The 72,089-nt window shown below is 35.0% G+C and overlaps 2 pseudogenes; one reads left to right on the forward strand and one right to left on the reverse strand.

Annotated features, from left to right (window-relative positions):
* Window positions 1–33,038: 33,038 nt before the first annotated feature.
* Window positions 33,039–34,753, forward strand: LOC124542481 (annotated as a pseudogene).
* Window positions 34,754–44,286: 9,533 nt separating this feature from the next.
* On the reverse strand, window positions 44,287–48,520 carry LOC124542482 (annotated as a pseudogene).
* Between the last annotated feature and the right edge of the window lie 23,569 nt (window positions 48,521–72,089).

Consider the following 72,089-nt stretch of genomic DNA (forward strand, 5'->3'; position numbering starts at 1 on the left):
TAAACAGCCAAGTTATAGGGTTCTGCATCTGTTCTGTTGTAATTTTCCTCACTGTCGTAGTCAGTTAGATTGTCTTAATGATTTTTTTAAATCTTAAATAATAGAAAAATATCTTAAATAATAGGAAAATAGAAATTTTAAATAAACCTGATGACTGCTTTTTAATTATATGTGATTTTAACATCAGTTCGGCTGGATGGAGCTCTAGTAACTCTTATACCAATAATTTAATTATTAGTAACGATGTATTAGTCCAGTCATTATAATGTTTTCTTCAATTTACAAAATTTAATCAATTCAATACTATATCAAATATAAATGAAAGATTTCTTGATCTAGTCATCAGTGGAGTTACTTGCAGTGTGAATCGATGTAATGAACCTTTGGTCTTTGAAGATTCTCATCACCCAGCTTTGATTATTCATCCTAAAATATCATGGAGTCCTTCACTGCGGTCGCCAGTGAAGGACGATTATGATGCAATTAACTCAGAATTATCTCAGGTAGATTGGACTGACTTAATTGATGACAATGATAGATGTATCCCTTGACTGTTTTTATGAGGTTATTAACAATATAATTAGAAAATATGTTCCAATAAAGAAATCTTTTAATACACGCTATCCTCCATGGTATTCCAAAGCTTTAATAAAAATTGTCAATGAAAAACTGAAGTTTCATAAAAAGTGGAAAATATATGAGAGATCGAGTGACTATGATCAATTTGACTATCTTCGTGATCGCCAAAAACGTGTGCAGCTAGACTGTTACAATATATATATTAGAAATGCTGAAAATAACATTAAACGTAACAGTAAGATCTTCTGGTCTTTCGTAAAATCCAAAAATGCTACATCTGATATACCTGATTTGATGTTTTATAATACCATTCAATCATCGGACGGTAATGAAATTTGTCAGCTCTTCAACACTCACTTTCAGTCTGCTTTCGAACCAGATACAAGGAATGTATCTTCATTGCCTTTGGACCATTCTTTAAATTCTGTGTCTGTGTCTATAGGTACAATTGATGTATCTGTTGATCTAGTTAGGAAATATTTAAGAAATATTGACATTAGCAAATGTAGTGGTCCTGATAAAATCCCTCCGATTTTTCTGAAATACTGCTATAATAGCTTTGCATGCTATTTAACATATCTCTTCGTAGTGGAAGAATTCCTAAGGTGTGGAAACAATCGTATGTGGTACCCATTCATAAGTCTGGTGATAAGCATAATATACAAAATTATAGGCCTATCTCTAAATTGAATATTATTGCTAAGTTGTTCGAGAAAATTGTTTATGACCATTTATACCCTATTTTAGGACCGATTATTATTGACCAACAACATGGGTTTATTGATGGTAGGTCGACTGAATCTAATTTATGTGAATTTACTCATCAACTTGTAGCTGTGTTGGATAGTGGTGGTCAGGTGGATGTAGTGTACACGGACTACTCAAAAGCGTTTGATAAAATTTCACATTCCTTATTAATTAGAAAGCTTCATTTATTAGGTATACACGGTGATCTGCTTCGCTGGCTTGAATCATATTTAAGAGACCGCAGTCAAGCTGTTGCTGTTAAAGGGTTTTGTTCATCATTTGTGCCCGTCACGTCAGGTGTACCACAAGGGTCTCATCTTGGGCCTTTATTATTCAATATTTTTATTAATGACATTACCCAAATCATTTCTAATTGCAATATTTTATTCTATGCGGGTGATATGAAATTTTGTAAAACTATAAACTCGACTCAAGACTGTGTATCACTTCAATCTGACCTTAATAACTTAAGCAACTATTGCGTCAAAAATCTCTTATATCTAAATATAAAAAAATGTAACATAATAACGTTTACAAAGAAAAATAAACCTATAGTATATAATTACTCACTGCAGGATACCTTATTAGCCAGAATATCAGAGGTTAGGGATCTGGGTGTACTTTTAGACCACAAGTTATCGTTTACTTGTCATATCGAGTATATTACTTCTAAGGCTTATCGTATGCTTGGGTTCATCTTAAGATTGAGTAAAGAATTTACACATTGCTCCACCTTTATTCTTTTATTCAACGCATATGTTAGGTCCATACTTGAATAATGTTCCACAGTTTTGAATCCCAATTATAACATCTACGTAGATACAATAGAAAGATTACAAAATAATTTCTTAAAACATTTGCGATTTAGAGCTGGTTTATCTGATAACAAAGATATCTCTAGAATAGTCCCATTAACTGTGCGTAGACAATTAAGAGACCAAATATATTTGTATAAAATAATTAACACGTTCATCGCCATGGTGGGTCAAAATGACCGGCACTTGATCTAGCCATTTGGGCCATGGGGGGTCAAAATGACCGGCACGCCAGACCTACCTTTGCGAAGCCCGTTCGCGCCGCAGAATGCAAAAGCTGTGTATTCAACCATACAATGTGACCGGCGCGGCCCCAATGAACACCTGTAACTACTTGGTTTTTTGATTTTTTGATGGCATACCTGTTTTTAGGACTTAGAGAAAAAAGTTAATGAAAAAACATAGGATTTCGAATCATATATTTTTATTTTTGTTATAAGTTGCATTTATGCATAAAAATGAAAAGACAATAGAATATTGTTAATTTTAGGCATGTTTTTATCAAAATTTAAGAAAAAAAGAAAGATAATGGAACAAAAAATATTAGGAACGTTTTTTATCAAACCACAATTACAAATCGTCATACGAACAACAATCAAACTAAAGATTAATTCAACTCTAAATGGATATTCAAACATTTTAGTGGCATTTGTCAAAACATTGACGACATAAATGGGTATTTCCGGGACAAATAGTGCAAAATCAAGAAACCTTCTTTGTTTTGTTCTTGGCCACATTTCTTCCATGCAACTCAACATTTGATTTGTAACAATCACGACAAAATTTTCTCGTTGATACTGCTGCACCTTCTTTTTTCTTAAGCTCGTGTTTTTGTCTTCTGGGTCGTGGTGTGGTCAATCCCGTATTTTCTTGACTACCCTCAATCAACTGCTTTGCCAACAGTCGCCTAAAATCGACGACAGATATTTTCTTCTTCGTTGTACTCTCATATAGTACTCTTCCATTTACTACAGCAGTATTGAGTAATAACTCGATACCGAGCTTCTTATACCACTTTAACGTCTTTCGCAGTGGACTCAAATATTGGTCTTCATTTGGTCAGATAAGTCAACGGCTGCTTTGGCTTTATTATAATCGATCACAATTTTAGGTTTAATTGTTTCAACCTCTCTTTTGTTCTTTTTTTTGTAAAACCAATTGAATGTTTGGTTGACAACAAACACACATCCCTCTTATCCTTCCACTTCATAACCGTGACTCCGTTTTTGTTTTCTTTTGCCATAAACTCACCCGGTTTCAGATTTCCAGTCATGACGTCCTTTAGTAAGTTCTTCCTGTTTTTTCGTAGGGTCCCTACTAAATGAGTATCTTGTTGAACTAACTTCTCAGCTAGATCTAAGCTTGTATACCAATTATCTACGAATATGGTATGACCTTTTCCAAAGTAGTTACGTGCTAAATTCAAGACAACGCTGGTTGGAGTATTATCCTGTGAATCTAATGTCTTTCCTCCATATACATCTACCTTTGTCGTATAGCCAGGAGTAGTACACAATTTAAATAGCTTGATGCCATATTTATGTCTTTTCGACTTATTATATTGGCGAAAAATGATACGCCCATGAAATGGTATCATACTTTCATCGACGCATAAACATTCATCGGGAGTATAATTAATTGAAAATGTTTGGTTCAATATTTCAACCAATCTTCGTGTTTTACCCAGCCGGTCATTTTTTGGAACTTCTTCGTTGTTGGAGAAGTGGAGCATTCTAAGCAAAACTTCGAAGCGGTTGCGATTCATAGCCTTTTTTGCAAAAGATTGACCCAACATTTCATCATTAGACCAATATTTTATATTCAAATTCAAAAATTTTCTGGTGCTTACTTTCGCTGGTTAGAATTTCGTGATACGTATTTGACATTAATACATAATAATGACCGCGTCCCGACTATTAATAAATTTCATTATTTGATTTCATACTTAGAGGGTGACGCGGCCCGAATTATTTCAAATCTCGAAGTGTCAGCGGCAAATTACAATAACGCTTGGAGTTTACTCTTGGAGCGTTATGACAACAAAAGACTACTTATCCACCATCACTTAAATTCTTTATTTAACGTACAAAATATAACACGAGAATCGGAAAAATCATTGAGATACTTAATTGACCACGTCACTAAGAATATTCGAGCTCTATCAACCCTGGGGCTGCCTACAGAACATTGGGATATGATTATCATATTCATGTTATCTTCTAAACTAGACAACATTACCCTACTAAAATGGGAGGAGCTTAGTAATACCCTTAATGACGTACCGAAGTTAGATCAATTTTATAAATTTTTAAATAGTCGTGCTGATGTCCTTGAGTCAGTAAATAGAAATAGAATTAGTAATCTACATAAAAATCAAAATGGCATTACTTCAAATGACAATAAATTACAAAAACCTATTACACAAACTAAAAAAATATTTACGCACATTAATCAAAATAAACAAAATTCATTTTTATGTATTATTTGTAATCAAAACCATAAAGTTTACGATTGTGATATTTTTAAATCTAAAAGTGAACAAGAAAGGTTTGCTGATGTGGCAAAGTATAAACTCTGTGCCAATTGTTTACGCCAAGGTCATCCTACCGCTGAATGTCGAATGGGACCCTGCCGTAAGTGCAAGGGTAAGCATAACACCATGCTTCATAAACCTACATCAGAGGATCAGACAAATTCATCTGTTAATTTTAGCAAGCAGAGTAATAATGTTCTTTTATCAACAGCCTTAATAAAAGTTTGCAACCCGCACACGGGCAAGGCAGAACGTGTTAGAGCATTATTAGACTCGGGTAGTCAATCGTCTTTTATTAGTGAGTCATTAAAAAAACGCTTATCTCTCTCTTCTAATCCTATTGACATTAAAGTCATGGGAATTGGCAATAATATAGCGAGTAATATAGCCGAAAGTTGTGTAGTCACAATCAAATCTTTAAATACTTCATTTTGTATAACTTTTTCTTGTTTTGTACTTGCTGAATTGACAGGAGAACTACCTAACACTCTTATTGATAAAAACATTTTCAAATTGCCTAAAGAGTTAAAATTAGCCGATCCATCTTTTTATGTTCCTGGACCTATTGACTTTTTAGTTGGTGCAGATATATTTTGGAATCTATTAAAATGTGATCAAAGGGTGTTAGGTCCGAATTTACCTATTCTAAGAAATTCCTTGTTAGGTTGGTTGATAGCAGGTCCGATAAATGTAAACGTTAAAGAACATATTTACTGTAATCACACTATTACTCCTAAAGGTAATAATAATTCTGAAATTGACAATTTATTGACTAAGTTTTGGCAACTTGAAGAGGTTCCTACTAAAACCGTTTTAAGTGAATCCGAAAAGACTTGCGAAGAACATTTTCTAAATAATACCTTTCGTACTAAAACAGGTAGGTTTTGTGTTAAGTTGCCATTGATCGATACGCCAGATTGTCTTGGAGATTCATTTACTTTGGCTAAGAAACGATTCCTTTACTTAGAAAAACGATTTCGGAAAAATTATCTTTTGAAATCGCAATATATAGATTTTATAAATGAATATGCCGATTTAGGTCATCTATCAGAATCCGTTATTTCAAACCCGGAAAACTCATATTTCTTATGTCATCATGCTGTTTACAAAGAAAGTAGTGAATCGACCAAGTTGCGAGTTGTGTTTGATGGCTCTGCTGCAACATCATCAGGCTTTTCTCTCAACAACCTTTTATTGGTGGGGCCACACCTACAGGATTCTCTTTTCTCCATTTTAATTCGTGCAAGACAACATAAATATCTGTTAACTGGTGACATAGAAAAGATGTATCGACAAATACTTGTCAACGATACTGATCGTGATTTACAGCTTATATTATGGAGAGAAGACGAGTCCTTACCCCTCAAAACCTTACGTTTAAACACCGTGACTTACGGAACGTCAAGCGCAAGTTATTTGAGCACGAGATGCCTATGGCAGATTGGTGATGAATGTGAGAATAGTCTAATAAAAAATATTATACAGAAGGATTTTTATGTGGACGACTTAATAACAGGTGCCGATGAAGAAAATCAATTACGTTTTATTAAAGATTCAGTAATTAAAGCGCTACATACAGGTTGTTTTAATCTACGGAAATTTAAGTCAAATTTGCCAAATTTTCAAAATGATAACACAGATAAACAAGATAATTTAACTTTCAGTGAATCATCGAACACACTCGGACTTGGTTGGAATCCAAACAATGACAATTTACATTTCCCTACAATATTAGTTTCAAAATCTGAAATAATAACTAAACGCAGTATCATGTCAAATTCTTTTAAAATATTTGATCCGTTAGAACTACTCAGTCCATATATTATTTTAGTCAAAATAATATTAGAACTCAACAACAGAGTTTTCCACAAGAATTAAATATTTTGTTCAACAGATGCAGCCTAAGTCCTAAATGTAAAATTTTATCTCTGGCGCCTTTTCTAGATAATTTAAATTTGATTAGAGTAGGTGGAAGGATAGATGCGTCAGATTGCAAATTTGATAAAAGACATCCAATATTGTTAGATTCGTCTCACCATTTAACCAAACTACTTTTTAATCGTGAACACATAGCTAATCTCCATGCAGGTCCTCAACTTTTATTGTCAATTGTGAGAGAACGAATATGGCCTTTAAATGGAAGGCGTCTAGCACGACGCACAGTCTACAACTGTGTTCGTTGTAGACGAATTCAGGGTAAAACTTTGTATCCAAAAATGGGTAATTTGCCATTACAAAGAGTTACAGCTGATTTCCCCTTCCTCTCCGTTGGCATAGATTTTGCGGGACATTTCCTAATTTAAATCGCAAAGGACGAGGTGCTAAGACAATAAAATGTTATTTGTGTCTCTTTGTTTGCCTACGTTACAAGTGTATACATCTAGAAGCTGTTAGCGACTTGTCAAAGGATGCCTTTATTATGACACTTCGAAGATTTGTTGCGCGTCGTGGTAAGCCCATCGAATTTTTTTGCGACAACGGTCGTAATTTCGTAGCTGCGGCTAAAGAAATCGGTTCATTTTTAAAACGTATTGCTGAACCTATATCTGATTATGCGGCTCAGGAGGGTATAAAGTTTAATTTTTCGCCATCGTATGCTCCTCATTTTGGCGGTATTTGGGAGGCTGGAGTAAAATCGGCAAATAGAATGAAAAAAAAATGCAGTTGTAAAATAAATTAAATTTCAAGCTTTTATGTTTTTATCTATTTTAGGTATATAATGTAATTTTCAAAAATTGATAATTATTTTGTGGATACTATTTTATTAAGCAATATTTCCTTTTAATTATTACGAAAACTATATTTTAATAAAGTAATCACTTATACTGTTAATCTAAATGTTATTAAAATTAAATATAGTTTGAGATATAACTTCGTTACGCAAATGAAACACAGAGAATACGGAGAAAATAGGAAGTAGGTATGATGAACTTTAGTAAAAATATTTGGAAATAATTAGGCTAAGGAATGACCAGGGCACTTATCTTTAATTCCTCGTTCTTGGAACCACGATGCGTTGCTTTGGATACTACGCTGGCCGTGAATGAGATATTTCTTGTTCATGCGATAGTTGGAAGTTAGTTAACCAAGGGGATGCGTAAACTATTGCTGGTATGGCTAATGCAGGGTATCCAAGTATACCTCTCTCGCTGTATGTTTGTCGCAAAAATTCTCCGACTTCACCTGTTATGGTCTTCTTCAAGTTGACATTGAAACGTGTGTCCGCATAGTAGTCATATAGTTGTTGTTTGGTTATGTTATGTTATGTTGCTGTTTCTCGGAGATGCTATCATAATGTCGTCCCCCATGGCTGCGATTACTGAACCATCCAGCTGTCCTTTTTCAACCACGTATTTCCCGATTGCCATGGAAGTCAAGGTGCCAACTATGGATGTTAACCTCCATCCGGATAACAATCCACCGCGGTACTTCCAAACATGCTTCCCCCACTGTATTGTCAAGTCGTCCAGAGATTCTGCCTCCTCTCGCGCGATGCCTCGTGTTTCGTCATCGATATCACCAAGCTTGGTTATGATGTATTGTACCATTTGTTTCGATACTGAGTGGTCGAATCGTTCAGCGTCGGCGCATCCGTACCAACCATATTGTCTATTCTGAAATCGTCCCAGCCAAGATGCCTCGCTGATAGGCGTATCTCCTCGTAGTCTCCCCCATCTGTACACCAAATAACACTGTCTTAAATAGGATGCCATTGGTGTTGTTATGATTTGGCGTGTTTTTTTTGTTTCCTCCTTTAATGCCACTTTACAAACGTTTCCTTCCTGTAAAGCTATTTCATATAGGTCCACGTCCTCCAGGAATCTACCACTGTCGTCCATCACTTTTGCAAATGCCCATGCCCATTTGGATCTGAACTCCTCGCCAAAGAAAGAAACCTTGCGAGCTCCTCCGCTGGTGCCCCATCTTAGTATGTCGGAGCAGTACTCTTTAAAAGATAGATGTGGTTGTCCTGGTAAGGGCACTCCCCACTGGGATAGTGCTTGATCGTAGTACGGTTGCAACAAGTCAAAGTCCCCCTCACTGACACCAGACACCCAAGTGGAGATGTCATTGATAATCTGCTCTTCCGTCCAGGGACTCTGACCTCCCAGATTTTCCAAATGCATTAATAACATATATGCCGGTCCCTCCGAAAACACACGCGGAAAAGCCCATCCTGATAACGTTTTGATAGATTTACGTACGAAATCGTCGTCACATGTGCCATCGGGTGCTAATATTCCCTGTTTTTTCCGTAGTCGCATTAGATTTTGTATTTTATGCAGTATGCCTAGTAGGGTACTGGCAATGAGTGGTTGTCCAGATTTGCGCAGGAGGTAAATGTATATGTACAAGCCCAGCGCAAAAGATGTGTCTGACAATGGGAATTTAGGTGGCACACGCATCCTGAACCGCCGCAATTTATCGAGTGATGGCTTTTCTCTACTTCTTTTTTTGGTCTATCGAGTGACGTCACGAGTGACAGTGTCAGCTGATTACCTCTCTAAGTTTATTATAGTAAATAATTATTAATACATAGTTTTACGTGACAATAAGTGAATTATAATACTTATAATAACAACTGTTATTCGTGGAAGTGTTATCGTGGAGCAAAGATTTATACTTATTAATTAAAAACAGAAAAAAAATAATCATACAGTGTACGGACGATCAGCTGTTTTCTTAACATACCCACCAATACATGTTAATATAAAACTTTATAGCTATAAATAAAAAACTTTTTATATAAAGAAAAACATTTATTAAAAACACAAGTGAACAGTGTTACATAAAAATATAATTATTACTATATGAACTTTGGAATAGTACATAAAACATTTAAAATACAATTTCAATAGTTAGTGTTAAGTGCAATTTAGTAAACAATCTGAGTGTTTTCATTTAAAAAGTAGTTGTAATTGTATATTCTTTACAATGACAAATAAATGCAATCTGTGTGGTAAATTCATAGCAGCGGTAGATAGTGCTAAATGTTCTCGTTGTACAAGCACGTACCATCGAGCCTGCGTTAACATAAGCCCGAAAGGTTTGGCACCGACAAAATGGCAATGTCGTGACTGCAAGGGGAAGACTAAACCTCTTAATAACCCCACAGACCCCCCCGTGCCAGAAATGAGTGAGGATACTTTTGTTGACGCTAGCATGACAACGGACGGCTCACGGACTCTCGTCAATGAAATTAGATTGCTGCGAACTGAACTGTCAACGTTTGGGCGAGAGATGGCGCAATGTAGGCAAGAGCTTACGCACATCAATACCGCAATAAATGACTTCAACACACGGGTTGATAAGATAGAGGAGAGACTTTCAACGTTAGAATTACGTATTGCCGATTGTCCGAACGCCTCTGTGGTTTCCGCGGACCAAGATATAATAACGCAACTACGACAAGAACTAAACGAAAAAGAGCAAGAAAATCTTTTAAATGACGTTGTTATACAGGGCCTAGCGGAAAAGTCAGCGGAAAATACAGTTCAGATTGTCAGCTTGGTGGCGTCCAAAATCGGTATTACGCTGGATGACAGGGACATAGTCTCAGCTGAGCGAGCGGGGCCCCGCCGCGGTCTCAATGAAGGCGAGGAGCGACCGCACCCCCGGCCGCTCACTGTGCGCCTCGCTCGACGTGCGGTGCGCGATCAGCTACTGCGGGCGGCACGAGTGCGTCGTACTGTGGACTCGACGGGTATTATTGAAGGACAGCCGCGACGTTTTTATATTAATGAACGTCTGACAAGGACGAACGCTCAGCTATTCTTTAAGGCTCGCGAAGAAGGTCGACGGAAAGCGTGGAAGTTCATCTGGACAAATGCAGGTCGTATCTTTGTCCGAAAAGATGCCAACTCCATGTCTCATCGCATACGTTCTGAAAATGATATAATGAAATTTTTTGGAGTCGATTAAATTGGAAACTCATGTATACTGGCACTCACAATGTATTCTTAATTTTAATTTTTACATTAGCTAAATTTTATACTTCATATTTCGTTTTTCTAAGCAAGTATGTACAACTTAGTCAACATCTTGCAAAAATCTGTAGAATCGTTATAATAATATTTATTATTATTTTAGAAAATTATATTATATTCTTTTGTTATTTTTATATCTCAATACTGTGTCGAATAGGAGTGTGCAACTATGGTATAATGATAAGGTATTGTTTTGTTGCTATATATTTGTTTTTAACTCATATATTTTTAATAACTTATACAACTACAATTTATAAATATACATATATACATAAATACTCATTATATAAAAATATTACAATTCTATTAAAACTTACAATTTTACTAATGTTTATATGTATAGTATACTTTTATTTTAGAACATGCAAATTATATGACATCTACCCTATCTTTACAATATATATAAAAACTAAAAAGTATAATTGGTTGTATATTAAAATTTTTAACAAATCGCTTAAATGTTGCAATGTTGAATAATAAGAAATTAAAAATTGGCTTCCTAAATAAGGGTTCATTAAGAACTAGGCATGAGGAGTTTATCGTAGCTGTACAAAAACATGAAGTTGACATAATGGCAGTTAATGAGACTTGGTTGAGACCAGACGAAGAGGGCTGCGCCCCGGTTGTGCCTGGCTATAGCTTGAATCATATGCCACGACCTGCATCCACTAAGCGCGAACGTGGAGGAGGAGTCGGGTTTTACATTAAGCGTGGTATCTCAGCACACTTACTCAATCACCCGGCTACTACAAATGTGGAGCAAATGTGGCTTAGTGTAAAAATAAACAGTAAGGTCATCATAATAGGCACAGCGTATAGACCCCAGTGGCTAAACCCGCAAACCTTCATTGACGCCTTAACCGAAACGTTTGGTTCACTTAAATATTATGATAGTATTATATTGGTTGGTGATTTTAATATAGATTATCTCAACAAAAATTCAATAGGGTTTGCAGCGTTGGCTAATTTTCTTTCGTTTACTGGTCTAACTCAACATATAACCGAACCTACTCATTCTACGGCGGGCGCAAATACCTTGCTCGACTTATTTTGTACTGACACACTTAACATTCAGACTAATGTAGACCACATATCCGACCTTAGCCACCATGCATTCATAACCGGTATTCTTAACATTAAAGTAGAAAAATCCCGACCACTTCAAATAACTACTAGGAGCTTAAAAACCATCAATAGAGAATTACTTAGTGCATACCTAGAAAATATAGATTGGGATTTTCTAGCTGGGCTAGAAAACGTCAATGACTTAGTTACTGAGTTTACAGGTGTTATTATTGAAGTCTTTGATCTAATAGCTCCCATAAAGATGAAGAACGTAAATGAGCAACATTATCCTTGGATTACAGATAATATAAAATTAATGATGAATTTACGTAACGAAGCTCATACACAGGCTAAGCTCTCGAATAATCAGGTTCATAGGGAATATTATAAAATGTTAAAAAAATTAGTAGAGGAAACGATGCAAAATGAAAAGAAAGTTTACATAAAAATATTTATTAATAATTACGCGAAAAATTCCCCCATCATGTGGAAAAATTTGAAAAAACATGTTAGAATTAAAAGTAAAAAAACTTTGCAATTACCGGAAAAATTTAATGATCCGGAGTCAATTAATACGTTCTTTCTGAATATTCCCGGGTCACAAAATGCACCATTATCTGCCATTTCATATTTTGATATACATTCATTTAATGATGACTTGAATTTTAAATTAAAGCTAGTAAGCGAAGAAATGGTCTTAAAGGAGCTGCATAGTTTAAAATCAAATGCCATAGGGAGGGACGGCATATCTCTGGATATGATATTATTGACTATTCCCTATACACTCAGAATTATAACGAGCATAATAAACAAATCCATAATGACTCATATATTTCCTGACATGTGGAAAGAGTCAGTAATTCGACCTATCCCCAAGAATAATAACCCTGTTAGCTTAAAAGATCTTCGACCTATAAGCATTCTACCATGTCTCTCTAAGGTTCTTGAAAAGATAGTATGTCGTCAATTAACAGAATATCTAGAGTTAAATCGAATACTACCTGAAGAGCAGTCTGGGTTTAGAAAAGGTCGCAGCACAACTACCGCTCTGGCCTGTGTTGTTGACGACATACTTACAGCTCAAGACGAAGGAAAAGGCACTATTCTCGTTATGCTAGATTACTCCCGCGCATTTGACTGTATTAATATTCCTCTGCTATTGTCCAAGTTAAAATATTACGGTTTTGATCATACATCTCTAAATTGGTTTTCCAGTTACCTTAATGATAGAAAACAGAGAGTTGAATTGAAGTGTGAAGATGGGAGGCCTTCAATATCAGGCTGCTCCACAGTTAAAAGAGGAGTGCCACAAGACTCAATTCTAGGCCCACTTCTTTTTATATTATACAGCTCGGATATTACGAAGTGTATTAAACATTGCAATTATCACATATATGCCGATGATGTTCACCTGTATATTTACTTTAAACCTTCAGAGACAGACAACGCGCTAGAAAAGCTTAATGAAGATCTTAGTAATATCTCAAACTGGTCTGAGTCCAATACATTAGTGCTGAATCCAAGTAAAACTAAATATATGTTACTGGGTACTCCTAATCAAATTAAAAAAATATCTGTTAAAACCCTCAACATACAAATTAAGGGTGAAAATATTCAGAGAGTTTCTGAAGCAAAAAATTTGGGTGTCTTAATGGACGAGAATCTACGCTTTGAAAACTACTATTCTGAAATTGTCCGCAATTGCTATTACCGTTTAAAGATTCTGTATCGTATCCGTGACTCACTGAGTACTGATTTGCGTATTACATTGTGTGAGAGTTTGGTTATGTCTAAGCTGAATTACGCTGATGCAATTACAGGACCAAGACTACTTGCAAGAACTAAAAACGTAATACAACGTGTTCAAAATGCTTGCGCTCGATATTGTTTTCACATACCCCCTCGCACTCACGTCACGCCATTTTTGAATAATTCTGGTTGTTTAAAGATGGAAAGCCGTAGAAAATTACATTTAGCAACACTTTTATTTGGCATTATAAAAAATAAGGAACCCTTGTACCTTTACAAAAAACTACGATGGGCGAGAGACGAAAATACCTCGTATGGTACCAGGGCGACCACATACATGCTCAGACAGCATAAGCACAGCTCCGCTAGTTTTCGAGGCAGTTTCCGGTACTCCGCAAGCAAAATCTGGAACAACTTGCCACCGCCTATCCGTAGCCTGCAAAACATTAATAATTTTAAAACAAAATTCAAGACCCATCTGCTAAATTTACAAAAGCAGACATAGATCTAGTGTATACATAATTTATAGTAGGTACTACTTGTATATACTAGGTAGGTACTTTTTTCTTTATTATTATTATTATTATTATTTTATTATTATTTATTTATTTAATGTTACTAAACTCAACTAATTTTTCTAATTCAACAACCTTTTAAATATTACGTATAGTATACCTAGGTATTTAATATATAATTATTTTTTAATTTGATTAACTACTTGCCTATCGGTCATGGCCATCTTGCAAAATTGGAAGTTGCTCCTTACTTGAACACGGATGCCGGATTGCCTCGACTCGCCTATGATGTTTCACTCCCTGAAAATACATACAAAAATACGATTACAATATTAATATGCATATTTCAAATCAAATAATATATAACACAAACAGATTCTTTGACTAAAAATAAGTTGATAATTAAATTTTATATATAATTAACAGATATACTAAATAAAATAATACATAACATACCTTACAGTAGCACAGGACATTTGCATTATGTGTTGCTGAATATCGTTTAGTGTATAAATATGGAATAATTTTCTCAATTAACCTATGGTAGTTCTTTTATGTTGCTTTTACTATGTTTGTTGTTCACTTTTTATTGTTTTTTACAATTAATGTAAGCAAATAAAATTACTTTAATGTAGTAATAACACGTCACAGAATAAGTAACATAATAGGTTTATAATGACGCAACGTGACGCAATCTACACGGGCGTGCGGTGACGATCACACTGACGTCGACGGTGTTCCGTTATGTCCACGGACCACGTCCACGTTGCGGCCGCGCACCCCCCGCCCCGCGCGTTTAAGTTGATACTGTCATTGCGTGGCTACAAGGGAGACAGCTGAAAATCAGCAGAGGGATAAAAATCCCTCATAGCCTGAGCTGTCTCCTTTTGACTGCACACAAGTTTTACATTCATTATATATATATATTTTTTTTTATTCGTTATTATTATATCTTTCTTTGTTTTTGTTTTTTTTTTTAATTATTTTTTTCTTTATATGTGTGTATGTCAATAAATGTTTTTTCTTTCTTTCTTTCTTTCTTTCTTTCTTTCAATAGTCTGTTATTTTTGGTAACTTCACTATACCCATCCAAATAATCACGCCTAAAAATCGTTTCATTTCTTCTTTGTCGGTTGGCATCCAGTGCCGTAGTCTCGACTTATCTTTAATGTCACCTTTATCGATACTTTGTTGGGCAAATATATTCGTCTGATGTGCTATATTTTCAAATAACTGGTCAGTGACTAATAGGGAATAGAAATCAACAGGTGTAGCATTGGCTAGTTGATTTCGAAGTGAGTATGGTTTTAGTCCCGGTATTTCGGTAAAAGGAATTAAACGAGGCTGCTTACCACGTGGCTGGTACCACTCACATTCAGGTGTATGGCCCGATAAAGCTGGAGATAAATCACGGTCATCTTCTTCGCTGTTCGACAAAATAACTCGACGTTTTCTGGTACGTGGAATATTTATCATTTCATCACCCTCACTTATGACATGGTCAGTACTACAATGTGACCTCTCTAAACTGTCAATTACATGTAATTGTTCTTGTGTAAACTCAAAGTCAAAAAAAGTGTCCATTTTAACAATAAAACTATTTTTTCTGCTAAACGAAATCTTAGTGTGCATTTGATGACCAAAACAAGTGCGAACTAAATTAGGGAGAGGTGAAAGGGGTGAAGGGAGGCGGGAACAACAACCGCACGCACGGTGTACTCCCGTGCTGGCATCCATTAGGCGCGCGGTACCCGTGCGTAATAGACGTGTCTATAACGTTTATCTATGTCTCATCGATCGAAAATTACGCGTACATAAGTACGCTGACCGGCATTGAGACCGGCACGGCCTGAATGTAATAATTATTCCGTTTAGGCCGCGCCGGGTCCTAATGACCGGCACTTAAAAAAACCCTAAAATAAAGCCAAAACAAACAAATATCACTGTAAAACTTTTATATATGAACAAATAAACCTATAAATAATCATAAAAACCAATGACATTTTTTTATGATTTTGTAAAATAATAGTCGGCGATGAACGTGTTAATAACATGGTTGACTCTAAATATCTTCTGAGTAACATACTATTTAAATGTCCTCGTCTTAGTGCTAGAAATAATTCTTTGTTCTTTGTACCCTCATATAAAAATAAATTTACAAAGAATGTGTTTTTGTACCGTTCTTGCCTAAATTATAATAATAACTTCCAACACTTAGATATTTTTTGCCCAAAAATTGGTGTTTATAAAAGAGCAGTTCGTGATATCTTAAAATGCTAATTGTTTGTAACTCTTTTACCTAAAGTGATAATGTATTTGCAGTTTTTATTTTTGTTTTACTTTCAATTTTAATTTAATTTAATTCAATTTGTTATTTTTTTTTGTGTATTAGCTTTAAGTGGAAACTTAATTGATTTGTGATTTTTGTTATTTTTGTTTTATATTACAGAGTTTTTAAAATTGTTTCCCAAATAAATAAATAAACTTTCAAGAAAAAAAGCGTAGGGGAAGGGGGCCCAAAGAGGGCACAGTGCTCAAAGCGGGCATTCTATACAGTATTGCCATTTCAAATCACCTCCTACCTCGAGTCAGTCGCTCGGTCCGCCAGCGATCACGCGTGTAGAATCTGCGACAGCGAAATGATTTTCACGAGTTTTTTTAAAATATTGCAAGGTATGTTACATGTGTTCTCTTTGTTTTGATTTTTACAATCCTGTAATTAAAATATTTTGGTTATTAAGTGTTTATCTGGCAGTATTTTGGTTGCATTAAAAACATCATGTCTCAAAATTTTGAGGTTAGAATTCTTCCGATTTTTTTAAATGTCGATAAAGGCAAAGCGGGCAGCTCAAACGTATTAACCTTCAATTTATGTGGTTTTTTAATTTTCAGATGGTTAACAAATACAAACCAAAAACGTCGCAGGCATCATGGCAAGCCTCAAGTATGCAACAGGCTATGCGAGAAGTACAAGAGTTAGGAAAACCTGTCAAAAACGTAGCAACTAAATATGGAATACCAAGAACGACATTGCAACGTCATCTTAACACGGGCTCGTGTGAAATAAAGCTTGGTAGGTTTACTACTGTCTTTTCAACGGAGCAAGAAACTGAGCTTCTAGAATACGTCTTCCACATGGATGCTTTGTTTTACGGGCTGTCAAAACAAGAATTCTTAGAACTTGTTTAAGATTTCGCTGAAATGAATAACATTCCGCACCCTTTTAAGAATGGAGCAGCTGGTTTAGATTGGTACAAAGGTTTTGTAAAACGTCATCCAGACCTAACTTTACGTAAATCAGAGCCAACATCCATTGCCCGAGCTAGAGGGTTTAACAAGCCCCAAGTCTATCGTTTTTTGATCTACTAGAGAAGGAAATTGAAAGGCATAAAGTTGATGCTACTCGTTTATACAACATGGATGAGACGGGCGTCCAAACTTCTTTAACAAGCCGCCGAGGATCTTGACAAAATCCGGGAAGCGACAAGCAGGTCTCATAGCTAGCACGGAAAGAGGAAAAACCACCACAGTAATTTGCTGCTGTAATGCAGCTGGGTCATTTATTCCCCCGTTCATGATATTTGCCAGGAAGAAAATGATTCAGCGCCTTCTTGATGGAGCTTCACTCGGTACCCAAGGCACCTGTTCTGATAATGGGTGGATCAATGGGCCGGTATTTTTGGAATGGCTAAGACTTTTTGTTGACATTGTCAGACCAACCGCAGAAAAAAAAGTGATTCTGGTCCTCGATAACCACGATTCCCACAAATATTTACCAGCATTAGAATATGCGTCAGCAAACCACATCATTTTTGCGTTTCTTTGGCGCCACATACAACACACCGTATGCAGCCCTTAGATTACTGCGTGTACGGACCGCTTAAAACTCATTTCGAGCAGGCATTGGCCGTTTTCCAGAAAGCACATGCTGGACGAATAATTAATCAGTGTGACGTCGCCAAAATGTTTGCCGATGCATATGTGAAATCAGCAACAACAAACAATGCTATAAACGGATTTAGGAAGACTGGCCTGCATCCTCCAAACCGGTTTATTTTTGATGAAGCTGATTTTCTGCCAGCCTCTATTGCAGAAAATTCGTTGAATCCGCCTGAACCTGAACAGCAGATCGAAGCACCTCTGCACTTGAAGAAGATGCTGATAGGGCAACACCATCACCGTCGGTGCTGGAAGATATAGTGATCACCCACAATGTTTCAACCTGAAGATATTGAAGGCTATGTGACTCCTCACCCAGCTCCAAATAGTGCAACACAAAATGTTATTACAACCCCGCAAATTTCAAAAAAATCTAAAACCAAAGTATACTTTATTCAAGTGGGCTTTTACGAGCACTTTTGAATCGTCATTTAACAATTAAGTGAAGCTACCACCGGTTCGGAAAGTAGATTCTACCGAGAAGAACCGGCAAGAAACTCAGTAGTTACTCTTTTTCAACATTTAAAAAAATACAGTCATGTTAGTTAATTTTTAAGTTAATACATTTATTAAATTAATATATCCTGCCTGGAAGTCAACAGGTATTAATTCCACGCTTTTTTACCATCTACAAAATCTTGTATCGAATAATACGCCTTTTTCACCAATGTATTTTTTATAAACGATTTGAATTTACGAGACGGCAAAGTTAAAAATGTCTGTGGAATTTTATTATAGAAATGGATACCTTGCCCCAAGAAAGATTTATTGACTTTGCGGAGTCGGAAACTTGGCGTTATAAATTTATCCTTACTTCTAGTGCATATACAATGATTATCACTGATTTTATCAAAGTAATCAATGATACTGTGAATATACATGATATTGTTGTAAATATATTGCGACGCAACAGTGAGTATTCCTACTCTGTTAAAAACATCCCGAAGAGAGTCTCTAGCTCCAAGATTATAAATAAACCGAAGTGCTCTCTTTTGTAAAATAAAGACAGATTCAATGTCTGCAGCGTTACCCCAAAGTAATATGCCATATGACATAATACTGTGAAAATAACCAAAATAAACTAAACGAGCGGTATCAATATCAGTTAGTTGTCTAACTTTTCTAACCGCGTATGCTGCGGAGCTGAGTCTCCCTGTTAGGGACGACAAATGGGGACTCCACTGAAGTCTGGAATCCAATCCTATTCCCAAGAACACCGTAGTATCGGCTACATCAAGCGGGCCACCGCTTAAAGATATATTATAATTTTGCTTTCTAACATTGGGTAGGGTAAAAACGACACATTTTGTTTTTTGAGTATTCAAAACCAAATTATTTACTTTAAACCAACCTTGTATCTGTGATAAGGCACCGTTCACATCGTCGTAGTCAGTTTTTTCCTTTCAACCTTAAAAATCAGTGAAGTATCGTCAGCAAGAAATACTATATCACAAATATCTTTAACAAAGAAAGGAAGGTCATTTATATATACTAGGAATAGAAAGGGACCCAAAATTGAACCTTGTGGAACACCCATTTTTAGCGTAGATCCAGTAGACTTTATTCCATTAATGAAAACTTGCTAGATTCTTTGACTTAAGTATGAAGCAATGAGATCAAGAGCCCTACCTTTAACGCCGTAATATTTGAGCTTATAAAGAAGCGTCTCGTGTTCTACACAATCAAATGCTTTAGATAAATCACAGAATACTCCAATAGCATTCTGTGATTTCTCCCAAGCATCGTAAATATGCTTAAGAAGCACAATTCCCGCATCAGTTGTTGATCGACCTCTTGTAAAACCAAATTGCTCACTATGAAAAATGGTATTTGTACCAAAATGGATAAGAAGTTGATTTAAAATATTTTTTTCGAAAATTTTACTTAAAGATGGGAGTATTGCAATAGGCCTGTAATTACTGGGATCGCTCCTATTTCCATTCTTAAAAAGTGGTAAGACTTTACTACATTTTAACAAGTCAGGAAATGAACCCGTGTCCAAACTCTTGTTAAAAATTACTGCTATATACGGAGCAATATCGTGTATGATGTTATTTATGAATTTTACCGAAATGCCCCATACGTCGTTAGTTTTTTTAATATTGAGAAAAATTGAGAAAAATCAATAACGCATTTAGAAACATGTTTATTTAACAATCTAGCTGCATCTAATGTAGATGATTTTAAATGAGATGTTATTTTATTAGGTATGTTATCAAAAAATATTTCAAATAAATTTGCAACTTCCAAATCAGAATTTGTGAATTTACTGCCTGTGTTTAATTTGATTGGTATACTTTCCTTTTTAGGTTTTCCACTAACACTTCCAATAATGTCCCAAGTGGCCTTTATTCTATTATCGGAAGTCAAAATTTTGTTCTTTATGTATAAATACTTAGCATAAATACATACTGTTTTAAATATTTTGGAATATTTATTGACATATCCTAGAAAGGCTTCATTTTGATTCCACTGCTTCATACCATATAGGTCGTATAATTTATTTCTGCTTTTATATATACCAATAGTAGCCCAGTCACTAAACTTCAATTTTGTATTATTATATATTATATTAATTCAAAAAATGAATTATAAAGTTCATTTGGATCTTGTGTTGTTAGATCTAAATAAGCTAATTTACACCCCACAATATCTTTAAAACAGTTTACTTTATGAGCCGTTATTTGCCTGTACATTATTTTTTTTGAATGAATAATTTCTTTGTGTTCTAAAGAAAACTTCTGACCACAGTGATCAGAAGTTAAATTATTTATAATTGAAAATTCATATATTTCACAGTCACAAAACACATTGTCAATACACGTAGAATTATCGTTGGTTATTCGTGTTGGTTCATTAACTCGGTGCGTTAAATTAAATGACCTAAACAATGTGACTAATCGAACACTCAGCGAAGTAGCTTTTAATAAGTCGACGTTAAAGTCGCCACATACAATTATATATTTATTACTTTCGCTAATCTTTTTAAGAACATCCTCCATAGTGGTCTCAAATAAGCAAAAATCTCCCGATGGGGGCCGGTACACGCATACTATAATGTATTGCGGAAATTCCACGCAGGATATTTCGATAGTACGTTCGACAGAGAGAGCCACAATATCTTTTCGAGATTTACAAATGATATCATTCCGTACTAATATTAATGAGCCACCGCGAATAGCATTCCCTCTTACGAATGTACGACTATTTAAAGTTTGGGATATTAAATATGTCAAAACTTTTAATCCAATGCTCTGTGAAACAAAATACATGAGTTTTGTAATATTCTGAAAATAATTCTATTTCATGATCTTTGCCACCTATGCCCTGTATATTTTGATGTATAATATTTAAGTAAGAGGGCATAGGTTTTGTCATTTTATTCAGTTTAAACTATGAATTTTAATATCCTTACTTTTGTCAGTGTTAATGTAAATTAGGTTATTATTTTTATTATATACATATATGATCCTTGGTAACATTACACATAGAATAATTATTAATGTTGTAAGCAATTAGGTTACCAAGTTGTCTTCTGGATTTAATTGGTAGATACATAGTACCCTCTGTCAACTTAAACCTATAAATGAATTTATTAATATCAAATAACATGACATCATTACTACAATGTCGAGTCAGATTGTATAAACATACATTTAAATCATAAATATGTAAGTTCTGTGCATCTGTCAAGGTGTGCGAATATGGAAATGTACTAATTATAAATTTACATTTCTTTTGATTTTGAATTTCAAGTAATAATTTTGTATCCTTAATTAAATTATTTTTATTCAGAGACAAACTGTCACCATGCATTAAAACAACTATATTAGTGGAATCCAGATGCATAGAACTTATCTTATTTATTTGGTACTGATAGCTTGCCCCGGGTGTACATGTGTTGAATACATTTTCTACCTCACTTTTTAGTATTGAGCCAAAGCCCTGACCTAACTTATCAGATACTACTATAACATTTTTATCATTTTTATTAATTCCTAACCCCAGTCTATTGTGGTTGTGGATTTTTGGTGAACATTGATTCAACTTGATAGGTTGAGGCACTGTGGTATTATTAGTACTAGTAGCAGCCAACTCATTTTCTAGAGTATGCAAGCAGTTACATATGCATTTATTTGATAGGGATTCAAATTTTTCCAAGTTGGATGTACATAGCTCAAGAAGATTATTGGCTGCATGTATATGTTCCTCTGCCCAGAAATAAATTCATTCAGCATTCCAAAGAACATGGCCCTGAATTACATCTACCAGAGGAAAAGGATCCTGATAGAACGCCGTCTTCATCGGAGCTTGATAGCATTGAGCAGAACAGAGAATATGAGACTGGGATTTTGCCAAAACGCATTTCTGTATCACAACCTGCTGATTTGCAACAAGTGGCAACCGGTGACTCAGTTATACCAGTTTCTGCCGGCACCAAAAATGTAAATCTGGTTAGAATAGAATAGAATGTATTTATTTGAAACACAGGCACGGGTATTACACTAAAAAAGGAACAAGAGAAACAAAAAGAAATCTACGAACTAACTAAAACTATGACAATAAATCCAAAAACAATTATGTGCGTAGACATGTACACATGGTAAGCCTGCAAATATGCCGTGTCCCAAACAGGCGGACCATTCAGCGAAATATGGGTCCTAAAAAAAAACCCAATGCTGATTTTCAATGGTCACCTTTTTGTCGTATTCATCGCTGTGACGGGCAGCGACAAAGACATCGAATTAACATAATAATAATTACGTGAATTTAAATTAAAAAAAGAAACTGATATCTGTATAATACATATAAGAAATATATATTTCTTAATAAAGTCATAATAATCATGAAAAAAAAGAAATAAAATAAAAAAAATACGAAAAAAAAACAAAGGAATATAAACAATATATAAAACAATCGGCGCACGTGAGGCAGTGCAGGTGTTCACCTTCCGGCCATCAGACAGCCACGCGCGCCGGTAACGGCAAGAGGTGTATGCTCGATTTTTTAGTGTTTTACGATTATTATATTACGCAACATGCACTCGTGAATTCATGATAAAGGAAACGTGCTTTGTTTGCAGAGAATAAAATGAAAATAATATTAATAAGGTATGTTAATGCACACTATTATAAAATAAATATAATTTTTAAAAAATGTCTTGTCATAACCTAAAATTCATTTTTAGACCACCTTCACAAAACTTTGTGCGATAAATATAAATGAGGGAGCCGTCTCGGGAGCAGCAGCATGCACGAATGATGGAACAACCTGCTATACGCGACGGAGCCATACTAATTGGGTAAATAATACAATCTAACAATATATAATAGTGGAGAAGAATTATGTTTCATATGTACACATTTGTATGTTCAATCGTATATTAATAAATAATTTATTATTTATTACTAAAAAAAAAACAAAAGGAAGAAAAAAGAACAAAAAAATAATAAATAAATAAAATCTGGTATATATGTACATATTTTAAATGTGCTATTGTGTTTGAAGTTGTAAACTACATATATAAATATTGCTTATATTTAACACGAAACGAATTAATGGTTTTCAGGATCCGAAGCGGAGGCGGCAGGTTGTTCCAGCACTTCGTCGCTGCATAACGGAAGCTGCCACGAAACGCCGCTGAACGATGCGATGGCACATTTAGCATATAAGACGATGCTCTCGTAGGGTACCTTTTATTATTTTCTCAATTCTATCTATCTTTTGTCCAGCTCAATGTCTTATATAGATACATGGGGGTTTTATTGTGAATAACAACGAACAGTAAGGTGGCAAGATGTAATTGCCTGCGGTGTTCCATTTTAATCATTCGTTCGTCATTTAGGTATGGCGTGACATGCGCGCGAGGTGGTACGGTGAAACAGTATCGGGTACATGCGTTTTGTACCCGCTGAATTATATTTTTTGTTCGCGCCAGCAGTCGAGGCCCTATAACAGTATCAGCATAATTAAACTTTAATAGCACTAAGGTGTCGCACAGTTTTATACGCATTTCTTTACTAAGAACATCCTTTATTTGATACAAAACTTTTAATCTGTAGAAGCAATTACGAGCTGTATTAATTGTATGTTTTTCAAACCGTAATTCCTCATCGACCATAGCAAGCCTAAATTTCGCACTTCTATGACGCGCTCTATTCTCTCACCTTCTCGCATTTGCATGGCCAATTTCATTAATTTGATTTTTTGTGCCTAATATTATATATTTGGTCTTGCTGGGATTCAAGATGAGGCTATGAGAATCTGACCACTCTGAAATACGGCTAAGATCGTCATTTAACTTTTGAATAGCCGTACTAGCATCGGTTGTTTTAAACGATATGTAAATTTGAATGTCATCAGCATAGATATGATATTTACAATATTTAAAATTTTCAACTATATCGGCGCAATAAAGTGCAAAGATGATGGGTCCTAATATAGAGCCCTGAGGAACGCCTCTATTGACAACAGTCGGAAAGATTCCTCAAACCGTCCTCAGTAACTGTTTCCACAATTTGTTTTCTATTTCCTAATTAAATAAGTAACTTGAAAACCATTTAATTGCGTTTGCACTAAATCCATAATATTTTAATTTTGATAGAAATAAAGCTCTATTTATCGTGTCAAATGCGCGAGAGAAATCTAATAATACAAGGATTGTGCCCTTGCCCACGTCTTGAACACATAGCACATTGTCAATCACGTCCAATAATGCAGTGGTCGTACTGTGATGTTTTCGAAAACCTGATTGCAAGCTGGGCAAAATATTCTGTGATTCTAAGAAATTTGTCAAATTAGTGCATACTAGCTTTTCTAAGATTTTGGATATACAGGGCAAAATGCTTATATGGCGTAAATCTTTGAGTTTGCTTACATTTTGGTTTTTTGGGGATTGGCCTCACCAGTGCGGTCTACCACAAGGTTGGAAATGTATTACTTAAGATCGATTTATTAATTATTTTAGTAATAATTGATAATGTAGTTGGCAACGTCAAACAAAGCATGTCCAACGAAATTCCACCAATACCGATGGCGTTGGATTTTAAGGATAGAATTATTTTTGACGTTTCAATTTCATTAGTAGGCGGCAAAGTAAACTCTGTATCAATAGCACTATATTTATGTGATTCATAATAATGAATTGTTGATAATGAAACATAATCGCTACCGGGTACGTTAAGGAAATACGAATTAATCATTGCAGGATTATTAATATTATCTGGAATATTATGACTATGTTTTTCAACCGACTTCCAAAAGGAGGAGGTTATCAATTCGTCTGTATTTTTTTTATGTTTGTTACCTCATAACTTTTCACTGGGTGGACCGATTTTGATGATTTTTTTTTGTTTGAAAGGTAGTGCTTCCCGTGGGGTCCCATTTTTTTTTATTTTTCCGATGATGGGATCCATATGAAAACGACATAAGTCTTAAATTTGCATTATGTATATGCGCGACAAATAGGTGAATAACTGAAAATCATGTTAACCAATTTTGATAATTCTTTTTTTATTATTAAATATATACTTCAAGGGTAATTTGGTGAAAGTTTGGTAAGGTTCTGAGAACAGGATTCATGACAAAGTAACGGAACGGAAGGGAACGGAACAATTCTGAGGAGCACGTTAGCGATACTCCGTCGAATCTTTTATTTATAGGTTATTTGGATATTTGAGTCACCTTCCGTAATGTGGTTATGTTTATGTAATTATCATAGTCGAATATTATAATCAACTAGCTACCCACCCCGGCTTCGCACGGGTGCAATACTGATACTAAATATACTACAGAATTTGTTTATTTACGACATCACATCGCAAACTCCTAAAATTATCAGTGTTCCTTTACTATATTGTTCATGTATTATATACACAAACCTTCCCCTTGAATCACACTATCTTTTAAAAAAACCGCATCAAAATCAGTTGCGTAGATTTAAAGATATAGGGACAGAGAAAGCGACTTTGTTTTATGCTATGTAGTGATGGAACTCCTATACGGCTTGCAGTTAGGGTGCAATATGGGGCAGAATTTATTACTATCTTTAATCAAATTTTGTGTATGTGATGTGATGTCATATGATGTACGAAATATAGTTGGTCTTTTTCAAAGTTTTTTTGCTGAGTCCGATTACAGCTCTTTCGAGCGATCCTTGTAGTTTACGCCGCGTGACGTATTAAATCCGCATTTTCGAAAGTCTATTTTTGCTTTATTCGCAAGTTTCCTTTGAAATTGTCCTCGAAGTAGTTTCTGACTCATATAAACGGAACTCTTAATCTATCCATATTAAAAAAAATTAGTTAGTCAACATCAGCTTCACTTAAAATCAAAAAATAAATAAAAATTTTAACAAAAAGAAAAACCGACTTCAAACAAAACACTATTTTAAAACAAATGAATATGCACGAAAAAGTAATAAAAATAATTGCGTATTCAACATATTTTTTAGAGTCTTCCTAAGTAAAGTGAAATGAAAAATATTAGACTACTTAAAAGTCGATTAACGATTATATCATGTAGTTATAATTATTGTTATATTTGGAGTCGGTGTCAGCCAATAAAACCCTACAGTATATCTATCAAAAAACAATACGAGAATACTTTAACAAATATGTTTTTTACAAATTACCTTTTACACAATAATATACTGGATCAATCAAGGGGCTCGTATCGCTTCTTTCTTTTGATTGTTGGGGCAAGGGCACCGTGGCTGACACCGGCTCCAAATATACCAATAACTATAACTACATGATATAATCGTTAATCGACTTTTAAGTAGTCTAATATTTTTCATTTCATTTTACTTAGGAAGACTCTAAAAAATATGTTGAATACGCAATTATTTTTATTAGATCGAGAAGTTTCAGTATTATCAGTAAAGTGAGTAGGTTTATTTATATGTTGTGTGAGGTCGTGAGTGGAAAGAAACGAGTCCAAAGCATGCTTTTGCGAATTATGTGTGCTTAAGTAATTAATATTAAAATCACCCAATAAAAATAAATAATCATAAAACGGTAACGAGCCAATGGTATCAGATAAAGCATCAAAAAAACCGGCCACGTTTGCCCAGGGGGGGCGGTACGCTGTACCAACGATTATGTACTTGCTATTTGATTTAAAATGGATCCACATTTGCTCAACCATAGGCGCGATGGGATGTTCTAGTGTCCGCGCAGATATACCTCGTTTCACATAAAAACCCACATCACCACCTCGCGATCTTATTTCCGGCGGTCGTGGGATGTGACGCAGTCGGTAGCCGGGCACATTTGGGGCTCTGCCGTCCTCACCCTGCCGTTACCAAGTCTCATTTATGGCAATCACATCTACTTGATACCGCTCCACTAGTACTGCGAACTCCTCGTGGTGTGAGCCAAGTGAACCCGGGTTAAAAAGACCAAACTTAAGATTATTTACCTTAACCATGGATAATGTTTTATATTAAATAAATAATGAAAATAAGAAATATAAATAGATTTAAATTCATAACAATTACATATACATATATACATATGTGTAGCGGTATAATACAAGCGATTTTTCAATAAAAAATACAATTTAACAGTAAATAAATAACGAAAACAAAAAATATAAATGCATTTAAGTCCATAACAAATACTTATATACTTATTTATGATGGTATCGTATAATTTTTTTTCCAATAAAGAGTATTTTATAACAACATAATTTAAAAATTTTATATCTGATTCAAATATCAAGTATTTAATCACCCGGAACACGGCACTTTTGCTTTTATTACATTTTTGAAAACTAAAAACACTTATTGAGAAACAGCTAAATCTATCAACGTCTTTATAAGCAATTGCATTACAATATATAATTAAGACTTTTGTACTGTTATTTAGTTTTAACACAGACCTATCGATAAAATGTGTATTATTAAATAGGGCATATCTTAAATACGTTAAATATAATATCAAAACAATTGCAAACCAATTTAAATTGTACCAAAAAATTTACAGATATCTTTTTCCGTATGTATCCGTTGAACTGTCGTATTCGCCTCGCGCCGCACATATATTCTCCCGTCTCGAGTCCATATGTAACGCCAGCCAAGACGTTTGCCTTCTTCCTTGGCTTTATAAAAAAGCGTACGATTATGTCGAGTAACATGCTCGTTAATATGCACTCGAGAGGGATTGCCGTCGATGACGCCGGAGGTGTTAGTTCCGCGCCGTACCCGCGCCGCCTTTATAATGTTATCACGCAGAGACCGCCGCGCCAGTCGCATGATCACCGGCCGCGGGCGGTGACGCTCTTCACTCGATGACAACAGACGTCGCGGTCCCACACGCTCGGCGCTAACGATGTCGGGGGCGTCGAGTGGGACACCCAATTTGCTCGAGATTGCCTGAGATAGGTGTACCACATTCTCACCATTATATTCCGGTAAACCCGCTATTTGGACGTCATTTAACAACGAGCTCTGTTCCCGGTCATTAATCTCTGTTTTTAACTCCGTGATAATGTCCTGCACCTGTGAACTGCCATGTTGAGTACAATTGTCAGATAATTTACTCTCCAGGGATGACACGCGTTCTTCTACCATGTCGACTCTTTTATTGAACTCTGACATATTTTCATTAAGCCTGCCCAACTCCAGCCTAAAAAAGGTCATCTCCCGGGCGACCGTGACAAGCTCCAATCTGAGGAGTCGCATTTCCTCGGCAAGCGATAATGTAGGGGTCTTTTCTATATCCACCGAATTCGCGTCCGTGAACACTTCGTTCGTTGTAGGCGATTCGGTGACTGCAGCGGACTTGTTTCTGCTTTCCGGTCCCCGGCAGGCACGGCACATCCAGCGCGTAGGAAGGCGAAAGTCGGGGCTTATGTTGACGCATGACCGATGGAACACGCAGTTGCATTTATTACATTTTGCGCCCTCTGTGGGTGACAGAAACTTACCACATTGATTACATTTATTTGCCATTGTACAAATAATGTAGTATTAGAAATATCCGGAAGGTGTCACTAAATGTATAATATAGGTTTGTGTAGTTTATCGTTTTACAAATATCAGTGTTTGTTTTAGCACTAATAGTAGTATTTATATTTAAAGAAAAAGAAAAAGAAGAATAAACCCAAATCACTAAAAACTAGTAGCAAAATATACTTTTATGTAATGTTTACTTTTTGTGGGTAGATATGTATCAGCTGATCCGAACAGATGATCGATTAATCACTTAAAACACGAATATTATGCTTGTTTTTCAGTTATCTATTATTTCACTCACTGTGTATATATATTGTTAATATTTTAATAAACTTTTATAAGCACTTTTTCGACTTTTATATTTTTATTTTAAGAAAATAAACAACGATACTTGTCACTGCCAAACGTCACAGCGATCCTCTCACAGGTTACAGATAACCTTGCTACTCCTAGCTGTAGTACACATCTAAGTCCTATGATGATAATACCAGTACCCAAGGTGGCTCCAAATAAAACAAACCGCCGCAGAAAAACACAAAAGGCCGAGGTATTAACTAGCACGCCGATCAAAGAAGAGCAAAAAGCCAAGATGGAAAAAAAGAAATCCAATGTGAAACCTGTTAAACGGAGTATAAAAGAAGAACTTCGTACTAAAAAACCAACGTTTATTAAGAAACAGACATCAAAGGAAAAATTACCCAATGTTAAGCAAGCCAAGCAATATCATTGTTTTATATGCAATGAGCCATACGAGGACCGTCGAGGACTGGATAAAATGCAACCATTGCGATTCGTGGGCTCACGAAAATTGCACTACATATTCCGGAATTGGGTCATTTTATTGTGATTTGTGTCAGGAAATTTAAAATATTACGCATATTTAAAAAAATAATGCCTGATTATTAATAAAATAGTATACAAAGTTTTATTAGGTAGAAATACTAAAATGTCGTTTGAGAACATAACATTTCATTGAGAAGTAGAATATTTGTATGATTTTTAGTTAGTTAACAAGTGTTATTTCTCATGTTTTTATTTTTGTGATAAGCTTATTTCAGGAGAGACTGATATTTTATTTGCTAGACTTATTATAAATAAACAAAAATGGGTTATTAAGTACCAAGAAAGTCTGATTATATTGACTAAATATGAATACTGTTTTTTTTTTAGTTTAACAATTTTTTTTCAAATATAATCTGGACAATATTGTACACAAAAGTAAGAAGTTCCTAAGAATTTTTTTTTTTTAATTAAATTTTATAATTATATTACCCTTATGTGATTAAAATACATAATTTGATCAATATTGTTTCTTTTGCTCTTCATATATTTAAGTCAGTATAGTCAGTATATGACTATTCTATTTTAGATAATTTTGTAATCTACTGATAAAATTTAGGCATGCCCGCTTTACCCGACCCCTGCCCGTTTTACCCTTAACGAGGGCCCGCTTTAGGCCCCACATCGGGCAAAGCGGGCAATCGTAGGTGTTTAGTAATTTGTTCACAAACATTATATAGTTCAAATTTTGATAAATTCAACCATTCTCCATTCAACAGTATTTATTATTGGACTTCATGGTAAAAAAACAAACGTTGTAACTTATTAATAAACAATATATTTTTTAATTTTTCGGTAAGGTGCCCTCTTTGGGCCCCCTCTTCCCTACTCCTTTCTTAAAGGCCGGCAACGCACCTGCAAGCCCACTGGTGCTGCAGATGTCCATGGGTGGTGGTAGTCACTTTCCATCAGGTGAGCCTCCTGCTTGTTTGCCACCTATCACATAAAAAAAGGGTTCGTAGACGTTTTAGACTTAATGAGTGAATGGGAATAATATCTAACCATTTAATCGGACCTTTCTTTCTTCCTCCAAATTTGGATGGAGAGAGCTATGAGAATTTTTTGAGAGAGAATTTGCCTGATTTGCTCGATGACATACCACTAAACCTTCTTCGTAGCATATGGTTTCAACATGATGGGTGCCCCGCACTCTACAGAAGGAGTGTCAGAGAATGGTTAGATACTAATTATCCCAATAAGTGGATTTGAAGAGGGGGACCCATACCGTGGCCAGCCAGGAGTCCAGACTTGACCCCCATGGATTTTTATGCATATGAAAAGTTTGGTGTATAAAGAACCGAACACAATACAATCGATTGAGATTTTAAATCAAAAAAATATCGACGCAGCTAACAAAATGAGAAATAGACTGACGACTGTTGTTGTAAAAAGTGGCCTAAGAAAAAGAATGCGTGTATGTGTGCGAAATAGCGGTGGGCGTGTAGAAAATAAATGTATTTTATTTTTAAATATTACTTGTTTTATTAGTTTATCTATGTTCTATAGCAATTACATTAGTTTTTAAGTAAGTCTTTCATTTGACATTTAAGCTTGTTAAAGGGTATTTGATTTGACTATTTTACTTAATATTGTTAAAAAAGTAAGTGATTTGACTATTTTATTTAATATTGTTAAAATAAAGTAAGTGATTTGACTATTTTACTTAATATTGTTAAAAAAAGTAAGTGATTTGACTATTTTATTCAATATTGTTAAAAAAGTAAGTGATTTGAAATAAAACTAGCTATAACGGATTTGAATCGCGTATATTAATTATTTTTAACATCCCGACGTTTCGAGCACTTTACAGCGTTCGTGGTTCGATTCAAATCCGTTATAGCTAGTTTTATTTCAATGTGTAATCGCGAAAATTTAAGACAACATTAAGTAAGTGATTTGACTATAATAGGGAGCATTATAAAAAAACGATGGGCTGGTCGAAAAATTTAATTGGTCTGAAGCACTGACAAGAGTCACTTGGTCAACTGGTCGTAATTACTGTCCCTAGTAATTAGTATTGTCAGTATAAAAGTTGTACTTTATATTGAATGTTTACACCGAAAGTACTGAAATATATTAATAAATAAGAAGAAAGGTGTTTAATTACATATCAGAAGTGGGATAAACCCAATACGGTACGTACATATTTTAAGCTACTATGTTTATGTGTAAAGATATTGTGTACTGAATAATAACAGTAGAATATTTAAAATAGATACTTAAATTTCGTAACGAATGATGTGAGGAAAAAGGAAAAAAAAAGAAAAGTGAATGTTGCGCAGCACACCATGCCAGGGCTACTCTCTGGTGGTGTGAGGTGTGATTTCTGTGTGTGTAATGATGTGCGCATGAGCACGTGGCTGGGGCTACTCTCCAGTAATGTCTTATCGCAGTTTTGTTACATGACACTTATTTTTATTTATTATTTTTTTTTTTATTCATAACATTTTGAATATCGCGCAGCGCACTATGCCTGGGCTACTCTCTGGTGGTGTGATGTGTGATTTCTTTGTGTGTATGATGTGCGCGTGGGCATGTGGCCGGAGCTACTCTCCGGTAGTACCTTGTCGTAGTATTGTTACATAAAACTAGTTTGATAAAGTTTTGAGTATATTTCGGTGCGTCGGTGCGTGGCCGGGGCTACTCTCTGGCAGTATCTGGCGTGAGTAGTTATGAATACCTATTAGTGGAGTATGATGCATGCTTGATCAAGGCTACACTCTGACAGCATGCAACATGCTCTTCTATGAATCTTAAGGACTTCGTATTAATCTATAGTTAAGTAATATTAAGTACAATGACGCCTGTAACTTGCTCGATTTTTGAGTAGATATGTTTTCTGCTGGTTTTGGGTGGATATGTTTTCCATCGGATACTGAGTAGATATGTTTTCTACTGGTTCTGGGTGGATATGTTTTCCATCGGTTATTGAGTAAGTTATAGGTCACCGGAATTGTGACTCACTGGTTTTTAGGTGAGTATAGACTACAACATTTACTTGTAACAGAACAACGAGCCGCTCTATGATATGTTCTAGTGTATCATGCTCTTACGAACTAAACGTCGAGCACGCTGATCTCTTGTTACAAACCAACGAGCATATTGGTGTAACATTTCGTCGAGCGTATTGGTGTAACATTTCGTCGAGCCACGAGTGCGGGCGATGCGCGGTTGCGGGGTGATGCGGAGGGAGAGGGACGAAAGACGCAGCGGGACCGCGCGGTCATTTAGTTGTTCAAGTTGACGCTGTGATTTTACACGTGCATTGCATTAGCTTGTTATTTATACTTATTATCTATTTTCTATTCAACTATGTCATGGGATAGTGAAAAAACTTTATTGTTTATGAAAAATACAGGAATCATGTAATTTTATGGGATCCTAATCACACTCAACATTACAATGAAATATTAAAAAACGACGCGTGGCAAGATATTGCTGCCGAAATGGAGATCTCTGCTAATGACTGCAGAAAAAAAATGACAAGCCTTCTAGCTTCTCTTCGAAGAGAAAAAATGAAGATTGAAAAAAGTATTGGCACTGGAAAAGGTAAGTGATGACAATAAATGCAAATATACATCACACAACAGATATATATTGAGTTTGGATAAAAATATTACGTAAATGAAAAAGACGAATTTCATTTTAAATTGTTTTTTTTATTTACATTTACAGGAGCAGATGAAATTTACAAAAGTTCGTTGTTTGCGTACCAAAGCTTACAATTTATGCTGGATAAGAATAAACCACGTCCCGTTGATGATTCGGTGAGTAATTTTTTTAAAAGGTATTTCTATATTAAAATTTGTAAGTACCTACGCATATTGGTTTTGCCACTCCAACGCACTTGAGAACAGTATTCAGCAATTTCATCGCTCATTATTTTTGCAACAGCACTTTCTGATAAGTTTCGATGTTGATTTGCAAGCGGAAGAAATTGAATTATATAAATTGAAAATGGCCCTCGTTATAATCACTGGTATTGTTATCTTGTAAGATGTTTTCTTGTAAGCATATTCCTTCTGAATTCCTTCTAATGAAATTGTGCAAATGACATGTGCACTTTACAATCAATTTAGCTTTATCGGGGTTCAATAATATAGGCTTTCGCAAAACACGGAATACTGACGATAGTAGTCCAAACACATTGTCAACTACGCGCTGAGCTCTACAGAGTCGGTAATTGAACAATCTTTTAGTAGATCCTTTGGGATGCATTCCAGAGTAAACCTTCATCATATTTTGCATAAGAGGGAAAGCTTCATCGCCAATGAAATAATATGTCATTAACATTTGCCTACCTGGCAGTGTAGAGGGCTGTGGCAAATTCAAACTAGATGAATCTCTAGTAGTTTTTTATATAACATACTGTTATGGAATACTCCACCGTCTGATATTCGTCCTTGGCAACCTATATTAATGTAAATAATTTTATAATTTGCATCCACTCTGCCATAAGTACAATACTAAAAACCCCTTATAATTATAAAATTCACTGCCACTTGCAGGTGGTGCTTGAATTTCCGTCAATAGCGCCTATACAATGGGAGAATTGCCATATTTTCTCATAACCTTCTGCCACTTGTAACCACTCCTCAGGTGAATTTGGCATCTGCAAAAAAAATATATTTTATAATTTCAGGCTGATAACAAGACCGAGGAAAATCACACGCAGGCTACTACGGCTGATTGCGAGTCGCAGTCAGCACATCCTATAAAAAAGAAAAGGAAAATGATTTCCAAAATCAATACAGATGACGACAAAAAAATGGAAATTGCATTTGATATATTGCAAAAAACCGCTTGAGAGTTGAGTGATTTTAATAATGACATGAGTTAGCAAGTTACGGTACTTTTATCGCCGATAAATTAAGAAAATATAATGAAGGGACCAAAAACATCTTATATCGAATATACTTTTTAGCGCTGATCAAGGAGAATTTAACTATCCCCGTGGATACAGTCAACACTATAGAGATAATTATGGAAACGAAACATCTCGAGGATATAATACAGCTTCAACATAAAATGAATCCTTTGTAAGTCAGAACCGATCCTGTGACTCAAATACAGACAGAGGCTACACTTCCTCTATCGAAGAGACTAGAGCAGGTGCAACTTCCAATGAAATCCGAGGTCCGAGTCGAGCCGATGAAGCAGATACAGACGGGGGCGATACTCGAGATAGCAGTAACTTTGATATGATGAGTCAGATCTCAGATTATTTGAATTGATCTTAAATAAAATATAATGATACTCACGTGAATGTTTTCTTTCAGTTCCTCTGTTATCTATGTCTTGATATTCTAAAAAGATACTGTAAACTAACGAAGGAATCACCCGTAGCTAAATAACGTAAAGTTAATGCTAATCTCTCCTTCGCCTTCTTAGGGCAGTAAAGTTCTTATATTGACCACTTAATTCCTGCGATTTTAAGTCTAACAATAATTGCACACCTCCAAGAGTTTGTCTTCTATTGTAAATGTTCATTTGCCACCATCTTCTATTTCTATTTTTCTTTTTTCTTCTAATATAATTCATCAAGATAAATGCAGCACACGCAGCTTGTAGGTCCGACATTTCAAAAAAGAATGAACGCAAGGTACAACGAAATGTTGGTAAATGCACACTCGCTGTGAGCATTTACCCGTAACATAACGCCGAGCATTTGCAGGAACGTTACATTACATAGAAATGCTTTGGAAACTGAGCTTTTGCCTGTATTGTATCATTCGTAAGAACGTTACATTACAAAGAAATACTCCAGAAAATGTTGTAGTCTATACTCACCTTTTGAGTGGTATGTTTCCACTGGATAACGAGTTACTTACGATCATAATATCCTAGTCAATAATATGATGCGAGTTATGTTTGCTCGATGAATTTTTTTTTGTTCTCTCTGTTTCAGTAACGATCAATGATGTCTGATGATGCAGCTAGGACTCCTCCTGGCATGCCGACATTTTACACGATAGATATACATATTCAGCTTCTTTGAGTACATAGTTTTTGTCAAAGAAAAAATAATATTTAGGTATACCAATCTAACTATTATTTTTTATTTGGTAAATATAATTCATAAAATTAATTCTTATTTCAAGCGCATTCGTTGTACTCCTGCGAGGTATATTGCCCAATGGAGTAAAACATGTCTCTCTGTCAGTATGTCTCTAAAATTCTGGCTGAACTAATTCGCCATTAACGTAACTGTCTACTGTACCTGGAGGGGTATACAAATTTCGAGAAGAACTACTTTTTCTTAAAAAATTGTGAAGGTAAACACAGGTCATTGTAATTTTTGAAGCTTTTACTTCGTCAAGAGGTATAGGGCTTTTAAAAACTCTGAATTTGCTGGACAATATTCCAAAAGTATTTTCCACTACCACACGAGAGCGAGACAGTTCTTGATTGAATGTTCAGTAACAGTGTTCAGTACAGTAAGAAAAAACTTAAATCGTCTAGTGTGTCAATTAGTGAGTTTTTGACAAAGTCACGTCAAGCTATTTTCAGTGCAGCCAGAAAACACTTCGGTATCTCTAACAGTTGGACTCATAACGGCATTGTTTATGTTAAACTTCCCAACAATGATAGGAAACGACTCTTTAACAGAGAAACCTTGGACGATTTAATCAAAAAGTTCCCTAAATGTGGTAACTCATCAGTTCCTGAGAAGGGAACTGTTAATAAAATGACGGCATCAGACAGTGGTTCTAGCAACAAAGCTCCATCAGATAGGCCACCTGAACGCTCCAAGAAGGTCAGTCCTACTTCGGGTATTGTCACTCGTAGAAATGTAGCAAAAAAGCTGTAAGGGTTAACCTTTTTTTTTTGTCTTTTTCTTCTTGTTTCAATATTTTAATTTTCTTTTCGTTTTGTAATGAACTGTGTGTTTTGTGAATTGTTTGTTATTGTGCTTATTAATGTTAGTTGTAGATGATTCTATTACATTTGTTTTTTTTTGTTTTTATAACCAATTACGTACTTTATATGATTTTGCGTGTTTGTAATGCTTAACGTTTCACTTTTATATATGCTCTTTTACTATATATGTTTTTTTACAAACTACCTATTAATTCACAATCTTGTTATTGTTGTTAGTAGATAAATATTTCAATTTGATTTAAAATTAGTTTGACAAGCGTACGTCAATATGACAACCTTAACTTGGATTCTGGTATTTTGAGCCATCCTTGTTATATATCTACATTTGAGTAACAACACTGACAACTCAAACATATTTTGACAATTATCTATTAGATATTTACGTATATATCTAGATATAAATTCCTTTTTTTTCTTACATAATAATAGATACATACGTATATCTTTAGAATTTTTCTGATTTTTGTAGTACAGCCATTCACGTATTGTCCTTTTTTTATTCCATGTTTTTTGTAATGTTTTTTACTTGTAAATTGTGAATAGTTTAGTTGCATGGCTTTATTATTTTTTTTTTAATTTTACTACGTTTGTGTTGTTTGCTTTTTTTTTGTCTTTAGACAATAGTTGTAGAATTCATTAGTTATAGTTTGTATAAGATCATATGCTTTTGCTGTAATGCTTTTGTTGAATTGCCAAGTCCAGCAGTCAGTGCAAAAAAGAGATTTTATTCCTGCGCTTTGTTTTAGTTTTTTTTTTTGTTTATATTATAATTTTATATATATATATTTCATTATTTATTATTTATACATATATTTTTAAAGTAAAAACAAATACACAACATAATATGATGTCAAGCGACGACTCTTATTACTCAGCTGAATCTGGGGATGAATCGTTTAATAGCTCTCATAGTTATAACAATTACAGTTTAATAACTTTAGGGGATACTCTAACCGCCGAATTTTGTGGTTTAGATAAAAAATTTAATGTTTGCCATATTAATGCTCAAAGTGTGCCTAGTCATTACACGGACCTATTAAGTTCTTTTAATCTCAACTGTATTCATGCTCTCTTGATTTCTGAAACATGGTTAAAACCTTCACTTTCTTCAGCGTGTTTTCCCATTCCTGGTTTTGTATTAGTAAGAAACGATCGTGTTGGGAGGAGAGGAGGTGGTGTCGCCACTTATTTAAAAAGTCAATTTAGCTATAAAATCATCTGCCAGTCTTCTTCTTCTTCTAACCCTTCCCCTGAATTTCTTTTTTTGGAAATTGCTTGTGGAAGGAAAATAGTCCTGGTTGTAGTATATTGCCCTCCCACTATTGACTATTTCTCAACACTAGAAGACATTTTCGAGAATCTTTTATCCAACTTCAATGAACTTTTAATTATGGGTGACTTCAACACGTGTTTGATGAAGAATGACACTCGAGCGACTAAATTGCGCTCCATAGTTAATTCAGTGAACATTGAAATTCTACAGCTATCTTCAACACATCACACCTTAACTTCAGATTCTCTCTTAGATCTTATACTCTGTTCTGACGTTAAACGTGTTGTTAAATATGGCCAACTTTCTGCTCCTGCTTTTTCTCAACACGACTTAGTTTACGTATCCTATAGCATTAAAAGTCCTAAGCCTACAGTTCAAACTGCATCCTTAAGAATTTTTTCTAACCTTAATCTTAATAAATTAGAGACAGATGCTACTAAAATTAATTGGGATCAGATATATGAATTGGATACGATCGACGATAAGCTGGACTTTCTTTGCTCATACGACATGCATGCTTCCTTGCGTTTAGTAAAAATTAAAAACCGAGGGTCTGCGCCTTGGATAAACAGTGACATCCGGAATGCCATGGCAAAAAGGGATCGTGCATTTCGTAAATTTAAGTCTGACCGTACAGAACTTAACTGGTCTGTCTATAAGGCTGCAAGAAATAGGTGTAACCAGATGTGCAGAACTTATAAACGCCGATACATCTCTGATAAAATTTGTAACTCGTCTCCTTCAGACACATTAAAATTTCTAAAGTCTATTGGCATCGGCAAAAATTCCAACTCTTCAAACAATATCTCTATTGACATTAATAGTCTTAATCGCCACTTCCAGTCTCCTCCTGTTTTCGATGACAATATTAAACTCGATACTCTTTCAAAGATTCATTGCCTGCCAATATGTAAGGACACTTCATTTTCTTTCACCCTGGTGAGTGATGCTGACGTTCGGAAACGTATTATGGCAATTAAATCTAAAGCAATTGGATGTGATGAGATAGGTCGCACGATGATTTTACACATTTTAGAAACATTATTGCCTTTAATAACCCACATTATTAATTTTTCCTTACGCACTAGTACTTTTCCCGAACTGTGGCGAAAAGCCCTAGTTCTACCACTAGCTAAGATTCCAAATCCCTCTACGCCTTCCCATTATCGTCCTATTTCCATCCTTCCCTTTCTCTCAAAAATTTTAGAATCCATTGTCCACTTTCAATTATCTGATTATCTGTTGTCCTGTGACCTATTAAAATCCACTTCAGTCTGGTTTTCGCCATTGCCATAGCACTACTACTGCACTAATTAAAGTTACCGAGGATATTAGAGAGGGTATGGAAAACAAGACTGACGATTCTCATACTCATCGATTTTAGTAACGCGTTTAATGCAGTCGATCATGACTTATTACTCTCTCTTATATCTCGCATAAACATCTCAGACATCGCTCTCCAGTGGTTTTCTTCTTATCTTCGTGGACGCAAGCAAGCAACTTGTGTTGGAACCGATAGATCGGACTGGTGCGATGTTGCTGCTGGTGTTCCTCAAGGCGGTATTCTTTCTCCACTACTATTTTCATTATTTATTAACTCTATTTCCTCAATTCTTTCATGCCAGTACCATCTTTATGCCAACGACTTGCAGCTTTATAAACAGTGCAGCGTAGACCACCTGGTTGACACTATTACCGCCCTTAATAACGATCTCTCTCGTATTGCCTCTTGGTCAAAAAAATATGGAATTAGTGTTAACCCATCAAAATGCCAAGCTATTATTATTGGGAGCCCTAGGCAGTTAGCTTTAATTCAAAGCCTACCACCCTTACCTGATTTACTATTTAATAACTGTTATGCCTATTTCATCTAAGGTTAAAGATTTGGGTGTTTTAATCGATAACTCGTTGAAATGGTCTGACCAATTCAATGAGGTTTCGCGCAAGTTTTATGCCACGCTACACTTTAAAAACTTTGTGCCTATTAAATCAAAAATCCAACTGGTAAAGTGTCTGTTGTTACCAATTATAGATTATGGTGATGCATGTTACCCCGATCTTAATGTAACACTTTTAAGTAAACTCGAAAGATTGCATAACACCTGCATACGATTTATGGCCTTAGATATTTATTTATTTATGGCCTCCGTAAATTTGAGCACATTTCTTCATATCGGTTAATGCTAAATTGGCTACCTATTAAAGATCGTAGGCATTTAAGAATACTATATATTCTACACTCTCTTGTTTATAATCCACTTGCTCCTTGTTATCTTAAGTCCAAATTTAATTTTCTTTCCGATAATCGTGTTAGGCATCTTCGTTCTTCTCATAACCTTCTTCTTTCTATTCCTCCTCACACATCTGGTTTTGTGTCTAATTCTTTCACTGTCAACGCTATACGACTTTGGAATGAATTACCAGTCGTCATCAGAGAAACGTTCTCTAGGGATTTGTTCAAAAGTAGGGTAAAATAATTTTTCTTAAAGAAATATAAGTCTTAGCTTTTATCGCCTTTCTTGGTTTCGTTCCCTTTTATTTAAGCTGTTATTATTACACTGTACATTTAGTATTATTGTTAACTTTTTGTTACTTTATCATTAGAATATTATTAAATGTATGTTATATGTATATATTTATAATATATATTTATGTAAGTGTGTGTATGTTTATATATATGTGTATATATATGTATGTATGTGTGTATTTGTATAATGTAATTCAATATAAGGATGGCGTTATGCATCTACTGTACGCTCTTTCTTGCACGTGCTAAGGTTGGCTGGTAGATAAGGCTATATAGCTTTAAGCCCGCCTTTTGCTCAATTTATTTTTTGTTAAATAATTGTGCAATAAAGTGAATAAATAAATAAAGTACAAAACACCAATGATGTTATATAACTATCGATAAAATTCAATTCAATTTAATTTTGGAAGATATTTTAAGTGATGAAACTTAAAATATCTTCCAAAATTAAAACGATGTTGTATCACTACATCTACAAGTATAAAACATCATTGCACAACAAATAATATATAAAATACATATTGGCAAAGTAAGCAAAACAATATATATATATATATCTACTATAATAGCGACAAGAAGAAAATCACATATTATAATTGTTTAAGAATATTACGATACGAAGAATATTACGATTTAAATATGCTGAAAGAACCCATTGTTAACACGTTCACTGCCACCTAAATTTTTCCTATGCTTATAGCGATGCCGGCATACATAATGCCGCGAACACGCGGCATTTTTATAATAATAGATATTTGTACAAAAAAAAATGTAACAAAGTTCCTCAAATTTGAGAAAACAATAACAAAATTAGTTCAATTGTCAACAAATTGGTTGGCATTAATAAAATGTGGTTTGTTGAAAAAACAGTTTGACAATCTATGATTATCCTTAATAAGTGAACAAGCCTAGCGTGTCGCCGGCATTACAAAAGACATTTTTTTCTAAAATAAAAAAAATTATTATTTTTAACGGGCCACTTAAAAACTCAGTAGCTTATCGCTTGAAGATTGCACACAATTAGTTTGAATGAATAATTTAGCCTAGTTTTTAAGATATCACTGAAATTCTTAGAACAAGCCTAGCGTGTTCGCGGCGTGGCTATAGAAATTCGCATGAACACGCTAGGCTTGTCGCTGGCACTGAACGTGTTAAAGCAAGAGTTTCAAACGCTATAAACGAATGGGCTAACGAGCACCTGACCTGCCCATCAACATCTTTGACAACGTGGTCAACACTCAAGGATACAGTCAGCAATATTTGTCGGACTTATCTGCAGCCTGATCATCTAGTCAAGAAACAGCAATGGGTGACTGAGGAGATCCTGAAATTAATGGATAAACGCCGAATATATAAAACCGCAGACCCAAAGAGGTACGACGAATTAGATAGGCTCATTGCTAGAAAAAATCGAGCTGCTCGAGATAAATTCTATGAGACCAAATGCGAACGTATCGAAGGCCTTTTGAAACTACATGACGGGTTTAACCTTCACAAGGAGATCAAAACACTTGCGGGGCTTAATAAAACTCACAATTTGAATGCACTATGTGATGATCAGGGCAATATTCTTCATGACTTAGAAAGCAAGAAAAAGGTTTGGAGTGACTACATAGTCAAAATGTTTGAGGATACTTCTAGGAGCTCCGCGAATGTTACTGTTACGGATGACTCTGGACCACCATTTTTAACAACAAAGGTGAAAAAGTACTTGGATCTGCTAAAACTGGTAAAGCTTTAGGTCCCGACAGTAAAACAGTAGAAATTCTCAAACTGTTGGAAGAAGAACACGTAAACGCCCTAACCAACTTTTTCAACCAGGTGTATAACTCAGGCTCTTTACCCGACGATTGGCTAAAGTCCACATTTATTACTTTACCAAAAAAGGCAAAAGCAAAGAAATGTGCAGAATATCGCACAATAAGCTTAATGAGCCACGTACTTAAAATATTTCTAAATAGTTCTAGTACAAAAATGCAAAGACATGCAGACCAACGTTATCTTGTGCTTCATTGATTATGAGAAGGCGTTCAATCGCGTAAGACATGACCTACTTATGGAACGTCTAATGGATGTAGGTCTAGATGGCAAGGACTTACGGGTTATTAAGAACTTGTATTAAAAACAAAGAGAAGCTGTGAGAGTTGAGCATTCAGAGACCGATCAAATTGAGATTCGCCGTGGTGTCCGTCAGGGGTGTATATTGTCTCCCCTGCTTTTTAACATATACTCGGAAGCTGTAATATCTGAAGCTCTGTAGGGGTTAGAGGTAGGCATCAAGATAAACGGTAAAGTCGTGAATAACCTACGATGCGCCGATGATACCGTACTTATAGCCTCTTCAGAAAAGGACCTACAGACTTTGGTGAACAGGGTTAACGAGTGCAGTGTGAAGGCAGGGTTGAGCATGAATATTAGCAAGACCAAGTTTCTGGTTGTATCGGGGGATAAAAATCTTAAGCCAAAAATTCAGGTGGAAGGTAAATACCTAGAGCGGGTGCGTATGTACAAATACCTCGGTGCTTGGGTAAATGAAGAATGGGACTGTGGGCAAGAAATTCAGACTTAAACTGAGCATCCAAATCTGTTCAGACGTGTTTAATTCAATCCTCAATTATTTTAAATATATATTTTTTACTTTTTAAAAAAATCTATTTGCCTCTTCGTAAACTTGACTGGCATTGCGGACAGGATCGTCGTAATTATAGCGCATTCGCGTAAATATTCGGGTAATGGGATTGGGATTGGTAATGGGACTGTGGGCAAGAAATTCAGATTTAAACTGAGCATCCAAATCTGTTCAGACGTGTTTAATTCAATCCTCAATTATTTTAAATATATATTTTTTACTTTTTAAAAAAATCTATTTGCCTCTTCGTAAACTTGACTGGCATTGCGGACAGGATCGTCGTAATTATAGCGCATTTGCGTAAATATTCGGGTATCTAAATTTACCGATTATCGCGATTTTTAGGCGCGGACGGCGATCCATCGAACAAATAAATTCGTCAAGGTTGGAGCGATGCTGATGGCGTTGGCTGGTTGGTGAGTAAGCGTTTTCACCTTCCTTACCTATTTCATGCCTATTCAAATTGTAGAGTTTTCTTATCTAGAGATTGGAACTCTCTCTTTTTAACTGTTATCTGGTTTTCATATAAAATTTGTGAAATCGGAATTTAGTTATACATATAATATTTGTATTTTATCTCTCACATGAATTTTTGTGAATAATATTAAGTAAAATTCAAAAATAATATTAAGTAAATAAAAAATTATTAATAATAGATGATCAAACGAACTTCTGAAGTGAAGTTCGATCACTATTATATGAATTCGCTTTATTCGAAGATATAATTCAACAATGTAGTTCCTTTTATCGTACTGGTAACATTCGCACTTTTAGATAACCCTACTTTCCTTTCTTTTTTTTTTGTTCTACCCGTCTTGACAGGCTGTACTAATCTTCATTATTTTAGAGAAAGAAACAAAATTTTACGGGGCTTGTGGTGGGAGGGGATTTACATATCTTCGAATAAAGCGAATTCATATAATAGTGATCGAACTTCACTTCAGAAGTTCGTTTGATCATCTATTATATTTCATTCGCTTTATTCGAAGATATAATTCAACAATGTAGATGTTTAGAGTATTAATGTAAAATTTTGTTATCCTAGTTTTGCAAATGTTTATTTTGTTCACCATTACATAATAATTATACCTACTTTATTTAATGTTATATTAAAAGCTGGGTTCTTAAAAAATAAAAGACTCTTTTGATTAAGTTTTATTAATTAATCAAAATCATTCATTGTTACAAATGAGTATCAATTATTCAATGGATTTAAAATTAATTGTTATCATCACTAATTGTAAGTACAGCAGAAGCAAAAGTACTTCGATCATTAATCGACTATAGAATCGACTATAGAATTTTGCGAAAGTTTGCGAGTTTTGGGTCCAGCCGGCTGTTTTCCTGATCAGATCAAGGGAAATGCCGGCGGCACGCGCCGTGGAAGTAGCTGCGTGTCGCGTGCTGTGAGCACCGAACTGCGTTACGTCCACGCCGCTCTCCGCCAACACCTGCTTTATCCATCGACTAATCGTTTGTGTACTCGCTGCATGGTACGGTCGCTTTACTGTTAACAATAGATTTTGCATAACATTAGATCTAATACTTTTTGTATGTGACAAATATTCTTTCACACAAGAAGCCGGGCAAATATTAATATTGTCTCGGAAATAAGGTAAAACAAGTACTGGTTGGTCTCGACCAACAGATGAAGTTTTTATTAGATCCCGTATAACAATTTGAACGTCGTTTGAATTAATTTTAATATCGTCAATTTTTATTAATGAAAACGTTTGAACACGGTGGGCTGTACATAGGGCAAGTAAGATGACCAATTTTTTAGTAATCTTATCTAAGGTTAATTCTTTATTGGGGCCCCATTTTGAAATATAATTTAAAATTATTTGTGGGTCCCATGTGAAAGAATATTTGGGTACGGTTGGTCTCAATCTGAATACGCCTTTAAGAAGTCTTTTGATCTGTTCTACAGAACCTAGATCATTTCCTAAGAGTAATGAAAGAGCAGAGCGATGACTATTTAAGGTGCCATAAGCAGCACCTCGGTTAAATTCGTTGGTTAAAAATGTCATTATCGAGGCAACTGAATCCAAATAAGGATCGATATTATGATTGTAACAATATTCCCACCAAATTTTATAGGTAACATTATATTGTGATAATGTGTTTTTTGCCAAAGAAGCTAACATTAATTCTAAGGATGTATTGGGAGCTCCGCGTTTGGCGAAAGCTTCCCGGAGAGCTTGGCTACACCCAGGGTAAATCTTTGCATTTGTAATTCCTGGAACAAGACTTAGATATATGTTTATTTGAATCAAGAAACACTATGTCAGACACAATCATACTTTTTAATAAGGGAAACCATGGTTGTGAATGCCAAAATGGAAAGACCAGGATTCCTTCTGCTTTTTCAATTTTAATTTTTTGGAGACATCTTAGTATAAACGAGAAGGGAGGGAAAGCGTAAAAAGAACTATTCCAAGGGATAGTAAAGGCATCAACTGCTTGTGCGTCTGGATCGGGTTTCCATGACACGTACTTATCGCATTTGGCATTGGTGCGAGATGCAAACAAATCTATATCTGGTCTGCCAAAATATTTTACAATATTTTGAAATGAAGAATTACTTAAAGACAATTCAATATCGGGATTTACTTTTCTAGACTCCTCATCTGCTTCTTTGTTATCTTTAGTATTAATGTACGAAGCTGTTAGCCAAATATTTCGCATCTCACACCACTGCCAAATTTCTCTACTGAGATTATTTAAATGGGGATATTGGATACCACCCATCCGGTTAATATAGCTCAAAGCAGTTGTATTGTCAACCCTTAATAAAATATTTGTATTAAATTTATCTCGTGCGAAACACTTTAAGCCAAAAAATACTGCTAGAAGTTCTAGATAATTGATATGGAATTTAATTTCATTACGCTTCCACTTCCCGTTCACTCGTTGACCATTACAAAATGCGCCCCAACCAGATCTAGACGCATCCGTAAAAATTTCTAATTCATATTTTAATAATTTTAATGGACAAGCGGTGGTTTGAATATTTTTTATCCACCATCTTAGGTCAGATAAAATCTCAGCTGATGGTTTAAATTTAATATCGTAATTATTTAAATTTTGTAAAGCTAGAAATTTTTGTCTTTCAAGTCGCTTAGTGTATACCCAACCATACCTTACGGCGGGACAAGCCGCTGTAAGGACACCTATGAAATGTGAAAATTCCCTAACCGTACATAAAGGTAGACTAGAATATTTCTTCGTAAGAGATAATATATAATCGCGTTTTTTAAACGGTAGCGATAATGTCATATTTATAGAATTATACATAAAACCAAGTAACTTTATTTCTTTATTTGGCTCTAAAGAGCTCTTTTCTAAATTGATAATAAAACCTAAACAATTTAACAACTTTAATGTTTCTTTAACATTTTGTAAACAATCATTATAAGTATATCCTAAGCACAAAATATCATCTAAATAAATAACGGATAAAAATCCTTGACGCCTAAGATAGATCATAACTTCCTTCATAATTTTTGTGAAAGTTCTAGGTGCAGAACATAACCCATAGGGCATTGCATTAAATTCATAAATTTTGTATCGAAAAATAAATCTTAAATATTTTCTTTGTTCTTTGTTAATAGGGACATGTAAATAAGATTCTTTAAAGTCAATAGTGGCCATAAACATATTAGGATGAATAATTTTTGAAACTGTTCTGAAATCCTCCATTTTAAAATGGTTATTAGAAACATACTTATTAAATGTTTTTAAATTTAAAATAAATCTCTGGCCTCCGTTCGATTTGGGAGCTAAAAATATTTTAGATATAAATTGATCTGGCTGTGGTTTACATCTAGATACTGCACCTAACTTTATTAAATCTTGAATGGCCAGTAACATGTTATTTATTTCTTTACTAGAAAATAAATTATTAGTCGGTATTAAACTTTGTGATACTGTCCGAGATAAGGGTATACTATAGCCATTTTTAATCCAATTAAGTACAGCTTTGTTGTTAGTAATATTTGACCAACAGTCATAAAAATATTGTAGTCTCCCCGCGTGTACCTGTATTACTGGCGCGGGGCACGTTGTTTCTGTTGGTTGGATGATGTCGTGGCGCGTGGCGTCATCGGTGCTGTGACTGTGGCAATGCGGCGATAATGGACCGGAACTGCTCTGTGCAGCCCTCCTCGCCCCCCCCTGCTCGACGAGGAATAACGAGGAGGGCCTCGCCAGTTTTCCTGGTGCGATCTCGTGGCCGGTGCGACCGGTGGCTGCCTTGTCATCTTATTAACAGAACTTTTCATTATTTGATGGCCTTGTTTTTCTATGGCTTTCGAAGACTTTATTTTATCGGGCAAATCAGCACCAAAAAGAGTTTCGTCTCTGTTTCGGTCTTCAATTAATGATAAGATAGACTTTTGAATACAAGGTGATATTAACTTAGCTCTAAGCTGAGTTTCAGTAAAATGTAGGTCGGTAAGTATTCTACAACCATCTGAAAGAATTTTAATTGCTTGTACTTTGTCGTCGCCGAGGAGTAACAAGGTAAGAGCCTTATTGATAGCAGCGATACCTTGACCCAGCTGATCCTGCTTAGATTGAATACTTTTGTCTCTATTTCTTACCACTTCAGCGACTGCCGCTGATATTTCAGGATTTCATATTGGAGCTTTTAACAACCTACAGTTGTCAGGTACAGGGTATTCCTTGAGAAGTTTTGTTTTAACTTCCTGTAACAGACCCTTTTTTAAAATTGGAGTCCAACGTTGCGCAAGGCTATCGTGGATTTTATCCCCATAAATTGGGATATCCTCGACCGCGTCACCAAGTGCTGACAAAAAATCTGGATCGATATCAGGCACAGATGTTTCTGGAGGTTTTTCGACTGGCAGCATATTTTGTGCAGGCTCAGTCGTAAGCAGGTCGGAAGCCTGTTCAGGTTCGGGTATCGGATCGGGTTCTATCGCTGTCTCTAACGTGTTTATTTCTTGACTACCGACATCTACGCAACAAAAAGAAAAATACACTTTTATTTTAATTTTTTTTGTCGATTTATTTTATACATCATGCTAAACTTTGTCTAGCTTAGAGATGTAATAAAGTTTATTATAAGGATGGAGTTGTCAAGAAATTGAATAATTTATTACATTATTTAACAACCCGCCTGTTTAACTTTTGTTAAACTTAGGGGCTATTTTTAAGCATCATGCTATCTTCTATTTAATAGAAGATAACTTAGAGATACTTTTAGAGAAATCAGCGAAATATTTCACAAAGGTATGTAGGTATTATTAATATGAGTAATTACCTTGGTTTATTTCGGAGTCGGACGAAGAATAAGCTATTCGACGACGGCGTTTTTTCGATTTTTGTTGCAATTTCCTTATTTTTGCTTCATAATATTCCACACTTTTTTGCTTACGTTTCGGCATATTTTTAAATATTATAAACGGACGTGTGCTTGTTACCGCGCAAGATAAAAGAATGAAGATTAGTACAGCCTGTCAAGACGGGTAGAAAAAAAAAAAAAAAAAAAGGAAAGTAGGGTTATCTAAAAGTGCGAATGTTACCAGTACGATAAAAGGAACTACATTGTTGAATTATATCTTCGAATAAAGCGAATGAAATATAATATTAATAATAATACATTTAGATATAATATAACATTGTATTAGTGTAAGAGGTAATTATAGTGATTTTTATTTTATTAAATAGACCGCGATATAAATAGTTCTCATCCCAACTGAAATTCTTAAATTAATCCCACTTTTTGGCGGAGATAAAAGTCAATTAAATCTTTTTATTAGACAGTGCGAATACGTTATTAAAAATATGTAGGGGGTCCGACACAAAATATGTATGTTATGCATTCCATAATGAGCCGACTTAAAGACAATGCGGCGGCCCTTATCAGTGAACGCGAGGATATAACGACATGGGACGAATTCAAGGAATTATTAACGTTGCACTTTGGGGATCCATATATGCATTTATCGAACGATATATGCATTGCTATCGAACTTGAATCCATGAAAATTAGGCAAGGTGAATCGTATTTAGAATTTTGCATTAGAGTACAGTCCGTTCGTTCAGTTTTAATTTCGAAATTGAATTTAATTACGGATTCTAATCTTAAGCAGAGTAAAATTATTATCTATAATAACACTTCGCTAAATGTTTTCCTGTACAATTTACCGAAAAATATGGTTAGAGTAGTTCGGTTAAAATCACCGCATAGGGCCTTCAAGTTCAAAGGATTGAACCAAATCCGGGATTGCTTCCGATTAATATAGGACAAGCTTATAAACAAAAAGATAAATGACAGCTATAAAGGTATTAGATTTAAGCAGAATATATTTAACACTAGATTTCAACTTGAAAAAATATGTAGAGTTTAGTAATCTAATTGATAAGAGCAATCAGTCTTCTATTGAATTTTTAGGCTTAAGGAAACAAGTAGAGTATTTACGTACTATAACAATAGACAAGCTACGACAACTATTGCCCGTTGTGAGAGTAAAAAGAGGTTTACTAAATCCCTTAGGATCGATAATTAAATTGGTAACTGGTAATTTAGATCATGATGATGCCAATCACTATGATTCCCTAATTACACATTTGCATGATAAAAAACTGTTAACCGATAAGAAAATAACTGTAATTTCGAAAATGTTACATTCTTTCATAAGTAGCACAGAAACATTACAGTCAAACGTTAATATGTTAGATGATAAACTCCGAACAATAGAAGACTTAGTTAAGAAAATAATAACTAAAGAGGTACATTCTATTTACTCTATTCATGTTCTTATGGTATTTAATATATTTAGTGTTAATTTTCGTTCAATATATATAACCTTAAGTGAAATTGAGACTGGATTATAGCAATGAGTAAAGTTTCTGTTCTACACCAATCCATATTAAACTCTACAGAATTGTTAACTATTTTAAAAACTATTGGTAATACAGAAAATCTAATGTACGAAGCCAGTGTGAGTAATTTAATTAAATTAGATTAATTATTGTAGTAAAAGCATTTATGAAAGGAAACCAGATTACATTTATCTTAGAGATTCCATTAACTGACGGTAATATATATAACTATTTTAAGCTTTATTCATTACCTAGATTTGATAATACTATTAATAAAACTCTCACAATTATTCCCAAATTCCCATACCTCATGCTGAAAGGGCTGAACCTATCGGTCACGCAGTCCTGCGAGGAAATCGGAGAAAAGGAATTCCTATGCACCGAAGATAACGTCATACCATACACGGAAGAAACTTGCGTAGAGCAATTGATGAAATTTAGAACAAACATATCCAACTGCAATGCTGTTTCCGTAGGGTAAAACCGGGATAGATGCCGCGCTGGGATAGATGCCTGGTTTCTAAAAATTCAACTACCAGAGAACAAAACAGCAAATTCGTTGTTTACATACGCGCCACATGCACCCCCAACCTCAGTGACGCGCGAGTTGTTGTGCTAGATGGACGTTTCTCGCTTGTGTGTCGAATTACATTCGTAGCGGACGCGACGAACGCTTCAAAATTTCAAACGTAAGTATTCACTATTTCATATCTTTATAAACAGTTAAATGATTACATTTTATTTGAATTGTTTTAATACATTGGTTCTTTGAGAACACATTTAAGAGTGTTCAATCATTGATGTTTGCATTTATTTTATTTATAAAATATTGCGAGGCATCTATCCCTAGTGAAAAGGATAGTTGCCCCGAGTTTACAAGGGATAGTTGACTTTAGGGGCATCTATCCCTCTATACTGCAAGAGCCTTATCGAAGTATTTAAAAGTCATAGTCGTGAATATTTTCGTATTTCCTAATAGTAGAATATTAGAAAATACCAAAAAAAATGTATCCAATTTTAATTTCATAATTCGAATATGATGAAATGAGTGTCGATACAGTGTTTTATTTATACTTACTTTGCTTATTGTAGGTGAGCCATGCCAAGGAAATACAAAAGAAAGGAGGGCGTACGAGCTCGAGTAGTTTCTTGGACAACAGAGCAGCTACAGTCAGCTTTCCATGAATTGGATAAAAAAGAATTGGGGATCAATGAAATATCCAGACAATTTGGGATTCCATCCAGAACATTGCGAAGGCGTTACGCTATTAAAAACCAAACTAAGCTGACTTTGGGAAAACATCCTGTCCTGGGTTTTGAACACGAAGGTTGGTAGCGCACATTTTGAAGCTTAGCGACGCGGGATTTCCCCCAGATAGACGAGCTATACGTACGTTAGCATACCAATTTGCCGAAAAGCTACAGATTCAACACAATTTTGATAATGAAAACCAGATGGCTGGGAATGAATGGTTCAAAAGTTTTATTGAGCGAAATCCAGAGTTGTCTATTAGGCAAGCAGAAGGTTTGTCTGTCGCTAGGGCTAAAGGTCTCAGCAGAGAAGAAGTAAATAATTTTCATGAACTTCTGACAAAAGTCCTGGCCGATAATGATCTCTTGGATAAGCCTGAAAGGATTTATAATATGGACGAATCGGGAGTTCAGCTTAACAATAAGCCTGGCAAAGTTGTTGCAAAGAAAGGTGCAAAAGTAGTAAATTCAGTTACATCTGCGGAGAAAGGTGAAACAATGACTATCGTAGCCTGTTGCAATGCCATTGGTAATTTTCTCCCACCAGTAGTAATAATTAAAGGTGTAAATATGAAACCAGAATTCGAGAACGGTCTACCACTGGGCTCAAAAGTGTACATGAACAAAAAGTCGGCATACATAAATACCGATCTTTTCTATAAGTGGCTTACGGAACACTTCATAGCTTTGAAACCGCGAATCTCATTCATCCGCACCAGACATGCTGCAAGTTGCTTCTGATAACGATATTATTTTGTTATGTTTACCCAGCCACACTACCTCAGCTTAACAACCATTAGACGTAGCGGTGTTTGGGCCATTTAAAACATACTTTAACCATGAAACTAATCAGTTTATGCGCGCAAATCCAAATAAAAAGATAAGCCGTTATAATGCTGGAACCCTTATACGCAACGCATGGATACGCGCTACTACACCTGCAAATGCTCTTGCTGGCTTTCGAAGAAGTGGGATTTATCCACTAAATCCTAATGCTTTGCCCGATTCTGTTTTCACTATATCTGATATTGCACATCGCAGTGACAATGATCCTGATCAACCCTGTGTGCTACATCAAACTACAACAGCGCTTCTTCAAACATCTTTAAACGAAAATGCAGAACCTTGTGAGCATGTTGAAGTTGAACACAGAACACAAACAACTATACCTCCAATTTCGTCAATTGATTGTCCAACTACATTTGAAAACGAATATTTGAATGTCGCAGACCTGAACATAACACCACCCAATATGCCATCAACTTCATTCAACCGAAACTCACCCAGCTTTTTGATCGATCCTCAGATTTTAGAAGATACGATTATTGATATTGTTGATATAGGTGATGATTCACTAATACGGATTCTAGATAACGAAGAAAAAGAAACACCTTCTAAATTTTTAGTCGAAGCATCACCAATACCACAAATTCCTCTGACTTTAGCAAGGAGAGCTAAACAATCGGCAGATATTCTCAATTCTAGAGAAAAAATCAAAGAAAAAAGGGATATTGCTGACAGGAAAAAGAAACAAATAGAATCTAAGATACACAAGACTGAAGCTACCAAAAAAAGACAAACAATAAAAAAAGCAAATAAAAAAACCAAAGAACAAATACAAAAAAATAAAAATAAAAAAGGAAAACCAAAGAAAAACTATGACTCAAGTGAAGAAACAGATGGTGACGTGACTGATTGCAGTCATAAAGAAAATAATTATTATTTAAAAGTAAACAAGGATCGTGGACTACGTAAAAGACTAGCTATTTATAGCTCAAACAGTGAAAATGAAGATCACCTCTCACCTAATACTGAAAAAGGTAAAAAAACCATAGGACTACCCGTGAAAAAAACTAAAAAAAATAAATTTGAAGAGCCTAATTCTATAGATGAAAATGTTTGCGTAGAATGCTTCGATACCTATAATAACACGAAGTCCAAATCTGATTGGATCCAGTGCATTATGTGTCAGAAGTGGCTGCACGAAACATGCACACTTTTTAAGAACTATTGCTCAAGATGTGGAAAACTTAAAATGTCCGGTTCCACTTAATGAAGGATAATTCCTTACAAATATGTTGATTTTTTTAAATGTTTAAATAATATAACTAAGGTTAAACGAAATTATTAATTTTTTTTGTTGTTAGATATTCATATGAATGTTGATTTTTTTAATGTTAAATAATTATTTCTACGTTAAAACGGGAATGTTTCGTTTGAGATGATTCTATATGATAGTTTTAATATGTTTTCGCTTAAACAGATTTTTTTATATATTTTGTAGACATGCATAAATGTAAATAAATATGGTTAAGCATTTTATATTACCTACACATGTAGATAATAAATAAATATTACATTTTGATTACGTATTCTTGTTAATTATTTAAAAAGGCATGTATCCCTCATCACAGGCATCTATCCTCCTAAGTGACTTCATAGTGGGGCATCTATCCACATAGGTAGGCACCTATCCCCAAAAAATGTGTTTCGCAAGAATTTCATTTTTGCAAAACCAGTAATGGTTAGATAAATAAATACAGTTTCTAAAGCTTTATGAATGATTAAACTAACTATATTACAGGGTCAATCTAAGCAAATATGTTTGGTATTCAAATAATGAAACACTTTCGAAAAGTGGGGCATCTATCCCGGTTTTACCCTAGATGTGGAAAATATTAAGGTTCAACGAATCAAGGACAATGATTGGATAGTTTACATAAGGAATACAATTATTCTAAAGGGAATCTGCGGTGATAATGTAACCCACAAATCTCTACATAGCTCTCTTATATTGCACATTGACGAAAATTGTATATATATTCTATTATAGTCGATTGTTGTATGTATACTCTATTATAGTATGTATACTCTATTATAGTCGATTCTACGGGAACATCGTTACGACGTTAATACCGATTGCTGATCTTCCCATACTGAAATCTTAAACTGTAACGTGGAATAAAACGTTAGATATGAAGGAGATTAACTTCGATGACTTTAAACAGTTATCTTACATGTTAAAAGTTCAGAATCTGGAAAGTGAAAATAGTGTAGTGAAAATTAATAGCCTAAGTTTGACCACAGTGTTACTGTATACAATTCTACCCATATGTGTTTTAGGATATATTATTTTTAAGTATAAATTAAAATTGTTCACTTACTCGCGAAATAATCCGAATCCTGTAAATCCTAATTCGGATAATTACGCGCTTGGGGAGGGATAAGTTATGCAACCAGTACCACGAAGAATATTCACGGTAAAAAAAATTGCATTGTTGCATTCTAGCGTTGGGTGGTCGTTGTACTTACCATAACAATGTAAATGAATTCCTGGAATGTAAGATTTTAGTTAAGACAGTGGGAAACATATCAATAATTAATTAAACTGAGCATCCAAATCTGTTCAGACGTGTTTAATTTAATCCTCAATTATTTTAAATATATATTTTTTACTTTTTAAAAAAATCTATTTGCCTCTTCGTAAACTTGACTATCTACTATAATAGCAACAAGAGGAAAATCACATAGTGTAATTGTTTAAAAATATTACAATACTACTACAATTTTTAATCTCACAATAACTATATACCTATAGAATGCTTATAAATGAAAAAAAAATAAAACAAGAAACAAAACAACTAATAGTTTCATTCAAAATCAATATGCAGATCACACACAATTTAATATATAATATAATAAAGTAAAATCTTACTCCAAACTTCCCACATACATACAATTTATAAAATAAACAAATATTAATAAACATTTTCAATGATTTATAAATATGTTCCAAAATAATTATAGACATTTATTATCTTTGTCTAGTCTAAATGTTTAGATACCAAATGGATAGATATATATGTAATCTTTAGTAGATATCTATGTAAAGTATCTAAGAACTAATGAAAAGAATTGTAACTACATATTATTATCTGGTATTAAATGTCAATTTGTCAATGACACAGATGACAATTGACAACTGACATAAACTGTAAACTTTTATTATTTGTTTAGTTTTTTCGCTTGCGTTAGTGTTGGTTAACACACGTGTTAAGAGATTTTGAGTGTTTACGTTTAGTTCTGTAGTGTAAATGCTTCCCAATAAAGTGTTTTCCTATCATACTTCCCTAGCTGTAGAAATGTATAAACTTCCTACGATCCAATGCCTGAACTGCTGCCGTTATGGACACATAAAAACTCAGTGCCGATCACAACCTAGATGTTTTAAGTGCTCCAAATCCCACACAGGTGAGTCTTGTGATGTAAGTAAGGATAACGCCACTTGCTTACATTGCTCAGGTGTTCATTTTACTACGGATAAGGACTGTCCTGAATTATCACGCCAACAATCCATAAAAATTGTTATGTCCCAAGACAATGTGTCATATATAGAAGCATCCTCACGGTTCCCTCCTGTTCGGAGATCCTATGCAGAGATTGCAAAACAGATGTTTACCCCTCCAATATATTCTCCAACTATTCCAAACAAATCTATCCCTTCACCTATCAGATCCTATCGTAAGACTGTTATAAGTACTCCTCGCCCAAGATCACAGCTTGGAAAAGGATACGATAAACAGCCTCACCAATCCATTGTTAGCAATTGTCCCTCTACTACTCCCAATGGTTGTGCTCTCAACCAAAATACTTCTCTCCCCGAAAATAACAATCCCAACTTCTTGGAAATGTTAACGAAGATTCTTCTAAGCATTATTTCAACCTGTAATGATATCCCTTTACCGTCCAACGTTGCTCAAGACTTAGGTCAACTATTCTCAATCCTTAAAAATGGCCCCAATCAGCTTCCTTCAATGGAACTGCAAGAGCGTCCGGCCTAAAAAACACGAACTCCTCTCTCTTATTAATCTCCATAAACCTGTCATTATTGCCATCTCTGAAACTTGGTTGATCCCTGGATCCCGATTCCGGGTACCGGGCTTCTCCTGTTTGAGAGATGACAGGAGTGATGGTTATGCCGGGAGTGCCATTTTTATTCGGCACTCCCTTCCCTTTTCCCAAATCCCTCTATCCCTGTCTAGCCAGCATATTAATGCTGTTGCTGTCAGAGCCCTCAACATCTCTTTTCTCTCCCTGTATATCCCTCATCCTAATCCCGCTTTAATTCCCGATTTATCCGCCATCTTCTCTAGTCTCCCTCATCCTATCCTTGTCATGGGGGATTTTAATGCCCACCATACCTCCTGGGGTTCACATTTTTCTGATTCGTTTGCTCTCTTGTTGATGGACATATTTGATGATGCAAACCTCTGCATCCTCAATAATGGCTCACCAACACGTAGAGTATACCCCAACCAAAACCCAAAATTCGTTGTTGACCTATCCCTAACCTCTCCTGCCCTTGCTTGTCAATTATCCTGGAATGTCCTATCATCATCTTTTGGTAGTGACCACTTCCCTATCCTCCTTTCTTTAAATAATCGATCCATCCCATACTCCAACCCAAATCCTTTATTAAAATATAAATTAAAGCATGTTAATTGGTCAGCATATGCTGAATCTGTTGACGACATGATTGACTCCCTCTTTGTGTCGCAAGACTATCGAAATGTAATCCTTTGCTACGACCTTTTTGTGAATGGTATTTTAAATGCAGCTGATCTCCATTTTTCCAAAAAACGCATCTCAAAAAATCATTTGCTTTCCACCCCCTGGTGGGATGAGGAATGCAAACGATTAACTGAACAGAGACTAAAGGCTGAAGAAACATACACTATGTGTATGTCTATGGATAATTTTTACAAGTATCAGAGAATCGACGCCAAATTAAAACGACTGATTTCTAAAAAGAAAAAAGTCAGTTGGATTCAATTCTGTGAATCCCTGAGCCCTCGTTCCTCTTCCTCTGCAGTCTGGTCCCAACTAAAAAAATTCCGCCGTTGCCTTAACTCTGACAATCCTACCTCAAATACTCCTTCTGAGTGGCTTAACAATTTTACTGAGAAGCTTGACCCCCCCCCCCCCCCTTTGTTCCATATGAGGACAGTTTTCTAATTTCTACGCCAGCATCTACTTTGGATGAAATGGATGCCCCCTTCTCCTCTTTTTCTGAACTTCAATGTGCATTAAATGGTTTATCCGATTCGACACCTGGGGAAGATGGCGTTCCTTACTCCTACATTTCCAAATTAAATGATAAAGCTAAACATTGTTTTTTAAATATTATTAACTCGGTCTTTATCAAAGGAATCATCCCGCAATCTTGGAAGTCGAGTGAGTGAAGTGGAGTGAATGCATTAACTTTGTAGACAAAACAAAATTTCTTGGTATAATTCTCGATTACAAACTGAACGGAATTTCACACTCTGATTACATAGCCAAGAAATGTGAAAAATCAATTAATGCCCTTAGAGCTGTGTCTGGAGTCTGGTGGGGAGCTCACCCTTATACATTAAAATTGATCTATAACGCAATAGTTCGTAGTCATTTGGACTATGGACTGTTCTTTCTAGATCCTTTTAATAAATCAGCTTCAGAAAAATTAAATAAAATACAATATAAATGTCTTCGTATTATATTGGGTGCGATGAAATCCACCCCTACTAATGCTCTACAGGTTGAGTGTGTGTGAGATATTGCCTCCTCTATAGATAAGGAGGCAATATCTTTGTGACCGCTTTATAATCAGATTGTTACGGCTACCCTCCCATCCTCTATTGATCACATTAAACAAACTATCCCACCTTTGTAACTCAGATAATCCGGCATCCCCATTCCTATTAAACAGTTTCCTCAAGTATACCAAACTCCCCCATCCACTTACCACTTTTCCCTCTAATCCTCTTTTTTCCACCTCCTTTAAAGCACTTATTTATAATCCTCCGATAATTACAAATCTTGGACTCGTAAAAGGTTCCCCTGATACTAATACCCAATTTCAAACAATTTTTCATTAAAATTGGCCAATTCATCTCCCTATATATGCATCTAAGCTCTCGCCGACCGGCTGCGTTGGTGCAGCCTGTTGGATGCCTAAATTTAAAATAGCCCTATTATTCAAATGTCCCCCCGAAACCTCTGTATTCTCCGGTGTGGCAATCGCTTTACTGGAAGCTGTAATGTATGCCCAGTCACACAATATTCAGCAAACAATTATTTTATGTGACTCACTAAGCTGTCTGTTAGCCATTAAAGAGAATCCTTTTCGTAGCTGATCAAAACTTTCAATCGTTTTTAAGATCAGAGAGGCCCTGTTGTCCTGTCATCAACAAGGGCTACAAGTCCTGCTGGTCTGGATTCCTAGCTATTCAGCTATATCGGATTTGGTAACACTGCTCTGGGTGACATGTCAAATTTGAATTTCTTTTAAATATTTTAAATTATTTAGTTTTAAGTGTTTTAATTCCAATTATGTAGTAATTCTGTATTACAATTCTTTAAAAAAGTGTCAATAGTGTTTGTGACGCATATACGCAACTAAATCGGAACAAAAGAAGAATCGAGTCGACTGTCATACTCGTAACGGCCGCTTAACTTGAAATCTACGTAAACCCGGGGAGTATTTAGTTTTAAACTTTTATTTACTCTTTTTTACACGTTCTAAACCTAATTCGAACAAGGCATACATGTTGTGGACAGCATCTGTCTTCTCCTTTGGCGTGATTACTGTCTCACTTTGCTTGACAATTAGTTAGAAGCAAGGTTGAAGATTTTAACATAGTTCTTCACAATATCTGTGCTGTGCATAGGACCCAGCTTTTTTTGTAAGCTGTAATCCTTGTGTTCAGTACTTACTAAGCTTATAATATTGTTTGAAGTAGTTGACAAGTGAATAACTAAATACCTACATATTTATAAAAGTAAAATAATTAAAAATATTATATGTGATTAACCTAGTGTACCTTTTGTAACTGGAATATCATAGTATAAAATATTATATTATATTACTTAACTTTGGACAAATTCATTGCTATTAATTTATTTATTATAATATAATATTATATTTATTTATTATAATAATATGTATATTTTTTATTGCTATTATTTTTTGCCTTAATTGATAGTATATAAGTAATCACATTTTGTTATATCACCTATTACTAAAATAATCAATCAGACATAGATTTGTACAATCCTGATTATATTAAATCTCTCTGCAATAGCATTTAAAAATACATATTTAAATTATTTTACAGTTAAACAACATGGAGTATACTATTATGACCCGGAAAAGTTCAATAAAAGATATGGAAGCCAAATTCCAAATCACCCTTAAAGAATCAAAATCCTCTAAAGAGTTAAGCAGACAACTTCTTCAAGAGCGTGAGGACAGTGAAGAAGAGATCAAAAAAATTGTTTATAAAAACACAGAACTCAAAAGTGAGCTAGCCAAGTTGAATGAACATTGTTTAGATGTTGTTAGCGAGCGGGACAATCTTCTTAAAATTGTGACCTAATTTAAAGAGTGTAGCGATGAACATGAAAGAGCTTTGAGTCGCATTGCAGAACTGGAAGTTAGTCTTTTAAATGCTCAAAAATCAGAGAAAGAATTAGAACAAATTAAAACAAGCCAGAAATGTTATGCGACTGAGAGTATGTATAATGAATTAGTTACACATGACTCTGACTGTAACACCTCCTTGCAGGAGTCTAAAATTAATCATAAATATATGAATACACATAACAAATTAAAAAAATACATAAAATTAAATAAATTTATTAATAAAACAAAAAAATGATTAATAATACTCATAAATATCAATATATATACAAAATGAGAAAGGACCGCTCACATTTGATTAATAAAATAAAATCATGCAATAATAAATTGCAAAATAATATTGAACAAATGCAACTAGAAATTTTTAGCCTACAGAAAACTTTAGATTTTGTTAATAAAAAATATGACTTGGCTCAAAAACAGATTGAGGAACATATACATGCAGCCAATAATCTTCTTGAGCTATGTATACATCCAACTTGGAAAAATTTGAATCCCTATCAAATAAATGCATATGTAACTGCTTGTATACTCAAGAAAAAGAGTTGGCTGCTCCTAGTACTAATAATACCACAGTGCCTCAACCTATCAAATTGAGTCAATGTTCACCAAAAATCCACAACCACAATAGACTGGGGTTAGGAATTAATAAAAATGTTAAAAATGTTATAGTAGTATCTGATAAGTTAGGTCAGGGCTTTGGCTCAATACTAAAAAGTGAGGTAGAAAATGTATTCAACACATGTACACCCGGGGCAAGCTATCAGTACCAAATAAATAAGATAAGTTCTATGCATCTGGATTCCACTAATATAGTTGTTTTAATGCATGGTGACAGTTTGTCTCTGAATAAAAATAATTTAATTAAGGATACAAAATTATTACTTGAAATTCAATCAAAAGAAATGTAGTTATAAGTGTATGTATTGTAAGTTTAGATAAAAAATTTAATGTTTGCCATATTAATGCTCAAAGTGTGCCTAGTCATTACACGGACCTATTAAGTTCTTTTAATCTCAACTGTATTCATGCTCTCTTGATTTCTGAAACATGGTTAAAACCTTCACTTTCTTCAGCGTGTTTTCCCATTCCTGGTTTTGTATTAGTAAGAAACGATCGTGTTGGGAGGAGAGGAGGTGGTGTCGCCACTTATTTAAAAAGTCAATTTAGCTATAAAATCATCTGCCAGTCTTCTTCTTCTTCTAACCCTTCCCCTGAATTTCTTTTTTTGGAAATTGCTTGTGGAAGGAAAATAGTCCTGGTTGTAGTATATTGCCCTCCCACTATTGACTATTTCTCAACACTAGAAGACATTTTCGAGAATCTTTTATCCAACTTCAATGAACTTTTAATTATGGGTGACTTCAACACGTGTTTGATGAAGAATGACACTCGAGCGACTAAATTGCGCTCCATAGTTAATTCAGTGAACATTGAAATTCTACAGCTATCTTCAACACATCACACCTTAACTTCAGATTCTCTCTTAGATCTTATACTCTGTTCTGACGTTAAACGTGTTGTTAAATATGGCCAACTTTCTGCTCCTGCTTTTTCTCAACACGACTTAGTTTACGTATCCTATAGCATTAAAAGTCCTAAGCCTACAGTTCAAACTGCATCCTTAAGAATTTTTTCTAACCTTAATCTTAATAAATTAGAGACAGATGCTACTAAAATTAATTGGGATCAGATATATGAATTGGATACGATCGACGATAAGCTGGACTTTCTTTGCTCATACGACATGCATGCTTCCTTGCGTTTAGTAAAAATTAAAAACCGAGGGTCTGCGCCTTGGATAAACAGTGACATCCGGAATGCCATGGCAAAAAGGGATCGTGCATTTCGTAAATTTAAGTCTGACCGTACAGAACTTAACTGGTCTGTCTATAAGGCTGCAAGAAATAGGTGTAACCAGATGTGCAGAACTTATAAACGCCGATACATCTCTGATAAAATTTGTAACTCGTCTCCTTCAGACACATTAAAATTTCTAAAGTCTATTGGCATCGGCAAAAATTCCAACTCTTCAAACAATATCTCTATTGACATTAATAGTCTTAATCGCCACTTCCAGTCTCCTCCTGTTTTCGATGACAATATTAAACTCGATACTCTTTCAAAGATTCATTGCCTGCCAATATGTAAGGACACTTCATTTTCTTTCACCCTGGTGAGTGATGCTGACGTTCGGAAACGTATTATGGCAATTAAATCTAAAGCAATTGGATGTGATGAGATAGGTCGCACGATGATTTTACACATTTTAGAAACATTATTGCCTTTAATAACCCACATTATTAATTTTTCCTTACGCACTAGTACTTTTCCCGAACTGTGGCGAAAAGCCCTAGTTCTACCACTAGCTAAGATTCCAAATCCCTCTACGCCTTCCCATTATCGTCCTATTTCCATCCTTCCCTTTCTCTCAAAAATTTTAGAATCCATTGTCCACTTTCAATTATCTGATTATCTGTTGTCCTGTGACCTATTAAAATCCACTTCAGTCTGGTTTTCGCCATTGCCATAGCACTACTACTGCACTAATTAAAGTTACCGAGGATATTAGAGAGGGTATGGAAAACAAGACTGACGATTCTCATACTCATCGATTTTAGTAACGCGTTTAATGCAGTCGATCATGACTTATTACTCTCTCTTATATCTCGCATAAACATCTCAGACATCGCTCTCCAGTGGTTTTCTTCTTATCTTCGTGGACGCAAGCAAGCAACTTGTGTTGGAACCGATAGATCGGACTGGTGCGATGTTGCTGCTGGTGTTCCTCAAGGCGGTATTCTTTCTCCACTACTATTTTCATTATTTATTAACTCTATTTCCTCAATTCTTTCATGCCAGTACCATCTTTATGCCAACGACTTGCAGCTTTATAAACAGTGCAGCGTAGACCACCTGGTTGACACTATTACCGCCCTTAATAACGATCTCTCTCGTATTGCCTCTTGGTCAAAAAAATATGGAATTAGTGTTAACCCATCAAAATGCCAAGCTATTATTATTGGGAGCCCTAGGCAGTTAGCTTTAATTCAAAGCCTACCACCCTTACCTGATTTACTATTTAATAACTGTTATGCCTATTTCATCTAAGGTTAAAGATTTGGGTGTTTTAATCGATAACTCGTTGAAATGGTCTGACCAATTCAATGAGGTTTCGCGCAAGTTTTATGCCACGCTACACTTTAAAAACTTTGTGCCTATTAAATCAAAAATCCAACTGGTAAAGTGTCTGTTGTTACCAATTATAGATTATGGTGATGCATGTTACCCCGATCTTAATGTAACACTTTTAAGTAAACTCGAAAGATTGCATAACACCTGCATACGATTTATGGCCTTAGATATTTATTTATTTATGGCCTCCGTAAATTTGAGCACATTTCTTCATATCGGTTAATGCTAAATTGGCTACCTATTAAAGATCGTAGGCATTTAAGAATACTATATATTCTACACTCTCTTGTTTATAATCCACTTGCTCCTTGTTATCTTAAGTCCAAATTTAATTTTCTTTCCGATAATCGTGTTAGGCATCTTCGTTCTTCTCATAACCTTCTTCTTTCTATTCCTCCTCACACATCTGGTTTTGTGTCTAATTCTTTCACTGTCAACGCTATACGACTTTGGAATGAATTACCAGTCGTCATCAGAGAAACGTTCTCTAGGGATTTGTTCAAAAGTAGGGTAAAATAATTTTTCTTAAAGAAATATAAGTCTTAGCTTTTATCGCCTTTCTTGGTTTCGTTCCCTTTTATTTAAGCTGTTATTATTACACTGTACATTTAGTATTATTGTTAACTTTTTGTTACTTTATCATTAGAATATTATTAAATGTATGTTATATGTATATATTTATAATATATATTTATGTAAGTGTGTGTATGTTTATATATATGTGTATATATATGTATGTATGTGTGTATTTGTATAATGTAATTCAATATAAGGATGGCGTTATGCATCTACTGTACGCTCTTTCTTGCACGTGCTAAGGTTGGCTGGTAGATAAGGCTATATAGCTTTAAGCCCGCCTTTTGCTCAATTTATTTTTTGTTAAATAATTGTGCAATAAAGTGAATAAATAAATAAAGTACAAAACACCAATGATGTTATATAACTATCGATAAAATTCAATTCAATTTAATTTTGGAAGATATTTTAAGTGATGAAACTTAAAATATCTTCCAAAATTAAAACGATGTTGTATCACTACATCTACAAGTATAAAACATCATTGCACAACAAATAATATATAAAATACATATTGGCAAAGTAAGCAAAACAATATATATATATATATCTACTATAATAGCGACAAGAAGAAAATCACATATTATAATTGTTTAAGAATATTACGATACGAAGAATATTACGATTTAAATATGCTGAAAGAACCCATTGTTAACACGTTCACTGCCACCTAAATTTTTCCTATGCTTATAGCGATGCCGGCATACATAATGCCGCGAACACGCGGCATTTTTATAATAATAGATATTTGTACAAAAAAAAATGTAACAAAGTTCCTCAAATTTGAGAAAACAATAACAAAATTAGTTCAATTGTCAACAAATTGGTTGGCATTAATAAAATGTGGTTTGTTGAAAAAACAGTTTGACAATCTATGATTATCCTTAATAAGTGAACAAGCCTAGCGTGTCGCCGGCATTACAAAAGACATTTTTTTCTAAAATAAAAAAAATTATTATTTTTAACGGGCCACTTAAAAACTCAGTAGCTTATCGCTTGAAGATTGCACACAATTAGTTTGAATGAATAATTTAGCCTAGTTTTTAAGATATCACTGAAATTCTTAGAACAAGCCTAGCGTGTTCGCGGCGTGGCTATAGAAATTCGCATGAACACGCTAGGCTTGTCGCTGGCACTGAACGTGTTAAAGCAAGAGTTTCAAACGCTATAAACGAATGGGCTAACGAGCACCTGACCTGCCCATCAACATCTTTGACAACGTGGTCAACACTCAAGGATACAGTCAGCAATATTTGTCGGACTTATCTGCAGCCTGATCATCTAGTCAAGAAACAGCAATGGGTGACTGAGGAGATCCTGAAATTAATGGATAAACGCCGAATATATAAAACCGCAGACCCAAAGAGGTACGACGAATTAGATAGGCTCATTGCTAGAAAAAATCGAGCTGCTCGAGATAAATTCTATGAGACCAAATGCGAACGTATCGAAGGCCTTTTGAAACTACATGACGGGTTTAACCTTCACAAGGAGATCAAAACACTTGCGGGGCTTAATAAAACTCACAATTTGAATGCACTATGTGATGATCAGGGCAATATTCTTCATGACTTAGAAAGCAAGAAAAAGGTTTGGAGTGACTACATAGTCAAAATGTTTGAGGATACTTCTAGGAGCTCCGCGAATGTTACTGTTACGGATGACTCTGGACCACCATTTTTAACAACAAAGGTGAAAAAGTACTTGGATCTGCTAAAACTGGTAAAGCTTTAGGTCCCGACAGTAAAACAGTAGAAATTCTCAAACTGTTGGAAGAAGAACACGTAAACGCCCTAACCAACTTTTTCAACCAGGTGTATAACTCAGGCTCTTTACCCGACGATTGGCTAAAGTCCACATTTATTACTTTACCAAAAAAGGCAAAAGCAAAGAAATGTGCAGAATATCGCACAATAAGCTTAATGAGCCACGTACTTAAAATATTTCTAAATAGTTCTAGTACAAAAATGCAAAGACATGCAGACCAACGTTATCTTGTGCTTCATTGATTATGAGAAGGCGTTCAATCGCGTAAGACATGACCTACTTATGGAACGTCTAATGGATGTAGGTCTAGATGGCAAGGACTTACGGGTTATTAAGAACTTGTATTAAAAACAAAGAGAAGCTGTGAGAGTTGAGCATTCAGAGACCGATCAAATTGAGATTCGCCGTGGTGTCCGTCAGGGGTGTATATTGTCTCCCCTGCTTTTTAACATATACTCGGAAGCTGTAATATCTGAAGCTCTGTAGGGGTTAGAGGTAGGCATCAAGATAAACGGTAAAGTCGTGAATAACCTACGATGCGCCGATGATACCGTACTTATAGCCTCTTCAGAAAAGGACCTACAGACTTTGGTGAACAGGGTTAACGAGTGCAGTGTGAAGGCAGGGTTGAGCATGAATATTAGCAAGACCAAGTTTCTGGTTGTATCGGGGGATAAAAATCTTAAGCCAAAAATTCAGGTGGAAGGTAAATACCTAGAGCGGGTGCGTATGTACAAATACCTCGGTGCTTGGGTAAATGAAGAATGGGACTGTGGGCAAGAAATTCAGACTTAAACTGAGCATCCAAATCTGTTCAGACGTGTTTAATTCAATCCTCAATTATTTTAAATATATATTTTTTACTTTTTAAAAAAATCTATTTGCCTCTTCGTAAACTTGACTGGCATTGCGGACAGGATCGTCGTAATTATAGCGCATTCGCGTAAATATTCGGGTAATGGGATTGGGATTGGTAATGGGACTGTGGGCAAGAAATTCAGATTTAAACTGAGCATCCAAATCTGTTCAGACGTGTTTAATTCAATCCTCAATTATTTTAAATATATATTTTTTACTTTTTAAAAAAATCTATTTGCCTCTTCGTAAACTTGACTGGCATTGCGGACAGGATCGTCGTAATTATAGCGCATTTGCGTAAATATTCGGGTATCTAAATTTACCGATTATCGCGATTTTTAGGCGCGGACGGCGATCCATCGAACAAATAAATTCGTCAAGGTTGGAGCGATGCTGATGGCGTTGGCTGGTTGGTGAGTAAGCGTTTTCACCTTCCTTACCTATTTCATGCCTATTCAAATTGTAGAGTTTTCTTATCTAGAGATTGGAACTCTCTCTTTTTAACTGTTATCTGGTTTTCATATAAAATTTGTGAAATCGGAATTTAGTTATACATATAATATTTGTATTTTATCTCTCACATGAATTTTTGTGAATAATATTAAGTAAAATTCAAAAATAATATTAAGTAAATAAAAAATTATTAATAATAGATGATCAAACGAACTTCTGAAGTGAAGTTCGATCACTATTATATGAATTCGCTTTATTCGAAGATATAATTCAACAATGTAGTTCCTTTTATCGTACTGGTAACATTCGCACTTTTAGATAACCCTACTTTCCTTTCTTTTTTTTTTGTTCTACCCGTCTTGACAGGCTGTACTAATCTTCATTATTTTAGAGAAAGAAACAAAATTTTACGGGGCTTGTGGTGGGAGGGGATTTACATATCTTCGAATAAAGCGAATTCATATAATAGTGATCGAACTTCACTTCAGAAGTTCGTTTGATCATCTATTATATTTCATTCGCTTTATTCGAAGATATAATTCAACAATGTAGATGTTTAGAGTATTAATGTAAAATTTTGTTATCCTAGTTTTGCAAATGTTTATTTTGTTCACCATTACATAATAATTATACCTACTTTATTTAATGTTATATTAAAAGCTGGGTTCTTAAAAAATAAAAGACTCTTTTGATTAAGTTTTATTAATTAATCAAAATCATTCATTGTTACAAATGAGTATCAATTATTCAATGGATTTAAAATTAATTGTTATCATCACTAATTGTAAGTACAGCAGAAGCAAAAGTACTTCGATCATTAATCGACTATAGAATCGACTATAGAATTTTGCGAAAGTTTGCGAGTTTTGGGTCCAGCCGGCTGTTTTCCTGATCAGATCAAGGGAAATGCCGGCGGCACGCGCCGTGGAAGTAGCTGCGTGTCGCGTGCTGTGAGCACCGAACTGCGTTACGTCCACGCCGCTCTCCGCCAACACCTGCTTTATCCATCGACTAATCGTTTGTGTACTCGCTGCATGGTACGGTCGCTTTACTGTTAACAATAGATTTTGCATAACATTAGATCTAATACTTTTTGTATGTGACAAATATTCTTTCACACAAGAAGCCGGGCAAATATTAATATTGTCTCGGAAATAAGGTAAAACAAGTACTGGTTGGTCTCGACCAACAGATGAAGTTTTTATTAGATCCCGTATAACAATTTGAACGTCGTTTGAATTAATTTTAATATCGTCAATTTTTATTAATGAAAACGTTTGAACACGGTGGGCTGTACATAGGGCAAGTAAGATGACCAATTTTTTAGTAATCTTATCTAAGGTTAATTCTTTATTGGGGCCCCATTTTGAAATATAATTTAAAATTATTTGTGGGTCCCATGTGAAAGAATATTTGGGTACGGTTGGTCTCAATCTGAATACGCCTTTAAGAAGTCTTTTGATCTGTTCTACAGAACCTAGATCATTTCCTAAGAGTAATGAAAGAGCAGAGCGATGACTATTTAAGGTGCCATAAGCAGCACCTCGGTTAAATTCGTTGGTTAAAAATGTCATTATCGAGGCAACTGAATCCAAATAAGGATCGATATTATGATTGTAACAATATTCCCACCAAATTTTATAGGTAACATTATATTGTGATAATGTGTTTTTTGCCAAAGAAGCTAACATTAATTCTAAGGATGTATTGGGAGCTCCGCGTTTGGCGAAAGCTTCCCGGAGAGCTTGGCTACACCCAGGGTAAATCTTTGCATTTGTAATTCCTGGAACAAGACTTAGATATATGTTTATTTGAATCAAGAAACACTATGTCAGACACAATCATACTTTTTAATAAGGGAAACCATGGTTGTGAATGCCAAAATGGAAAGACCAGGATTCCTTCTGCTTTTTCAATTTTAATTTTTTGGAGACATCTTAGTATAAACGAGAAGGGAGGGAAAGCGTAAAAAGAACTATTCCAAGGGATAGTAAAGGCATCAACTGCTTGTGCGTCTGGATCGGGTTTCCATGACACGTACTTATCGCATTTGGCATTGGTGCGAGATGCAAACAAATCTATATCTGGTCTGCCAAAATATTTTACAATATTTTGAAATGAAGAATTACTTAAAGACAATTCAATATCGGGATTTACTTTTCTAGACTCCTCATCTGCTTCTTTGTTATCTTTAGTATTAATGTACGAAGCTGTTAGCCAAATATTTCGCATCTCACACCACTGCCAAATTTCTCTACTGAGATTATTTAAATGGGGATATTGGATACCACCCATCCGGTTAATATAGCTCAAAGCAGTTGTATTGTCAACCCTTAATAAAATATTTGTATTAAATTTATCTCGTGCGAAACACTTTAAGCCAAAAAATACTGCTAGAAGTTCTAGATAATTGATATGGAATTTAATTTCATTACGCTTCCACTTCCCGTTCACTCGTTGACCATTACAAAATGCGCCCCAACCAGATCTAGACGCATCCGTAAAAATTTCTAATTCATATTTTAATAATTTTAATGGACAAGCGGTGGTTTGAATATTTTTTATCCACCATCTTAGGTCAGATAAAATCTCAGCTGATGGTTTAAATTTAATATCGTAATTATTTAAATTTTGTAAAGCTAGAAATTTTTGTCTTTCAAGTCGCTTAGTGTATACCCAACCATACCTTACGGCGGGACAAGCCGCTGTAAGGACACCTATGAAATGTGAAAATTCCCTAACCGTACATAAAGGTAGACTAGAATATTTCTTCGTAAGAGATAATATATAATCGCGTTTTTTAAACGGTAGCGATAATGTCATATTTATAGAATTATACATAAAACCAAGTAACTTTATTTCTTTATTTGGCTCTAAAGAGCTCTTTTCTAAATTGATAATAAAACCTAAACAATTTAACAACTTTAATGTTTCTTTAACATTTTGTAAACAATCATTATAAGTATATCCTAAGCACAAAATATCATCTAAATAAATAACGGATAAAAATCCTTGACGCCTAAGATAGATCATAACTTCCTTCATAATTTTTGTGAAAGTTCTAGGTGCAGAACATAACCCATAGGGCATTGCATTAAATTCATAAATTTTGTATCGAAAAATAAATCTTAAATATTTTCTTTGTTCTTTGTTAATAGGGACATGTAAATAAGATTCTTTAAAGTCAATAGTGGCCATAAACATATTAGGATGAATAATTTTTGAAACTGTTCTGAAATCCTCCATTTTAAAATGGTTATTAGAAACATACTTATTAAATGTTTTTAAATTTAAAATAAATCTCTGGCCTCCGTTCGATTTGGGAGCTAAAAATATTTTAGATATAAATTGATCTGGCTGTGGTTTACATCTAGATACTGCACCTAACTTTATTAAATCTTGAATGGCCAGTAACATGTTATTTATTTCTTTACTAGAAAATAAATTATTAGTCGGTATTAAACTTTGTGATACTGTCCGAGATAAGGGTATACTATAGCCATTTTTAATCCAATTAAGTACAGCTTTGTTGTTAGTAATATTTGACCAACAGTCATAAAAATATTGTAGTCTCCCCGCGTGTACCTGTATTACTGGCGCGGGGCACGTTGTTTCTGTTGGTTGGATGATGTCGTGGCGCGTGGCGTCATCGGTGCTGTGACTGTGGCAATGCGGCGATAATGGACCGGAACTGCTCTGTGCAGCCCTCCTCGCCCCCCCCTGCTCGACGAGGAATAACGAGGAGGGCCTCGCCAGTTTTCCTGGTGCGATCTCGTGGCCGGTGCGACCGGTGGCTGCCTTGTCATCTTATTAACAGAACTTTTCATTATTTGATGGCCTTGTTTTTCTATGGCTTTCGAAGACTTTATTTTATCGGGCAAATCAGCACCAAAAAGAGTTTCGTCTCTGTTTCGGTCTTCAATTAATGATAAGATAGACTTTTGAATACAAGGTGATATTAACTTAGCTCTAAGCTGAGTTTCAGTAAAATGTAGGTCGGTAAGTATTCTACAACCATCTGAAAGAATTTTAATTGCTTGTACTTTGTCGTCGCCGAGGAGTAACAAGGTAAGAGCCTTATTGATAGCAGCGATACCTTGACCCAGCTGATCCTGCTTAGATTGAATACTTTTGTCTCTATTTCTTACCACTTCAGCGACTGCCGCTGATATTTCAGGATTTCATATTGGAGCTTTTAACAACCTACAGTTGTCAGGTACAGGGTATTCCTTGAGAAGTTTTGTTTTAACTTCCTGTAACAGACCCTTTTTTAAAATTGGAGTCCAACGTTGCGCAAGGCTATCGTGGATTTTATCCCCATAAATTGGGATATCCTCGACCGCGTCACCAAGTGCTGACAAAAAATCTGGATCGATATCAGGCACAGATGTTTCTGGAGGTTTTTCGACTGGCAGCATATTTTGTGCAGGCTCAGTCGTAAGCAGGTCGGAAGCCTGTTCAGGTTCGGGTATCGGATCGGGTTCTATCGCTGTCTCTAACGTGTTTATTTCTTGACTACCGACATCTACGCAACAAAAAGAAAAATACACTTTTATTTTAATTTTTTTTGTCGATTTATTTTATACATCATGCTAAACTTTGTCTAGCTTAGAGATGTAATAAAGTTTATTATAAGGATGGAGTTGTCAAGAAATTGAATAATTTATTACATTATTTAACAACCCGCCTGTTTAACTTTTGTTAAACTTAGGGGCTATTTTTAAGCATCATGCTATCTTCTATTTAATAGAAGATAACTTAGAGATACTTTTAGAGAAATCAGCGAAATATTTCACAAAGGTATGTAGGTATTATTAATATGAGTAATTACCTTGGTTTATTTCGGAGTCGGACGAAGAATAAGCTATTCGACGACGGCGTTTTTTCGATTTTTGTTGCAATTTCCTTATTTTTGCTTCATAATATTCCACACTTTTTTGCTTACGTTTCGGCATATTTTTAAATATTATAAACGGACGTGTGCTTGTTACCGCGCAAGATAAAAGAATGAAGATTAGTACAGCCTGTCAAGACGGGTAGAACAAAAAAAAAAAAAAAAGGAAAGTAGGGTTATCTAAAAGTGCGAATGTTACCAGTACGATAAAAGGAACTACATTGTTGAATTATATCTTCGAATAAAGCGAATGAAATATAATATTAATAATAATACATTTAGATATAATATAACATTGTATTAGTGTAAGAGGTAATTATAGTGATTTTTATTTTATTAAATAGACCGCGATATAAATAGTTCTCATCCCAACTGAAATTCTTAAATTAATCCCACTTTTTGGCGGAGATAAAAGTCAATTAAATCTTTTTATTAGACAGTGCGAATACGTTATTAAAAATATGTAGGGGGTCCGACACAAAATATGTATGTTATGCATTCCATAATGAGCCGACTTAAAGACAATGCGGCGGCCCTTATCAGTGAACGCGAGGATATAACGACATGGGACGAATTCAAGGAATTATTAACGTTGCACTTTGGGGATCCATATATGCATTTATCGAACGATATATGCATTGCTATCGAACTTGAATCCATGAAAATTAGGCAAGGTGAATCGTATTTAGAATTTTGCATTAGAGTACAGTCCGTTCGTTCAGTTTTAATTTCGAAATTGAATTTA

Source organism: Vanessa cardui, chromosome W, assembly GCF_905220365.1.
Source record: "Vanessa cardui chromosome W, ilVanCard2.1, whole genome shotgun sequence".
Taxonomy (NCBI): domain Eukaryota; kingdom Metazoa; phylum Arthropoda; class Insecta; order Lepidoptera; family Nymphalidae; genus Vanessa; species Vanessa cardui.